At 39.0% G+C, this 72089-nt stretch overlaps 1 long non-coding RNA gene and 2 other non-coding genes across 3 annotated transcripts; 1 reads left to right on the top strand and 2 right to left on the bottom strand.

Moving 5' to 3' along the window:
* Positions 1 to 4100: 4100 nt before the first annotated feature.
* On the bottom strand, positions 4101 to 4206 carry LOC145603287 (small nucleolar RNA R71). Its single transcript, XR_014104804.1, has one exon. It is a non-coding gene; the product is annotated as a small nucleolar RNA R71 (small nucleolar RNA).
* Positions 4207 to 32155: 27949 nt separating this feature from the next.
* LOC145603282 (small nucleolar RNA R71) lies at positions 32156 to 32262 on the bottom strand. Its single transcript, XR_014104798.1, has one exon. It is a non-coding gene; the product is annotated as a small nucleolar RNA R71 (small nucleolar RNA).
* A 4313-nt stretch (positions 32263 to 36575) lies between these two features.
* On the top strand, positions 36576 to 40705 carry LOC145601865 (uncharacterized). Its single transcript, XR_014104457.1, has 3 exons — positions 36576 to 36890; positions 37664 to 37816; positions 40285 to 40705. It is a non-coding gene; the product is annotated as an uncharacterized LOC145601865 (long non-coding RNA).
* Positions 40706 to 72089: the final 31384 nt, after the last annotated feature.

The following is a 72089-nucleotide window of genomic DNA, read 5'->3' on the forward strand; positions in this document are numbered from 1 at the left end:
CCGTTGAGAGGAGAAAGCCGGTCAAGGACAGGCAGCCGATTCCACATCCCAAGGAGAAGGCAGCCGCAAAACTTGACTGGACAAAGATCCTCTTGCCTTAGAAGGGTCCAGTAAGAAACCCCCGGCAGGACCAGCCGGGTGGGAGCAAGAAATCAGCCTCTAACACTCGACACGTTATCGAGCGAAGGAGAAACCAGCCGCTGTCTGAGTCAGCCTCTACCTCGAGCTTCCCAGACAGTGTAGACACCCATTTGTGTCTACCCAAAACCAAACTCAGTGATGAATACCTTTCGTGTTGAACCATAATCGAATGAAGTGAAAGTTTGAAAAGTCTAGTGATGCGGTTAATTTTTATTAAAATCCTTCTTTCTGGTTTCGAAAACCAACTCTATTTTATGAAAATAGCCAATCTAGTTTAGTTTATTCCATGATAAGATTCCATTAATAGTGTAGCTGGGTGGGGCTCGAAAAGAGCTTTCCAACGATATATTATAAGCCCAATTCCGATGAATATTGAGCATTTTATGGCCATAATACTAAATTGGGCTCGGTTTGATCCTTACATGCGGCCCAATGATCTAGAGGAGGTCCTATTATTAATTATCATTCCTAACGCTGTTAGGATTGATTATAGTCTTCTAGAATACTCTAGAAGGTTCTCTCAAATCCTAATGGAATTAGGATTGATAATTATGTTTTAGAGTTTTACTTGGAATAAAACTTTCCTTTTTAAGTCCTAATTCTATTCGAATTAAAAGATGTTCAAAGACAGTCAGATATTATTTTCTTTCCTAATTCTCTTTATCCAAATTTTATATGGTTGGATAAATCTTGAAATTATCTTTCCAATGATATAGCATAATATTAATTCCGAGCTATAACGAAAAAGACATGAAAGAAATACGAAACTCTATCCAAAACTGATACCCTTCAACTATTTCGGCCATATCTTTTTATCTACAAAAGGTTTTTATCTGATTCTAATAGGGTTGGAAAATTTGACTTCAAGAGCTTTCCAACGACATATTATATGCCTTATTTGGACTTTTGGATCAAAAGATATGATAAAAACAAAATCCGCAAAAAACTGTCTTTGTCGCAAAACGACACACCTTGTCGTTTGGCGACAAGGTTGATTTTTGGCGATAGCGTGGAGTTTTATTCCTCTTCAAATTCTGACTGTTTTCAATCGATTTCCAAACTATTTTCCTATAAATAGGGTCCCTAGACCTCCGTTTTTAACAATCTACGACCATCATAATTTTCTCTCTTCTCTCTTGAGCGATATAACTTATTCTTTCTCCCTCTAGCTTTTTTAAACTAGCCTTTTTACAAACTCAATACTGCATTCACAAGATCTAGACACACTTAGCCAAGTTCGAAGTTGCCTTCACCCTAGACGTGAAAGGTTGATAATTTCCGAGGGTTTGGTCCTAAATCCAGTCTAAACCTTTTAATTCTTTCTTTCAATTATTTAATTTAATTCTTTAATTTTAATATTTTATTGATGTTACTAACGCGTGTATTTTGTTATTAGAAAGAGGTATAAGGCATCAAAGTAAGTAATTAGCTTACTCCCTATTTATTTATTATTGCAATGTAGAAAGCATGCTTATATTTGTTTGATTCCTAGTATCATGTTGGGATGTTTTTATTGCTTTCTAGTATCATGTTTAGGGTGCCTTTTATTCTTTCTAATATCATGTTAGGGCTAAAGCTTTGATCTTTATTGTTTAGTGACATGCTAGGATTTGTTATTTATCTTGTTAGTATCATGCCTAGGATTTTGATGAGTGTCATTTATGGCACTGAATTGGCCTCTTTTGGGATGAATTTCATGCTATTTCATAGGTCATTTCCTTAGTTTTCCTTAGTTTTGTTCCTGATTTCTTTAGTTTGTGCCTTCCTTAGTTAGTTTTCTATCTTTATGCTTTTGTTAGTTTATTTGGTCTTTTTCCCTTTTATTTGTTTGTTTTCGTTCATTTTTCAAGTTCAGATTGTGTTCCAGGATTCTCGAGCTTTCCTCTCATATTTCTCATCACGTTGGATGCCTCTTGCTTGCCATTTGGAGCTCAAGTTTGAAGGAACGCAAGGAGCAAGTTCAAGAGTTGGTGCATGCATGCGGTTGGGGCACTATTTTGGTGTTGAACCCACCATGGAAGCCATTTCAAAACTGCATACCTTAGTGTTCATCATCATCACCAAGTGGAGCGCACGAGGATGAGCAACATCGAAGAGAGGAAGGGCTGTCCTGTTCCCGGGTGCGGACGCTCACGACTTTGGCGCGGCCCCGCAGCCTGGTGGCGCGAGTGCGCCTCTCTAGATCTCTGTTTCCGTACCCATTTTCTCGTGGCCGCGCTTCCTTTGTTGCGACCGCGCCTTCCCGGGTTTCTTTTGGACGATATAACTAACTCTGTTTTGTAATTTTCCTATATATAGTTTTTCCTTCTATTTTTAGAGAGAGAATCATTAGAGTAAGATTAGAGATTAATTAGAAGAACAATTAGAGAGGTTTTAGAGAGAGAAAGTCTAGGTTTTAAGTGAGAGAATTTCATGGTGGATTGTTGATGATTGAAGCTAGCTACATTTCCTTTGATTTTGATCAAGTTTGTAAGAATTTTTTTTGCTTTAATTCAATCTTTAATTTGATCTTTATTTTGATTTCAATTTTTTGTTGATTGTTCAAGTTTGATTGAAGTTTGATTGATTTGTGATTGATTCTAGCTTGTTTAATATGATCCTGATGAATTTGTTGTTTAGCTTTGCTTTGATCTTGATTTCCATGGCTAGTGAGTAGTTTACTTGCTATGGTGATGGTGAAGCATATATGAGTAATGGATTGATGCTAATTGGGGATAATTGATGGAGTTGATGATGTGATTAAATTGGTTGATTGATCACGTGCATGTGTGTGATTGATTGAAGAGTAGCTAACTTTGATTGTTGCACTAGATTGCATTGTAAGTTCACATTAATACGAACAATTGATTTGTGGCTTGCATTTGTCGATTGAGGTGTCTTGTGATGTTCCTAGCTAGGGTTTCTCGTAGTTGACGCTAGTTAGACCTGTAGGAAAATAGCTTGATATGCTCTTTTGATTGCATAATTAATTTTCCCTCACATCACTCGACTTAGTCATTTTGACCTCCCGATTAGTTAAATCCATTGCGACTATATGTGGATCCTAGCCCTAGTGCTTTATATACTTGATTACAAACTCGTTTGCTTTAGTTGTCCTAGCATTACACACCTTTACCCTACTATTTCGGAATAGCTTGACTTTGACAATAGAAGATCGCCCCCCAATCCTTAGTGGTTTGACCCTCGACTTACCATTATACTTGTATAAGGGTGTGTTGAGAGATTATAAATTTTGTTTGACCTACGGTAGAGTTAGTTTCAACGACCTAGCTTGACCCCTCGTCAAAATGGCGCCGTTGTCGGGGAATGGTGTTGTGATTGTATATTGTTGTTGAGTCTATTGCGTTTTATTCAAAAACACAAAAAGATTTTTCTTCCTTTTTAGGCTACATTTGTAGCCGTGTCACTGACATTTCCTTTGAGTTTTTGCATGCATAGTATAGCTTGTGGTAGGTCCTTAGTTCCTTTGGATCCGGAAATTTAAAGGACTCTTTTACGAAGAAGGATAGCCAATCGATCTTTGAGCATAAGTTCCTCAAGTGAAGAAGAGTTTGAGGAAAAAGAAGAACAAGGCATGGGAGAAAACCCAAGAGTAGCTTTGAAGGAGTTGGGAATTCCCGGTGCTTATAGGTTTGAGAGCGGCATTGCTCCACCTACAACACCGGAGAATGATTTCGAAATTAGGCCGGCCATGATAACTTTGATCGAAAGGAGGCATTTTAGCGAGGCCAAGAATGAGAGTTCGTTGAACCATCTTAAAGAATTTGAGAAGTATTGCAATACAATCAAAGTGAACGGAATTTCTCAAGAGTTCATCCGGCTCAAGTTGTTTGCCTTTTCTCTTATTGGTCGAGCCTTGGAGTGGTTGGATAAAGAGGTCAAGCCCAATTCCCTAAGGACATGGGATGAAGTCACAAAAGTTTTCTTGTCTCGCTTCCACCCACAAAAGAAGACGGCGGAGGCTAGGGCTTTGATCCAAGGGCTCAAACAAAGGTCTAATGAGAATCTCTATGAAGCATGAGAGAGGTATAAGGAGGACCAAAGAGAATGTCCACATCATGGAATTCCTACCTATCAAGTGATCCAAATTTTCTATGGTGGCTTAAGTCCCTAAGGGAAGTCATGTCTTGATGGGGGGAGCCAAATTAAAGGTCCTATAATGAATCGGACGGAAGAATAAGTGGTAGACATCATTGAGGATGTGGTGAGATACTATAGAGATTGGCAAGAAGGAGAGAGAGAGTCTACAAGCAAGAGTAGCTCGACGGTTTATTCGGTGGATCATCTCAATGCAATTAACAATTTGTCCTCCCAAATTTCAAATCTAGGGAAGGAAATGACATCTATCAAGGCAAAGCTTGAGAGTGTTTCTACGAATTTATGGAGTCTTCCCTCCCAACCTAAAGGGAGAGTTCTAGCACGACCCTATCGCTTATGGCCTAAAAAGTCTCTCTCAGCCCAAGGTACTATCCTCTAGTCCGTCTTGTAGGAAATAGTACACCTTTTAACTCTACTCCTTCTACTTCAAATAATATGCCAAGTGGTTGTCTATTTTGTGATGCTTGTGGGTCTTATGATCATGATTCCTCTACGTGTTCTCAAACTTTTGTTGATGGATGTGATGATGTTGAAAATAATGAATGTGAACATGTGAACTTTGTGTCTAATGGCAATGGTCAAAGATTTGAAGGACTTGGGAATTTTGGGAATAGGAATTCTCACCAACAAGGTAGTTTTGATAGCTACAACAATGGAGGTTATAGGAACCAAGGAAACCAAGGTTTCCGAGGTAACTATAACAACCAAGGTTATAGTAATCAAAACCAAAGCCATGGGTATGAAAATTAAAGTCAATCTCAAGGCTTTGGTGGCCATTACCAAAATAGTGGCAACAATCAAGGCCGAGGCAATTGGAACAATCAAAATCGGGGAAATTTTCAATACAACAATCAAAGGGGTCGGGACCCCCACCCGGATTTACTCCAAAACCTCAAGGCAATGGTGACAAATCTTATGCTCAACCATCATCATCTAGAACTAATTTAGAAGAGATGATTGATAACCAAACCAAGATCATAAACACCTACATGGCGGTGAGTGATAAGAAATTCAATGAAATGATGACACACAACAAAATGCTTTAGACACAAATCACCCAACTAGCCAACACTTTGAAAGATTGCGCTAGCCCTTCTTCATTACCTTCTCAAGGAGTTGAACCTAAGAAACCCGTTTATTCCATTACCACAAGGAATGGGAGAGTTCTTGAAGAAAGAGTTTCTAGGTCAAGTGAGGAGGATGAGAAGAGGAGTGACTCAAGTGAGGAGAATGAGAATAATGTGTCTAAGAGTGTGAGTCAAGAGGAAGTTCAAGAGAAAGAAAAGTGTTGAGAAAGTGAATGAGGAAGTGAGAAAACCCGACCTTACATACCCCCAAAAATTCTTGAGGCATAAAATTGATGAGCAATTTGGGAGGTTCCTTGACATGCTCAAGGAGGTCCATCTTTCAATCTCCTTCACCGATGCCATAACCCAAATGCCTAGATACTCCGAATTCCTTAAGGTGATCTTGAGTGGGAAGAGAGAGTGCAATGAGGTTGATTCGGTTGAAGTTGGGAAGTGTTGTAGTGCTCTTATTCATAATGAGTTGTCCGAGAAGATGAAGGGCTTGGGTAATTTCTCTATTCCATGTAAGATCAAGGGAAAGATGTTTAACAATGCTCTCTTTGTGATCTTGGTGCTAATGTTAGCATCATGCCTTATTCCGTTTTCAAGAAACTTAAGCTAGGTGAGCTCCTCCCATCTAACATGACCCTTCAATTGGCCGATCAGTCTATTAGGTTCCCAAATGGGAGAGTTGAGGATGTTCCTCTGAAGATAGGAGAGTTCAAAATTTCCGTTGATTTCATTGTCCTTGAGATTGCAAAAGATGACCATATCCCTATCATTTTAGGGAGACCTTTCTTAGCCACTTCGGGAGCCTTAATAGATGTGAAAGGAGGCCGTATTACCTTGAGAGTTGGTAAGAATGAGGAAAGTTTTGATCTAAAACCAATGCATGAGTCTTTGTCCCTTGTGCAAGGAATTATGTGTGTTAATTCCCCTCGTCCTATTGATAATGTTTGCATGATTGATTCTTCAACTAACAATGTTCTTGAGAATTGTGATGGTGTTCTTTCTAGCTTTGATTGCAAGAAGGTTAGTGAAGAGAAACGAAGTTTCCCAAGCTCATGGACAAGGAGGAAATTGACATTCCTTATTGGTTTGAACTCCATCCTCAAGATGAATGCGATGATTCTAAGAGTATGGATGGTGCGGAACCATCTACAAAGAAGAACAAGGAAAAAGAAAAAACCTTAAGATTCTAGGAAAAAGAGAAAGAGAATGAAGTTATGGAAAGAGAAGTTATCTTTTGAAGAGTCATTGAATGAAATCTCATCAAGCAACAACGAAAAGTTGCTAGAAATTGAAGAGAAATTTGCTCCTTTCGCCACTTTGAAGAAGGTGGTGTTCTTTGACCCTCCATGATTTGGAGGAAGGGTCGAGCTTAGGATCATAAGCAAGCGCTTCCCGGGAGGCAACCTGGAGATTTCTAATTTTTCCTTTTCCTTTTGATTTTGATTTTTTTTTATTTTTCTTTCTTTTAGTTTTTTTTCTTTAACTTTTCTACTTATTTGAATTTGTAGGTTACATTCTTGGAGTTGGATTACACCAAGTGAGCATGAGTAATGGGGAAGGTGTTTTGTGTTTTATGATGTGATTGTGTTTGATATTATCGAAATTCGAGGTAAAAGGGGTAAGAATTTTAGTGAGGTAAGATAGGGAAATTTATGCTTAAAGTTGAAGAAAGTTTGAACTTGGTGGGTTCATGTGGTGCTACCATTATTTTGGGATGTTGAACCCACTATAATCTTGATTTGAAACTGCCACTTTCGGTGGGTTCAATAGCCCCAAAGTTGATCTTGATTGATAAACCCACGCATGAACGCACCAAGGAAGCAAAATGGGAGGATGCCGAGCCACGCAGCACCTGCGCAGCCGCACCACCATCGAGCGCGGGCGCACCACTCCCCTGCGTGGCCGCACCCCCCTGTTTTGCTGAGCCCTTTTCTTCTTTCTATCCTTCTTCTTTTCTCATTTATCCTTCACCTCTATCTTAGCATCCGACCTATCCTCCATCACCCTCACCAAAACCCGCACCCCTCTTCCTCCATTTCTCATCAAATTCCACCTCAAATAATCAAATAATCAAATTTTCACTCCAAATTCATGAAAACTTCCTAAATTTTCATCATTTTCATTAAATTCATACTACTTTTATCAAATTCAACCTTTAATCTCTCTCCTCCATAGTTGGGTTCCAATTGGGTTTTTTCATTTTGGAGAAAATTGGTGGCCATAAGGTGTTCAATCTTGCTTCATGTATGGTATAATCATCTTCTCTTACTTTTAATTGCTTAATTATATCATATAGTTGCAAGTTTTAGATTGTTCATGATTGTGAATAGTAGTAGTATGATTTTTGGTGATTTTGATGATTGAATTTGATTTTTGGATGATTATTTGAGTTATTTGATTTTATCTCACATTGTGTTGTTTCTTGATTTTGTAGCAATTTTGAGCAAAATTGTTGAGAATTGTGAAATTTGAATTTTGATAGTGTTGGTAGTAAGGTTGTGACTTGATAGTGTTGGTTGTTGTTCTCTTTGTGATTGGTGTTTGTGTGAGAAGAAATTGTTGGATTATTTGGTGTTGATTTGTAGTTTTGGAAAGGAGTTTTGATTGTTGCATATTGAGGTATATTGGTTGGTGATATTACGGTTTTTATGGTATTTCGTGATTGGTTCTTGAGCTCTTACCTTTGAAGAACATTATGTCTAAGAACATCAAAAACATCTTTGAGAAACGCAAAACCACCGTTACCATTGATGAACCCACTCAAAATACATCTACTTCTTAAACTCACCAACCTACTCCACCACCCAAAATTAAAATTCACGACCCAATCCAAAAGACACGAAATGCCAAATTAAAAGTCAACCGCTCCCTTAAGCCTACTCGCCACTACTTCCAACCCGACATGTCCAAGTTGGGTATTGATGAGGATGTTAGGGAGTTATTCACCAACCTTTGAATGGGTTTATTCATCAACCGTAGCTTCCGCACATAAATTCAACCTACACTTGAGTTCTTTGCTACGGTTTAGCTAGTTACCGTTGAAGGTCACTACCAGGTTTGGTTTCAAAATTTCAACAATTTCTTTGATTATTCTTTGGAGCAATTCAATGCGGCTCTAGAATTTGATCCACATGGGGATATTTTGGATCTTGAGTACTTCCTCTTTGATGAGTATGATGAGAGTTCATGGTGGGATGATATCTCCGGGTATGGTGACTTCATCACCAAGAAGGCCAAGATTAGTTTTGTGTTCCAACCTTGTCTTCGAGTTGTTCATAGGCTATTGGGGTACTCGGTATTCCCAAAGCAAGAGTTAGGGAAGATGAGCAAGTTGGAGCTTAAGATTTTATGGTTGGCTACCCGACGAGAGTATCGTGGTTGGTTAAACTTGGGGTACATCTTTGCTACTTATTGTGTGGGCTTGCAAGACCGGTAGACCGGAGAGATTCCATGTTTGAAATGGTTACAAGGCTCTTGACCAACCTTCACCTTGATCATAACTTACCATATTGTACACTTGTGGGGGATGCCAATACCCTCTACCTTGATGTCAAGCAACTTGGGCAAATCCAATTCTTATCAAAGCATAATAAGGAGGGAATATATGATTGGCTAAGGAACAATGAGCATTGGTGCTATCTTTTTAACCCATCTTTGACTTCTCTTCACCGGGTGGGATACTCCCAATGTATGGCATGTCCCTAAGAGTAACCGTCGCCCCTACCTTGACTCCGATGAAGATGAAAAAGAAGAAGAGTCGTTCCAACAACATCAACAACAACAAAATCAACAATAACCGCAACAACAACAACATGAATAAGAGCAACAACATCAATTTGCTAACCCCGACTTCGAAGCCCTTGGTGCTCAAATGAGGGGTATGCAAGTGAGCTTGGAGGGCTTGTATGATCAAGACTTTGAGGCCCTTTACACCCAAATGCGAGGTATTCCGGAGATGCAACAAGGTATGTTTCTCCAACAACTATTTTTGTTTGATGCGGGTGTTGACCGATGTGAGATCACTCCCCTGGTTAACTACCCATATTTTCCACCTTAATTAGGTCACGTACCTTCTTTTGGGGATGATGGGATACCTACGTACCCATATTGGCAAGGACCTTCGGGGTCAATTACCGAGCCTCGCTCATTCCCTGATGAGCATGGTAACTATGATTATCGTGTTCTCGGAAAGAGCGATTATAGGGGTTATCCTAAGTACCCCTATGTACACCTTGACCATCCACTACCGCTCGCTTTGCCCGAGCCATTTATACCTCTTGCCCCTTGGCAACAATATAACTTCTAGGGGCATATGGTTGGCCGGACGGTTTCTCCGGAGGGTGGGAGCCTCATTCTCCCCCATCCTTTGATGACCTCCTTGGCCATAATGGCAATGATGAAGCCGGGTCGAGTGCTGGTGGTGATGGTGCCTAGTTCCCTTACTTTTGTGCTTTTTGCCTCCATCCCTTATCTTATGTATGCTTGCTTTATATTGATGAGATGTTGAGATGTATTCATGTTTAGCTTGGGGGAACTTTCTTTTTCTAGGGGTTTGGCTCGGTAGCCAATTTGTTGTTGAGCTTACTTTGTTTCTCATTTGCCTCTTTGCATGATGGTCTCATTTCTTGATATCTTTTCTTGATGATGTATGTTGCTAGTCTTATGAGCTTTTATTGCCGTTGTTGTTGTGATGTCATTTCTATGATGGTGTTGATTGATTCTTGCTCCCGTTTATCTAATTCCCTTATATCCAAAGCCCTTGAATCCAAATCCCTTTGAATCCAAATCCCTTTGAATCCAAATCCCTTTGAATCCAAATTTTGTAGTCCAGTGTCTTTTAGTTAGCTAGTTGTTTAGTTGGTTACTTAGCTTTTCTTTTCCCTCTTTTAATTCTTTGTTAGTTTAGTTTAGTGTTACTTTGTAGTTTCTCTTTCTTTTGTTTTGAAGTTACTAACCATTTTCTTTGTATATAGTTTCTTTTGCTATTCTTATTCTCACATGGCTTAAAGATGATGCTTATGATTTTGGAGCACTACGAAGGTGGTTCATTTTTATCGCCTTTCTTTATTACCTAGGCATGGATAGCCCGGTGAAAGCTTCCTAATTTTTCTCTTTATTTTTCTTGATTGCATAGATTAGGTTTAGTTTAGGGGAAGTTAAACGGTTCGAAGATGATTGCTTGTTAACACTTAGCGTGTTTGGGATCAATGACGATGTTGTCATTTGATCACTTGTATGACGATTGGGGTTTATGTGTTTAACTTGCAAACTAGTTCCCACTACTACAAAATCGGCCAGAAAGACCCAATATAATAGACCTGTTTACTACATAAGCGGTCTCTTTGTTTCAAGAGACCATTTACCATTAATAACCGGTCTCAAAATAAATTTAAAAGACCATTTTTTAAAGATAACGGGTCTCTTGCAGTTTTTTATAATATTCTTATTTTTTAATTAAAATAACTTGAGACCAATTGTTTTAGAAAACCGGTCTCTTGATGTTTTTTTTTTTTCAAATTAAAAATTGGCAGAGACCATTGAAGAGTAATAACTGGTCTCTGCCTTTCTTAATTCTAAACCGCCAAAATCCCTAAAATTTCACTTTCTAGTTCTTCCAATTTTTTTGCTTTTGCCTTGCTCTACAGTTTACTGTCGATTGAATTACTCGATCATCACTCAGACGGCGCTACTCCTTCTCGACTTGCCGGCGTACCTCCGTTCACATCCACCTAAAGGCTGCCGACGAGACATGCACCGCAATATCTTGCAGTCAAGTTCCATCCTTGACTGCACCATATGAAAAGCAATCGCATTCACTCGACATTTCGTTACACCATCGCATTATCTCACACTCAAATTCCATCGTTCGCACTCCATCTTCCGGCGCACCGTAGCTACCGCAATTCCACCACTCAAGTTTTGATTTTTCATTCAATTGTTGGAGCTTGAGAATTCTGCAATTGTAGGATTAAAACCCTAACTTTGGAGAAGGTATTTTTTTTTCTTTCAATTTTCCCTTTACTAGCAGTTGTAACTATGTATGTGGTACATATAATTCATAAAAATGAATGATTTTTGTTCATATTATACTGTTTTATTGAGGTTGCCTTGTTTGTTTTGCTATATAAGAAGAATACTCTTATAAAAATGCATAATGATTTGATTACAATTTGAAATTTTGTCTAGCTTATTTAATTTCAAATTCTTTTCATTGTTTCTATTGTATGTATTGGCATAAAATTTGTATGTTAATCGTCTTGTTATACTAGTTAGTTGATTCGGCTTAGAGAGCTTTGTTTAAGATACGAGCAGTTTTATATAGGATAGTTCTTAGGAATTTGATTTTCCCGCAAAAGTTGCGTTTGGTACCTTTGTAAAAGGTGTATAAAATAAAGTATATAAGCTAACCCCACATGTAAGGATTCCTAAAATAATTGCATGTCAAAAAATATGTGCTAACAAATGAAAGAACATGAATATGGAAGCTCCTCAAATTTGATGTTCATGCTGCTCACATTCAAAAATAAATAGTAAATGACTAGTGGTCCATGTTTCTATTCTTTACTTTGTATAGTATAATGTTTGTGCTTAAAAAATGAATAGAAAAATGAATCCCAATATTGGTATTGTTTAATGAATATCATATTTGTTTTTTTACACAATATTAATATACTCATGCAATTATTTTTTATATACATATATATATTTTTTATAGATTTTGTAAATCTTGTGGTTATATTCCAAATTTGCAGTATATAAGCTTTACATATATGATATTTTTAAGTTAATTTATCTCAATCTTGTTTTTCGACTTTTATGCAATTTTAATATACTCATGCAATTATTGTTTTATTTATATATATTGGTTTATAGATGTTGTAAATCTTGTGGTTATATTCCAAATTGCCTTTATATGAGCTTCACATATGTGACAGTTTTAAGAATTGAGGTCTTGTTCTTGGTGGTTAGAAATGGATCGAAATTGGATATCAACATCGAAGCCGGGTGACCCTGAATATGAAGCAGGGGTTAAGGAATTTATTAAATTTGCAGTAGAAAACAGTGGAGGCCGCTCCAAGCTACGTTTTCCTTGATTTATGTGCCATAATTTTTTGCATAAGAGACCCGATGAGATTCTCAATCATTTGAATAAATGGGCATTTGATAAAACACATACCCGTTGGATCTGGCATGGAGAGCTTAGGGACATACAAGATAGTGGTAGTGGTGAGAAAAGGGATGATGTGCGCGAAGTTCATAATAATAATGAGGGTGATCGGTTGGAGGACATGTTGCATGCAATTGAGGATCAATTTGATAACAACCCTTCCATGTTGGAGAGCTTGTTAAATGACTCTGAAAAACCATTATATGAAGGTTGCACCAAGTACACAAGGTTATCAGCCATACTCAAATGATACAACCTGAAGGCTGGTCATGGTTGGACAGACACAAGTTTTAATGTGTATTGGAATTGGTGAAAGACATGCTTCCCAAAGACAATGTCCTTCCTATTGGTACATATGAGGCGAAAAAGACACTAAGCTCTATGGGTTTACCTTATGAGAAAATGCATGCTTGCCTTAATGATTGTGTATTGTATCGTAATCAATATGAATCGTTAGAGAGTTGTCCAATTTGTAAAGCCTCACGGTATAAGAAAGGGGATCGGGGAGTACTTGTAAAAACATTATGGTATTTCCCGATAGTACCAAGGTTTAAGAGGTTATTTTCAAAAGCAGAAGATGCAAAGAAGTTAACCTGGCATTTTGATGGTCGAGTAGACGATGGAATGCTTAGACACCCGGCTGACTCTCCGCAGTGGAGGTTTATTGATGCAAAATACCCCGAATTTGCACATGAAAAGCGTAATTTACGCCTTGCATTGTCTACAGATGGTTTCAATCCATTTGGTTCCATGAGTAGTACGTATAGTACTTGAACTGTTATGTTGGTGACCAACAATTTACCCCCATCATTGTGCATGAAGAGAAGGTATATGTTCCTTTCGTTGCTAATTTCAGGGCCAAAACAGCCGGGAAACGACATTGATGTGTACTTGGCACCTCTTATTGACGATTTGATTATGCTTTGGGAAGAAGGCGTGGAAGTGTTTGATGCACATCGCAATGAGAAGTTTAATCTGAAAGCAATGCTATTTTGCACCATTCAAGATTTTCCGGCTTATGGTAATCTTTCGGGGTATACTGTGAAAGGGGAAACAGCTTGTCCTATCAGTATGGAGGATTGCAAGGGACAATGGTTAAATGCATCTGGAAAGCATGTTTATCCGGTTCATCATCAATTTTTGCCTTCTGATCATCCATATCGAAGGAGAAAGAATGCGTTTGATGGGACACAAGAATTTAAAGGGCGACCAAAAGTCATGTTAGGTGAAGAGGTCTTTGAAAAGGTGAAGGACATTGAAATTACTTTTGGAAAGAAACATAGAAAAGCTCTTCCTACCTAAGGTTTCAAAAAGTGTTCATGTTTTTGGCAACTGTCCTATTGGAAATTCCTTTTTGTGAGACTTATGCATATTGAGAAGAATGTGGGTGATAGTTTAATTGGTACATTACTCAATATCTCTGGTAAGACCAAAGATGGTAAAAAAGCTAGAGATGACTTGGAGCATATGGGGATTAGAGATGAATTGCATGCTATTACGAATGACAAAGGTCGAGCATACTTGCCTCCTGCTTCTTACACATTGTCCAGAAAAGAAAAAATCGAGTTTTGTGAAAGCTTGACTGGAGTGAAAGTGCCTGAAGGTTTTTCTTCAAATATTCGTAGCCTTGTAAACATGGAAACTTTGAAACTTGTAGGCCTTAAGTCTCATGATTGCCATGTTTTAATGCAGCACTTGTTACCTGTAGCAATTCGTTCTATTTTGCCTAAAAATGTTTGTTATGCTATTATCAGACTTTGCGGATTCTTTCATGCAATTTATAGTAAAGTCATTGATCCAAGAGAGTTGACTGCATTAGAGGATGAAATTGTTGCAGTTTTGTGTCAATTAGAGATGTTTTTTCCTCCATCATTTTTTGATATCATGATCCATTTACCGGTTCACTTAGTTAGAGAGATAAGATATTGTGGTCCTGTTCACATGAGAAATTAATGGTGTTTTGAAAGGCAAATGAGAACCTATAAGGGATATGTGAAGAACGTGTTTCATCCTGAAGGTTGTATTGCCGAACGACTATTTTACGAAGAAGTTATTGCTTATTCCAATGACTATGTGTTAAATGCAATACGCATAGGGCTTCCTACATCTCGTCATAGTGGAAGAATGGATGGTGAGGGGACCATAGGCCGCAAAGAATGTGACCTATCTTATGTAGTGTGGCATAAGGCTCATTTATACATTCTTCATAACGAGGATGAAGTTATGCCGTATGTTGAGAAACACATGACCTACTTGAGGAAGTGCAATAGGAAAGCAAATGAGAAGTCAATAGCTGCTGAACATAGTAGATCATTTATTAGTTGGCTGAAGGATTATGTAATGAAAGAGCTCATAGGTTCTTTGACTCCATTTTCTGATCGACTAAAGAGTTTGGCATTTGGACCCGATTTTAGTGCAATTTATTATTCAGCTTATGTTATTAACGATTGCACATTTTACACGAGGTTTTAAGATGAACTTAGTACTATGCAGAATAGTGGGGTTACTTTAGAGGCTGAAGCTATGCATTTTGCTAGTGCTAAAGACAAGAATCCTGTGTGTGGTATGATGAATTATTATGGGGTCATCGAAGAGATTTGTGAGCTGCATTACTCTACGTTTTCGATACCTGTATTTAAATGCCAATGGGTCAACAATAACAATGGGGTTGAACATGATAGGTTTGGGCTTACATTGGTTAATTTGAAAAAAGTTGGTCACAAAGAAGATCCTTTCATCCTAGCAAGTCAGGCAAGCCAAGTCTTTTATATGATCGACCCATCGAACAAGAGAATGTCAGCAGTTATAGCACCAAAGCCTCGACATGTTGTTGATGATTTTGGCGAAGATAGTGTGTTGGATGATGGTTATGTTAGGAGAATGGAGCAAGGACACATTGAGGTTGATGTTACAGATGATATTTCAATATATGTTAGAGATGACCACAATGAAGGCGAGTGGGTTGAGAAAGAAAAAAAGGGGAAAAAGCGAAAGCGTGGACATAAATAGTCCTTATGTATTTGAGGTGTGTTTCAATTAATAGTTGGTAACTTTAATTTTTACGAGTCTTACTTTGTTCATGCATCTTGATTTAGATTTGTGTGCTTGTCAAAATCATTTTTCATTACCATCTATATATTCATATGTAATTAAGGTTATTGTTTTTATAGTATTTTATTTAATTTAAGTAACCAATTTGATTTTTTCTTTTTATCTTTGCAACAGGTTGATGGCTCGGAAAACAAAGCGAGTGCGTGAAACCGACAATTCTGACAACACCGAATGTGAGGAAGAAAGAGGTCGCACGGTGCTTAGAATGGTTGGGAAAGCTATCCATGCTGGCTCCAAAATACCTTTACAATGGCATCCAACCAAAAGAATCCCTATTGGAAGTCATAGGGGTCATTTTTCCACCTATATTGGTGTAGTTGTGCGTGAAAGAGTAAGTATCACATACAACAAGTGGTTAGATGTTCCACGAGCAGTCCTAGATCATTTGTATGACAATATCTCGGTAAGTAAACTGAGTTCATATGTTAAGTAAAAAAAAAAAAGTTTAAGGTTACTTTTGGTTATATACATACATATATATTATATATATATATATATACATATATATATATATATATATATATATATATATACATATATATATAACATATGACATTATATGAATGTAGAGGGGGTTTCATGTCCTTGAAGGTCACAAACGATGGATACTCCAACTGAATATGATAGTGTGTTTACCTGAAACAGAAAAATTGCAACTCCAACTGTATTAATCTCTAATCTAGCTCATTTAGACAACCATTGAACCCAGATGAGCAATGTATCTACAAAAACAAAATGACAAAAGACTGGTCAATATGCCAAACTAAATAGTGGCACCACTGTCATTCAGAAATTATACATGCCAGTTTCTGATAATAAAACATCCTGATGCATAAGTTTCTTGCTGATAATAAAACATCCTAATGCACAAGTATGTAACTGTACAACTGCTAGATTTATTTTCACCTAATTAATGTCACTAAATATAGTTCCAGCTTAGTGATAATTGCATGTCTGTGTTAGGTATATACCTTTTTCAAAGTAGTTTATTTTATGATTTTGTATTTTCACAATGTAGGAGAAAGATCTCGAAAAGCAAGGAATACACGTCTCAAACGTGCCTCGACATTTGACTTGGATTAAAGCTCATTCTCATGTCAAGAATGGAGTTCTGACCGTTGACAATCCTGCTGATAAAGAAATCCATGATGCAATAGTAAGTTAGCAAACAATCTGATGCAATTTCTTGGTGTTTTGGTAAACACTTGCATGTAATATAAGTTCCTTTTCGGCTAAAAATAGATACTAACCCTTTATGATCTTGACCTCATTTTACAGATTAGATTGGAGGCCCAAGTACAAAAAGGTGAAATAGTTGCTACAGGTCGAGATGATATTTTAGCAAGAGCTTTAAACAAACCAGAGCATGGAGGTTCTGTTAGGGCTGTTGGTTCAGGCATAACTAACAAGGAATACTTTGGATATAACAAACCAACCGCACCTAGCGAATTACATGCTAGAATGAATGTGATGAACTCAAGGATGGCAACAATGACCAAGCAGCAAAACTTTATAATTTCCTTCATGATGTCATGCTTAACCCAAGAGCAACTAGGAGCATTCATGGCTGGTGGTGCTCAGCAAGGTGTTTTTGGTGGCGATCTTGCAAATTCAGGTGGGCTGTTTGGTGGGGAGGCAGCTGGTTCGGGTGGTTTCCTTGGTGCTTTTGGGAACCATTTTGGTTCTGGTAACATCAGTGGTTCTAGTAGCCAAGGGGCAGCTGGAAATGGGTTGGATGCAGCTCATTTAGACAGCTCATTTGGTAATGTTGTCCCCCTTACACAACTCTTGATGGGAGGTATGGAAAGGCATGACGTTGAAGGGCATCACTTTGGACATGATTCACCTGTGGATTATTCTCACGAACAAGCCTACATTGAGCAAAGAATTGCGACAAACCCAGAACCTCATTACACAAAAAGCCCAATCATGGACCATTCTCAACTTCAGAACCTCGAGACAGCGGCAGAGGCAGAGGCATACCATGTTCCTTGGCCTGAGGTGAACCACATGAATCCAGTTGAGCATACTCCAATCCCCCCACATCAAAGTCAAGTTGTGAATACCAACAGCAACTATACATTTCCCGAGGTATTACCAGCTTGAATGTAAGGCTTTGTTTTCAAGTCTCATATAATGCTAAGGTTATTTAAGCGAGATTTCATGTTTGATATCTGGTTGAGCCTTTTGTTTTCAGGGATGGAGTGATTGCCGCTTGGCAATTGAGGGAAGCGACAAAGAGCTACAAGTTGTTGCTAACAGAAAAGTCTACATAGAAAACAACACAGAAGTTCTTAGTAATCATACCATGTCGTTGCCCCATGGTCATCGTCGAGTAACCATTACTGAAGATTTAATGCCTTCTGCTCCCTTGCCATGTCCCAATGATGAGTTGATCTTTGTTTTTCAAGCTAAGAAGGCTTTCACAGCTTGGCCAAATCATTTGATACTCCCCCCACAGGTAAAGGAGCAAATCTGCATTCTTTTGCTACTATGCTGTTGCTACTGCTTCTGCATTCTGCATTCTACTAATACTTTGCAAAAAAAAAAAAAAAATGGATAGTTTTTAAACTTATATGAATGCCAATACAAGAGTCAATTTGTTGATTTTCACAAATTTGTTGATATTCCCTTTTAGATTCATGTGCAAGTTTTCTTCTTCTAAAGCTTACATGCGTGTTATTTTTGTGTTAAACCATATTATTAAGGCGGATAAGCAAGTAGATAAGGAGTTGAATATGAACACACCATCCCCACGATCAACATCCTCCCGAGCATCAACCACTCGTAGCTATGCTGTTACCGACAAGGATCGTGAGATGGTAACGTCTACTTGGATGCGTGTTATGAGAAAAAAAGCTATGGGAATGCAAAAGACGGGTGATACCATCTCCATAACTATCTAAGAAAGCATGTTTCTTAACGAAAATGGTTTGGATGTTTCACTTGACTTTGAAGACTTGCTTGATTGGTGTTTCCAAAAGGAGGTCGGGGAATCGCAAATGACTGTTTTCATGAAGTAAGTTTCCATAGAGTTTCGTTTTTAATTCTAATGTTGATTTTTTTTGGCCCTTTAAATAATAATATTAATATGACTTCTCATGGGACTAGGCACCTAAAAGAACGATGTGAAAAAGAAGGTATCTCAGGAATGTATGGGTTTTGTGACTGTAATGTGCTTTCACCATTGACACCGACAACAGACGAGCAAGTTCGATCTAACTACTTAGCTCATGTTTTTGGAACCAATGAGGGGAAGAATGTTAATCAGTTATTCTTTGCTCCTTTTATTGATAAGTAAGTGTTCCTTTTTGTTTTAATGTGTTATGTTAAATCCACAAATTTTAATTGATACTATTATTTATTTCACAATGTCTAGTCTGCATTGGACGTTAGCGGTGATTAGTCCATGGAATGGGTTGGTGTATTGGTTAGATCCACTTGGAGCAGAAAACGAAATCAACTCATTTGCACAAAAAATCATCAATGAGTATGTATTACGTACTAAAATATTCATTTAATTAAATTGTGTTTTTCTTATTATCTAATAAAAATGATTTTGTAGGGGAATAATTAAATTCAGTATTAAGCATCGAAAAGATATCAAGAAAATTAAAAAATTCCCAAAATTGGGTGGAAGCAACCACGTGTAAGTTATTATTATTGTTAGCATATTTGATACTTAGTAGTGCAATAATAAAATCCAAAATTGTGTTCATGTTTATTTTTTTGTGACAGTGTCCTGTACAATCTGCATACACAAAGCACTGTGGATACTTTGTATGTCGCTATATGCTGGACATTATACAGAATAGAGTTTTATGGATTTCTGAGCAGGTATATCAAGTACATGTCATTTTACTTGGTATTATTTAAGCCTATATGTAAACCCCTATGTCTGCCCCTTCTTCTTGTGTTTCCTATATGTTGTTTGATTGTTGTTGTTGTTGATAATCAAATACCTTATTGGCCAATGTTTTGAATACACATACGTGCCTAGGAGGAACGTTTTACCTAATAAAAAAAAGAGGGAGTACATTGACAATGCTAGCTGCTGGCACTGATGCACGCAAAGGGCATCCAACAGCTTAGCTTCTGCAATGATTTCTTGTTGCTACTGTGGTTGCTTGTGCTTCAATAGGTGCTTGAAATTCAGCTCACATGAGTTAGTAAAATTGAAGTGTAGTTGGTGGTTAACTTTTTTTTTTAGCAAACATAGTAAAGTTGAAAGATAAATGAAGCGTAATGATTTGCAAACAATGAACATCATAGTGCATACTTTTTCACTTTGAAGAATGTCAGGTGTGTCACTGAGAACAGTTGTATTCTCTTCGACAACAACTATTAGAGGCTGCATGAAAATGTCCCAAAATTATGCATGAAAATGTTCTGTCACAGTACTTATTTTAGAGAATAATGCTCATGATCAGTATATATATAGTCAGTTCACTTGTATATTTTGGTCTTTGGACATATAAACATCAACTGGCCTGGGCAACTGAACTTTGGCAATATACTCATGCAATGATGAGCAGCTAGTCAATATAAACTGAACTTTGGCAATATACTCATGCAATGCTGCTATTGCCCTTTTCTTGATAACTGAGCTTAATAGCTGCTGCAGACAAACTGAACTACCCAGTAGGTTTAAACTTTGCTGCTGCTGCCCTTTTCTTGATTCTATGCTACTGTGCTGCTACTTCTTTTGTGCATACATAACCTAGCTAGCAAATTAGATTAGTGTTAGTCATGATACTATGTTATTAGTTAGCAAGAGTGATATGAATACATAACTCTTATGTAATTTTCTTTCTTTACTCATTTGGAAATCTAATTTGTTGTTATTTCATAATTATTATGCAATTATCTTTCTTTACTCATTTAGCAATGGCATATGTTGTAGATTTTTCCCAAAGACCCTTGCACATATTCTTCGGAAGATATTGACGAGATTAGAGACTTATGGATTCAATATGTTCTTGATCATGATGAGCCAGAAGAACCTTAGTGATCGGTGATTTCGGCATGATGAGTACAAAATTAGGTTAGGGTAGTCATAATACTTGACAAATCTCTACATTTTGTATTTTGATACATTGGCTATTAGATAGTGTACATATATTAGTACTGTGTTGGATATATATAGTTTGATGCATCTATATATATATATATATATATATATATATATATATATATATATATATATATATGTATATATATATATATATATATGTATATATATATATATATATATGTATATATATATATATATATATGTATATATATATATATATATATGTATATATATATATATATATATATATGTATATATATATATATATATATATGTATATATATATATATATATATATATACATATATATATACATATATATATATATATATATATATATATATATATATATATATATATTTGTATACATCTTAGATTTTGGAGTACAAATTTAGTTGTATGCATATATATTTTTTATGAATGCTATTTGTATGTATATATATATTAGCAGGTTCAAGGATTTTTGGTGCAATTTTATAATATGGAATAGGATGTATACAGGTTGTGGAAAAAAAAAAAAAAAGAAAATATACAGCTATTCAGGAAATTTTGGCGCAAATATATTAAATGCAGCAAGGGATTTAAAAATTCGATAAAAAAAAACAGGTATTGAGAGACCGGTTATCATTAAAAGTGGTCTCCACACATGCAATTCAAAAATGAAGCAGAGACCGCTTTTCTTTAAAAGTGGTCTAATTTTTTCAAAAAGAGAGACCACTTATCTTTAAAAGTGGTCTTAATTTTTGAAAAAGAGAGACCGCTTTTCTGACAAAAACGGTCTCTTACGCTTTTACAATATTAAAATATCAGCAGCCTAAAAAGACCGCTTTTCTTTGATAATAGGTCTTTTGTATTGCAATTTAAGACCGCTTATACACAAGCAGTCTCTTAGCCAAAGAGACTGCTTAGCTAGAGAATGCCTCTAAGGCAGTCTCTTTGGCTAATTTGGACAGGTCTCTTTGGCCGATTTTGTAGTAGGATCCTTTCTCCCTTTCCTGTTCTTCCTTTATCTATGGCTTTCCTTTTCTTTTCTTTTCTTTTATTTTTCTTTTCCCGTATTTTCTTTTGTTCTTGTCTTGGTATATGGTATGTTTTGAGGCTTTATTTTCACCCCTTTTTGCTTTTCTTATGAATTGGACTTTATACATCGGACTTTGGCTTTTGAATAAACTTCTTCCTAGGTAGTAAAGGTATGCACGGTTTGAGAGTATGCTCGGTTGACCCTAGGATAGGTGTATGCTAAGGTAGTTGGTTAGAGCTAGGAGGATCATGAAGTCGGATTCTACTTGTTTGTGGCATGCTTGGTAGTTGCTCCCTATAGTCAATTTGACACCACTAGTGAGTTTTTGCTACATCCATGTGAGGTTCTTTATTTTTCAAGCCTTCAACCTATTTTGAATGAGCGGCGTGGATCCTTGACTATCGCAGACCTAATCTAGAAAGATTGATCTATGAATCTTAAACCCGAGACCGAACCATCTAGGGAGGAGAAAGGCATCTTTTCGGGGTGGTAATTTTTACTTTTTAAGATAGTTTGTTTCATCTTTATTTTTGGGTTTACATTTTCCTTCTTGCAACCCATTTGAGCCTTATACCTTCTTTTCAAAGCCACATCTTTAGATCTTGAGCCTTTTGTTTCATTTTCTTTCTTTTCTTGGTTTTTGTGAAGGAATTGTTCATAATTGATGGAGTTTGTGGTGGAGAAATTGGGATATTTGGTTCCTTTGAATGCAAGTTTGTGTTGTGCATAATATGTGAATAATGGCTATTGAGTATGAGTAAAAGCCGTCAAAACTTAAAAAAGGCAAGGACAAATAAGTCCAAAGTTGAAAGAGCCGTCCAAAGTTAAAAGAGGCGAGGACAAAGCACTCTTAATCAAGAAGATACAAAAAATTGAAAAAGAGAAAAATTCAAAAGTATTTTGATGTGAATTAATCTACCTTTATATGCATTGAGGACAATGCTTCATTAAAGTTTGGGGGAGAAGCGTTTACGCTTTTTGTACATATTCTTGTGAGTATAGCTTTGAATAAGCTTGGGGGTGTTGTCGTTTTTGTTTGGTGATTTCTTGCTCATGATGTTGAGGATTGATCACCCTTTTAGTTCACTATTTAGGAAAACCGCCAAATTTTAAATTTTAGCCTACCCTCACCCTTTATGCCCTTACGTTATAACCTTTGGGAAAGCCTTGTTGACCTAGAGGTTGAGTCATCATTCGGGGGAGGGAATCATGGGTCATTGCCTAAGGAGAGGGGATGCATAGTCAAGATGTCGAGTAGCCTAAAATAATTTCTCTTTCGGTTCCTTCGCGGAAATATTGAGATGCTCACTAAGGGGAGATTTGAGACTAGTGGGGAGAACGTGGTATGATTGAATGGGATGAACGTGGATTGTGATGTCTAGTTCCTACGCTTAGCATACTCTATGTTTCAATCATTCTTGGAGATCTTGGAACGTTCATACCTTGATTGCTTGAGAATGATGTTCATTCACTTGTAGTGTAGACTCTTTGTAAGTCCAATTCGCATAGGTTTTGTTTTCCTTTTCCCTTTTCTTTCCTTTTTATGGTTTTGCCTCTCGGATGTTGGGGGAGAGTTATGGGTAAGCTCTTGGGATACCCTTATGAGAGCATCACTCGTCCCCTAGGGCGATCTAGGGGTTTAAATGGCTTGTCTTTAGTTGCTAAAATTGACCGTGATTCCTATGAAAGTGAGTTAGTGTACATTCCCATCTAGTGTCTTTCTTTTTCCTTTTGAATAAGCTTTTCATCCTTTCCTTGCTTGCTTTGTTTTGCTCGAGGATGAGCAAAAAGTTTAGTTTCGGGGAATTTGGTGAGTGTCATTTATGGCACTCAATTGGCTTCTTTTAGGATAAATTTCATGCTATTTCATAACTCTTTTCCTTAGTTTTGTTCCTTATTTCTTTAGTTTGTGCCTTCCTTAGTTAGTTTTCTATCTTTATTCTTTTCTTAGTTTATTTGGTCTTTTTCCCTTTTATTTGTTTGTTTTCGTTCATTTTTCAAGATGAGATCGTGTTCCAAGGATTCCCGAGCTTTCCTCTCATATTTCTCATCATGTTGGATGTCTCTTGCTTTCCATTTGGAGCTCAAGTTTGAAGGAATGCAAGGAGCAAGTTCATGAGTTGGTGCATGCATGCGGTGGGGGCACTATTTTGGTGTTGAACCCACCATGAAAGCCATTTCAAGACTGCCTACCTTAGTGTTCATCATCATCACCAAGTGGAGCGCACGAGGATGAGCAAGATCGAAGAGAGGAAGGGATGTTCTGTTCCTAGGTGCGAGCGCGCGCTTTGGCGCGGTCGTGCAACTTGGTGGCGTGGCCTCGCAGCCTGGTGGCGCGGGCGCGCCTCTCTGGGTCTCTTTATTTCCGTACCCATTTTCTCGCGGCCGCGCTTCCTTTGTTGCGACCGCGCCTTCCCGGGTTTCTTTTGGACGATCTAACTAACTCTCTTTTGTAATTTTGCTATATATAGTTTTTCCTTCTTTTTTTTAGAGAAAGAATCATTAGCGAAAGATTAGAGATTAATTAGAAGAACAATTAGAGAGGTTTTAAAGAGAGAAACTCTAGGTTTTTAGTGAGAGAATTTCATGGTGGATTGTTAATGATTGAAGCTAGCTACATTTCCTTTGATTTTGATCAAGTTTGTAAGAATTTCCTTTGCTTTAATTCAATAATTCAATCTTTAGTTTGATCTTTAGTTTGATTTCAATTGTTTTGTTGATTGTTCAAGTTTGATTGAAGTTTGATTGATTTGTGATTGATTTTAGCTTGTTTAATATGATCATGATGAATTTGTTGTTTAGCTTTGCTTTGATCTTGATTTCCATGGCTAGTGAGTAGTTTACTTGCTAGGGTGGTGGTAAAGCATATATGAGTAATGGATTGATGCTAATTAGGGATAATTGATGGAGTTGATGATGTGATTAAATTGGTTGATTGATCATGTGCATGTGTGTGATTGATTGAAGAGTAGCTAACTTCGATTGTTGCACTAGATTTCATTGTAAGTTAACATTGATACGAACTATTGATTTGTGGCTTGCATTTGTCGATTGAGGTGTCTTGTGACGTTCCTAGCTAGAGTTTCTCGTAGTTTACACTAGTTAGACCTCTAGGAAAATAGCTTGATATGCTCTTTTGATTGCATGATTGGTTTTCACTCACATCACTCGACTTAGTTATTTTAACCTCCCGATTAGTTAAATCCATTGCGACTATATGTGGATCCTAGCCCTTGTGCTTTATATACTTGACTCCAAACTCGTTTGCTCTAGTTGTCCTAACATTACACACCTTTACCATACTATTTTGGAATAGCTTGACTTTGAAAATAGAAGATTGGCCCCATTCCTTAGTGGTTCGACCCTCGACTTACCATTATACTTGTATAAGGGTGTGTTGAGAGACTATAAATTTTTTTGACCTTGGGTAGAGTTAGTTTCAACGACCTAGCTTAACCCTTCGTCAATCTTGCTATCGTTATTATGCTTTATTATTAAGCTTTATGATTATTATTATCGTTATTATCATGTTGCTTGATATATAATATTGTTATTGCTTGGTCACACCTTTTATGCATGTTTAAAGGGAATTTGTACTTGAAATCACGCCTAATAAGATGATTAATAATTCGGTTTAGGCTAATATGATTTTAATTCAAGTGATCGCCAATAATAGTTTTGTTTGTGCATTAATATTCAACCAACATAGATTAAAGGTATATGGTTAACCTAATGATTGCATGTTAGTCAGAAAGCGCACATGAATACAAGTAGAATAAAGTAGAGGCCTACTTTATAGGGCGGGTTCTTTCTCTTTTAGATTGGATTCATACCCTCATCCTCGAACCCTATTTGGTTCTGGACCTTTTAGAGTTAACGATTGATCATACACTTAAGCATGGTGGGGTCCATAGGGAAGGAAGCTAGAGCAAAAGAGTCGCCAACAAGTTTTAGGAACTTGTAAACCATTCCAGGGTGAAGGTTACACCCCTTAACGATCCATGAGATCGTCAACTCCAAAAGGTTTTGAACCAAATAGGGTTCGGGGACGAAGGTACGAATCCAATCTACAAAAGAAAGGACCCGCCCTATAAAATAGGCCTCTACTTTATTCTACCTTATTCATGTGCGCTTTTTGACTAACATGGAATCATTAAATTAACCATAAACCTGTTTATCTATGTTGGTTGATTTTTAATGCACAAATAAAACTATTATTGGCGATCACTTGAATTAAAATTATATTAGCCTAAACCAAATTATTAATTATCTTATTAGGCGTGATTTCAAGTACAAAAATCCCTTTAAACACGCATAAAAGTCGTGACCGAGCAATAACGACAATATATATATTAAGCAACATGATAATTATCAATCATAATAATCATAACCATAATCATAATCATAATAACAATCATAATAATAATCAATATCAACGCTAAAGAATAGTAATAATAGCAAGATCTTAGGCATGATACTAACAAGATTAATAACAAACCCTAGCAAGCAATAAAGATCAAAATTTTATCCCTAACATGATACTAGCATGCTATTAGAAAGAAGGAAAAGGCAACCCTAAACATGATACTAGAAAGCAATAAATAACATCCTAACATGATACTAGGAATTAATCGAACCTAAGCATGATATCTACATTGAAAATAAATAGGGAGTAAGCTAATGACTTACTTTGAAGCCTCGTACCTCTTTCTAACAACAAAATACACGCGTTAGTAAACATTAATAAAATATAAAATCAAAGAATTAAATTAAAGAATTGAAAGAAAGAGTTAAAAAGTTTATGCTGGATTTGGGACCAAACCCTCAGAAGGTATCAACCTTTCACGTCTAGGGCGAAGGCAAATTTGAACTTGGCTAGGTGTTTGAAGTGCTTGTGAATGCAGAATTGTGTTTGTGAGAAGCTAGTTTAGAAAGAGAGAGAGAGTATCAAGTATTCCTTGATGAAAGTTGATGATTGAAAACGGAGGTCCAGAGACCCTATTTATAAGAAAAATAGTCCGAAAATAGGTAGAATTTGATAAGGAATAAAACTCCACAATGTCGCCAGAATTCAACCTTGTCGCCAGGCGACAAGCCTGTCGTTTGGCGACAGCTTGGATTTTCACGCGCTTTCAACACGGAGTCCACTTGTCAACCAAATTTGATCCGTAGAGTCCGTACGAAGGCTAAAATCGAAATTTCACATAAAACAATATTTTATTCCAAGTAAAACTCATAAAAACTCAATTAGCAATCCTAATTCCATTTGGATTTAAGAGAACCTTCTAGAGAATTCTAGAAGACTATAATCAATCCTAATAGCTTTAGGAACGAATACTGACATTAGGCCCTGCTCTAGATCATTGGGCCGCATGTAAGGAACAAACTGGGCCTAGTTGAGTATTTTTGCCATAACTTCCTCAATATTCATCGGAATTGGGCTTATAATATATCGTTGGAAAGCTCTTTTCAAGCCCCATCCAAGTACACTGTTATTGGACCCTTATCATGGTCCAAACTAATCTTGATTGACTATTTTCATAAATTAGAGTTGGTTTTCGAAAACAGAAAGAAAGATTTTTAATAAAAACTAACCGCAACACTTGACTTTTCACACTTTCACTTCATTCGATTATGGTTCGACGTGAAAGGTACTCATCACTAGATTTGGTTTTGGGGAGACACAAATGGGTGTCTACAGAAGCCCCCGCTTTGACTGAGTTTGGAGAAACTTATGTTTCGAAAACAAAATTCAAAGTAGTGATAGGAATGGAGAATGATTTAGAACATTCTGCGATCCCAAATCATTCCTATAATGCCGAAACCTGCAAACTAGCGTTAGTTATACAGATAAAGAGAGTTAAGAAACGCGTATCTTGCACCGTCCAGCACACGTCTATGGAGTAACTGATTTGTTGCATTTTGTGACGACCTCCACAATGCCTCGTGAACGCCATCGTTGAAGGTAACATTACTTCTCTATCCTCAATATTTTTGGTGACAATCCTCCACAGTACCTCGGGAACATCACCGAAGGTGATCGTACCTCGTCATCTTCAAAATTGTGACATTACCTCGCCACGACAGTGCTTCACCGCTACAGACAATCTCCCCCATACCTCGGGACATCGTCGAAGGTGACCATGCCTCGCCATCTTCAGAGTTGTGGCATTACCTCGCCACGGCAGTACCTTGCCCCTGTAGACAATCTCCTCTCTACCTTGGGACATCGTCGAAGACCATTCTGCTTATTAATCCTTAATGCTGCTTGAATGTTGCTGTTGTAGATATTTGCTGAAATTGCTGCTGTGCCAATACGTTGGCGCACTCTGCTGTTTGTGAACCATTACTTTGGTTCCTGTGATGAGCCAATGCTTAGGCGCTTTAAGCTAAGTGAGACGATCATTTCTCAGGTCGATCACTTTCTGCGATTGTAATTGAGCCGATTACTAAATCATGTCAGTTGCTCATAGGGGCTAACTGGCGTACCAAGGAATCCAAACTGCTGCACGAGGTCCACATAATCGTAATATGGGGCCATATGATCTGTCGCCGCACCAGCGCACGCTGGAAGTACTTGTCGTCGCGCTTTCTGCTTGTCGCCAAGCGACAGCCTTGTTGTTTGGCGAGAGGGTCGGGTTTTTTTTAAATACCCCCCTTTCTTCTTCATTTTTTCGCTGCTGCTATTCTGTTTTTCGCTTTTGCTCAAAAACTTCAATCTTCTCGTTCTTGCTCATTTCTCAACCAAATTCGCTCAAACTTGTTGCAAATCAAAGATTACCATATCTAGTTTCCCGATCTATGTAAGTTTTACACAAACTCACCTCGATTTTTGCTGAATGTGCACATCTTTGTTCACAAATTTTTGAGACTTCAAACTTCAATCTTCTCGTTCTTGCTCATGTTCTTGCTTAATTTGCTTTGTTTGTTGAATTTTATGCCATGAATTTTCTTGATTGTATTTGTATATTGCCTTGGGAGAGTTTTGAGACTTGTTTGACTCAATTTGGTGGAGAAACAAGCGATTCACCATTGTTGGACCTCTTGAGGTCGTGAAGAACAATGTGACCCATTGTTTGCGTTTTTGCTAGTTTTCTTATACAATTTGTCACAATATTTGTCATAGTATTGCAAGAAATTGTTTAATTGCTCGAAAATGCATTTTATGCTATTTACGCTTGAATTGAATTTATGCTCTGTTTTAGTACTACGTACTCTATTTTTGCGAACATAGTATCATGCGGCTAGGCGAACCTTAGATACTATAAAGCCTTAATTTTTATTATTTTCATAATATAGCATGGTTAGACAACGCGGCTCTAGTTCTCGGTCGAGGGACACACGTCGGGAGGACGAGCCTATCGGCGAGGGTGAGGACCCTTCTACCAGACTTGGCCCTATCCCAGAGTGGGATGAGCACACTCTTTTCTTTTCTCCCGAGCAGCACCTTTCAGAGCGGGTGCAACGCGGGCTTGCCAGAGGGAGGACCCGCAGTAACGGCTCTGGAAACAACACCATTGGCGCACTGTACGACACGTATTTAAGTAGTGTCGAGACGTTGCCAGTGCAGTCCTATGGGTTGACTCCTCTTCTTCGGGCTACTCGATTCATGTACTCCTTCGAGGGGAGTAACCTTGTCGTTCGAGCTTTGGTGGAGTTCTTTTGGGACACCACCAATACCTTCTATTTTCCTTGGGTGATATGACGGTCACTCCTGCTAACTTTAGTCTTATCACGGGACTAGAGTTCCGTTCTGCTCCTTTGCCATTTGACGGTGATATCTCCGTCTATTCACCGATAGTTCTGGAGCTGTTGGGTCCGATTGTTGTTCGGGCCCATGCTGAAGCTAAACCGGGACAGCTTAGCACACGGTGCATCCGTCGTTCTACTTTGGTCGCAGCTTTTTAGGATGATGCGACCACTCGCGAGCAGCGGGTGCGCATCTTTGTTCTCATTTTGCTGTCAGGAACTTTTTCTCCTGACAAAGGTAGTCGAGTGCTCCTCTACTACCTGTGTGCTGTTCGCGACCTTCACTTGGTCGGGACATATGACTGGGCCAGGTTGGGCTATGCTAACTTTCTTCTCGGCCTGCGACGTTCCTATTGTCACAAGGCATTGGCTGGAGAGATTGTGCTTGCCAGCTTTTGAAGAGTAGTAGAGGTATACTTTTATTCCTTTCGAAGTTAGCCCTAGCCTTGTGCAAGCATTTGCTGACTTTCTTTGGTCTTTGAAGATTTGGCTCTACGAGTATTTTCCCTCACTTGCGCCGGCGAGACCTTGACCTCGCGAGCTCCCTATTAGCGCCGGTTGGGGAGGTCGCATTGGTTAGATCACTATTGCGCGTATTCGAGATCTGATCCTCTCGTACATTCTCGCGAACATTTGTCTATTGCTGCATGTTATAGGTATTTTTCGTTCATGCCTGTTTTGTAGGAGCCGGGTGTGGTATACCGGCCATGGACCGATTTGGCGATTCTCGCGTTGGCTTCGTAGTATACTACCAAGCGTCGTTACTTTCTAGGGACGTACGATGCTACGGTATATCTTTGCGAGAGTGTAGTTATTCAGCACTCCTCGGACATTTTCGTTGTCCCTGCTCACCCACCTTGACATATGTTGCATGAGGCGTTGATGCTAGATTCGGCGAGTAGGTCGTCTCCTGGCATTCCCTAGCGGTCTCACGTCCATCTGGGGCTGAGTTATGAAAAGAATCTGCTGCCCTTGCTAGCGCCGGTCCCTGTTTTGTTTGAGGAGGTAGCGGTATGCTTTTTACTCTTTTGTTTTTATTAGGTAGCCCCCAAGTGGATTTTAATAATTTGGATTTATTTTATCAGGCTGGATGATATGTCTATTTTATATAGTTATTTACCCCGTCCCTTGGTCATAATTAGTAGTGTTTTTGGCTCTTTCAAGCCACTTTTATTACTAATTGGTGTTGTCTAGTGTTTTCGTAATTTTAGTTGAGTTTTGTAGAAAATTGCGCTTTTAGAGCGTTTTCCCAGGCTTTCATGGAGCGACTACAGAAATTAAAGGAGCACGACCATCTTTGAAGCCCAAGACCGGTTAGAGTCATCAAGCTGATGATTAAGGGCTCGATAATTGGGATACCGAGGTATTTGGACCAAGTATGCAAGACCCAAAGAGGAGATCCTGATTGGGCCGAAGAATCGAGTACAATCGAAGTCCAAGCCTCGAGGAGAAGCAAGAGCCCGATCGGGAAAGCTTTGCTCGATCGGGCGTGGTGCGCAAGAATATGTTGGAGCGTGGCCAAAGGCGCGCCCGATCCGGTGAGCTGCTAGCTCGATCGGGCGCAACTGTTGAGAAGAGCAGTGCGAGAAAAAAGGCGCGCCCGATCGGGCAGTCTCTAGCCCGATCGGGCGCGTGTTTTTGGAGAAGACCCTTATTCGAGTAATTAGTTTCTAATTAGGAAGTTGTTTAATAAATTGATTAATAAATTGCGATAGCCTATAATTATGTTATTTTTGCAATGTTAATTATTGATTGTTATGTTTTATCCCAAAATATTAATTATTGGTGAACCTGTGACCCTAGGCCTTCTTATTATTAGTTTTTCTCCCTAAACTTGATCTTCGTAGTTAGTTCCCTTTTTATAACAACAAATTGGTTACTTTAATAATTTAGATTATATTAATTAATTAGGAATAGAAAGACCAGTTTCCTTGTGGATTTGACCCTACTTCCCTGTCTACATTATTTAGAGGACTTAGGTAATTACTTTTAATTAGGGGATACGGCTTTACCCTGTCAAAATTTGGCGGTGTTGCCGGGGAAACGGCATTATTTTTATTTTTGATTGTTTTTGTAGTCTAGATAATTTTTCTTTTGTCTCAAAGAACATTAGTTCTTTGACACAATTCTCATATTTGTCTTTTTAGTTCTTTGTTTATGCCCAGGTGTTCCAGATCAGGTTACATTCCATTCGATCCTGAGATCGAGCGCTCTTTCCATAGACAAACGAACCTTTATAGACAAATCCTGGCAGGTTCAGGGAGTAACGATAATCCTAGTGATTCACCATCTGATTCTAGTGATTCGGAAATTCTTTCAGATTCAGAATCAGAGATGAATGCACCTAAGAAGCTCAACGATTATTCGCAACCGTCCCTGACGGATTTTCCACACCTTTCCCCCAGACCAGATCTCAAGGAAGTCCAGTACGAGATCAAGCCCCAATTCATAACGATGTTAGAAAGAAAGCAATTCAGTGGAGCTAAGGGTGAAGATCCTAATCTTCACATTGTAGATTCTGTCAATACTACAATACTATTCGGCAGAATGGGGTTTCATAGGACCAGATCAGGGAGATTCTTTTTCCCTTTTCATTATGTGGAAAAGCTAAATTGTGGTTTAATGGTTTGAATAGAACTGCACTTGGTATTACTAACTGGGAGACTCTTGCTTTGAATTTTTATAACAAATATTACCCTGTAGAGAAAACAGCTTTATTAAGAAGTGCCATTCAGAATTTTGCCCAGGATCCAGATGAAGCATTATATGAGGCTTGGGAGAGATTCAAGGATCTGTAGAGGGAGTTTCCCCACCATAATTTGGCAAAGTGCCAGCTAATTCAAGCTTTTTACAAAGGATTTGGGAATGCATCTAGAACGATTCTAGACTTAGCAGCTAGTGGTAGATAAATGAATCTTAATGTTGATGATACATGTCAGGTTATTGAAGATATGGCGATACATAATTCCCAATATGGGAATTCTGAAGGCTATGCAAATAAAGGAAAACACCATGTTGATTCAGTATTCTTTTTGCAGGCCCAACTTACTTCTATTTGCCAGAAACTAGATAACCTTAGTACTAATGTCCCTAATTCTGTTGCTAATGTTTCTGCTGTTGCTAATAATTCTAATGAAGCTTTTTGTGAAAATTGTGGAATTGTAGGACATTGGGAGCAAGATTGCAAGAGCTCGAAGGAGCAAGTAAATGCCTTTCAAACCTATAGGCAAAACAACCCATACTCCAACACCTACAATCCTAAGTTCCGGAATCATCCATACCTATCCTATCGGAGCACCAATGTACAAAATCCTCCACCTCCACAACAACCACAACAAGCACCCCCTCCACAGCAGAAATACTACCACCCTCACTCTAACCAAAAAGCCCCTGCACAAACCCCTACTACATCTTCTGACCCTGCTCTGTTAGAAATTAGAGTGATGCTAACTAATATGCAAAAGCATATGGAGAGTAGAGTTCAACAGATTGATTGGATTATAGCACATAATAAAGTCATGGACACCCGAATAGCCCAACTATCTTCTACTCTACAGGCTTGCCAGTAGGGAGCCCTACCATCGCAGGGAATTCAACTTACGGATCATGCCAATGCAATTACCCTAAGGAGTGGTTCACACTACGATGGGCCTCCTATGCCCAAAGAGGATGAATCTGTTTCAATTAAAACTGCTAATCTTGATTCCGTTATACCTATTGTTCCTGCAGGGCTCTAGGGTAAAACTAACATTTCTGATAATGCATTGCAGGGTACAACTTCAGGGAAGGATGCTACTCAGGAGAAGAGTAGGGAACCACAATAACCAGTTATCAAACTACTATTCCTCAATCATCATTTGAAAACTAAATTGGATAAGCAGTTTGGTAAGTTTTTGGAGGTTATGAAAAATTTGCAGGTAACAGTTCCCTTTACAGAGCTGATTACACAGGTTCCTGCATATGCTAAACTTATGAAAGATATTCTGACTAGGAAAAGGGCCTTTAGTGAGGTAGAAACTGTAGCTTTTACATAAGAATGTAGTGCTTTATTGCAGAATAAATCTCCCCCTAAATTAAAGGACCCCGGTAGTTTTTCTATCCCTTGTCATTTTGGAAATGTCTTCATTGATAAAGCTTTGTGTGATTTGGGTGCTTCTGTTAGTGTCATGCCATCATCTGTATGTTCTAAATTAAATATGGGTGATTTAAAAGTTACTAATATAACTTTACAAATGGCAGATCGTTCTATAAAATATCCTTTAGGTATTTTAGAGGATGTCCCTGTTAGAGTTGGTAAATTTTTTATCCCTGTTGATTTTTTTGTTTTAGACATGGCTCAGGATACACAAATCCCCATTATATTAGGTAGGCCTTTTCTCCATACCGCAGGAGCCATTATTGATGTGAAAAATGGTAAACTAACCCTTTCTATTGGCGATGATAATATCACATTTAACATAGGGAAAGTTTTAAAAAGTCCTATGCTTGAAGAAAATTGTTATTTGATTGATGTTCTTGATATAATGGATGATATTTGTGAAGAAATCTTGCCACAGGTTCGTGCAAGGGATCCCTTGGAGGAAATTCTTTGTGGAAATTTATTTGCAGGTGACATGAGCATTTGGAGTAAGGAAGTGGATGACATAGAGAGAGCTCTTTCCAATAAGGAATTTGATAATGAAGAGTGTATGAAGGTAGTAAATTTGGTTTAGGAATCAAAACCTGCAGAGGTGAAGAAACCTAAACTAAAACCTCTCCTTCTCAATTAAAGTATGTTTTTCTTAATGAGCAGGAAATGTACCCTGTGATCATTAATACTGCACTTGATGACCCACAAACTTCCCAACTTCTAGAGGTTCTTATATCCCACAAAAGGGCAATAGGGTACAGTATTGATGATCTCAAGGGTATTAACCCTAATTTTTATATGCACAGGATACACCTAGAGGAAAATTACAAGCCATGTATTCAACCCTAGAGGAGGTTGCATCCTAACATGCATGAAGTAGTTAAGAAAGAGGTTATGAATTACTTGATGTAGGTATAATCTATCCTATTTCGGACTCTAAATGGGTAAGTCCTGTCCAGGTGGTTCCTAAAAAGGGTGGGATGACTATAATTAAAAATAATAAAAATGAATTAATTCTCACTAGAACTGTTACAGGATGGCGTATGTGCATTGACTATCGTAGATTAAATATCACCACTAAAAAGGACCACTTCCCCCTCCCCTTTATTGATCAAATGCTTGAGAGGTTAGCTAATCATAAGTTCTTTTTCTATTTGGATGGGTATTCGGGATTTTTCCAAATCCCTATTCACCCTGAAGATCAGAAAAAAAGACTACATTTACATGCCCTTATGGTACTTTTGCATATCGTAGAATGCCCTTTGGTTTATGTTATGCCCCTGCTACTTTTCAACGTTGCATGATGAGCATATTTTTTGATCTCATAGAGTCTATCATGGAAGTCTTTATGGATGATTTTAGCGTGTATGATTCTTCTTTTGATGCATGTTTAGTTAATCTCGCTAAATTTTGAAAAGATGTGAAGAATGCAATTTGGTCTTAAATTGGGAGAAATGTCACTTTATGGTGACAGAGGGAGTAGTTCTTGGTCATATTGTATCTAATAAGGGAATACAGGTAGATAAGACTAAGATTTCAGTGATTGAGCAATTACCTCCCCAGTTAATGTTAAGGGAGTTAGAAGTTTCTTAGGTCATGCGGGGTTTTATCATCGCTTTATCAAAGACTTTTCTAAAATTGCTAATCCACTAACCCAGCTTTTACTCAAGGATGCCCCCTTTATTTTTATTGACGAGTGTCTTGAGGCTTTCAACAGGATAAAGTAGGCTTTGATATCGGCACCCATCATATGTGCACCCGATTGGAATCTTCCTTTCGAAATCATGTGTGATGCAAGTGACTTTGCTTTAGGAGCCGTGCTTGGACAAAAGAAGAACAAAATTTTGCATGCTATTTATTATGCAAGTAAAACTTTGGATGAGGCTCAAGTCAACTATGCCACTACGGAGAAGGGGTTTCTTGCTGTTATTTATGCGTTAGAAAAATTTAGATCATATCTAGTTGGTTCTAAAGTTATTGTTTTTACTGACCATGCAGCTTTGAAGTACTTAATAGCCAAGGGGAAATCAAAGCCTAGGCTATTCCGTTGGGTTCTTTTGCTCCAGGATTTCAACATTGCAATAAAGGACAAAAAGGGTGCAGAGAACGTAGTGGCAGATCACTTGTCACGAATCAAGTATGATGAGGGTAAGGATTCTCTTCCTATTGATGATTCTTTCCCTGATGACAACCTGTATGCAGTTGTAAAGCAACACCCTTTGTATGCTGATTTTACAAATTATTTAGTGGGTGGTACTCTACCTCCTAACTTGTCCTACCAACAGATAAAGAAATTCCATTCTGATGTAAAGCATTATTTTTGGGATGATCCTTTTTTGTTTCGTGAGTGTGCAGATGGATTATTTCGCAGGTGTGTTCCCGAATGGGAAGTTCATGGCGTTCTTACTAGTTGTCATACTTCAACTTATGGAGGACATCATGGCCCCACCAAAACGGTGGCCAAGATTAATGAGTCGGATTTTTATTGGCCCACTATGTTTAAGGATGCTAACACTTTTGTGCAGGCTTGTGAGTCTTGCCAGAGGACTGGCAATATCTCGTGGAGGCATGAGATGCCCAAATATGGGATTCTTGAAGTAGTATTATTTGATGTTTGGGGTATTGACTATATAGGGTTGTTCCCATCTTCCAATGGGAATTTTTACATACTTGTAGCCGTCCATTATGTGTCTAAGTGGGTCGAGGCCATAGCTTCACCAACAAATGATGCCAAGGTAGTCATCAAGCTCTTCAAGAAGATCATATTTCCAAGGTTAGGTGTTTCACGGGCTATAATTAGTGATGGAGGTACTCACACTAGTAGAAAAAGATAAATGGGCACCGCCAAATGCCCACCGGTTATTGAAAACCGGTGGTAAAAATGTAAGACAAGACCAAAAAAAAACACGTGTAATAGAGAGAAATGACCACCGGTTAACCGGTGGCCTTTTCCTAAATAAAAAAAAATCCCTAAAATTAGAACACTCACGCTCTCTCTCCTCACTCTTTCCTTGTTATTCACGAACTCTCTGGTTCTCTCTCCTCACTCTCCTGTTTCCTCTCTCCTCTCAAAATCTCTGTCTCCTCTCTCTTCTCGCGCCACCGCAACCACCACAAGCGCAACCATCCCCTCTCTCCTCTTTCTCCATCCTAGCTTCCCACCACAGCAACCACCAGCGCGACCCTCCCCTCTCTCTCCATCCTAGCTTTCCACCACCACCACCGCATTCGTCACTAATGAAGATGCATGTCAAAGCAAGCCCTTAAAAAACTTGGAGAACGATCCCTAGATCTGTAATGGTGACGCTGCTCCTCATAAGGTTCATCCCTCTTTTTTTTTGTTAATTTTGTATAATTTGGGTTAGGGTGTCGAATTCGTTGAGTTTTTGGGTTTTGATTTTGGATTTTGTGATTTGGTTATTGTTTTTGAGTTTGAATTTGTATGTGATGGTTGATTTCGAGTTTGATTTTGTCCCTGTACTTTAATGATTATTGTAATTTTCGATCTGATTCCCTTTTTTATTTTTCTTGTAATTTTGATATTCAAGTGTTTTCACTTAGTTTAGATTATGGGTTGGGTTTAATTGGGTTTTAGTAACCTTAGCAGACTTGATAGTAAGTTTCGGAGTTTGAAATCAGATTACACAACTCAGTTTTATTGCGATTGATCTAGGGTTTTGTTAATTTGTTTCAATAGTTTCGATTGATCTATGATTTTGTTAATTTGAGCTTTTGGAACTGTGACATAAGGAATGAATTATGGGTATACGGAGTAATTGAATTGTGAGTATTTTTGAGTATTTGATACTTCAATCTTTAAAATTTTAGTAGTTTGTTTTGTGGATGTAATGTGAATATTATATTGGTTGTCATTTAATTTGATTTTGTGGGTATATTTTGACTAATTTTTTCATTATGGACTTTATGGTATGGGTATATATTTTGATTCCTTTGAACTTACTATCTTAACAAGATTCTGATTTCTTTGTAAGACCATAATGTGTTGAGTCTGAGTGCGAACATTGTCTCTTGGAAGGTTAACATGATACATGATAAATTGTTACTTGACTGACTACTCATGTCAATCACACAGGTGTCAATTGTCAATTTGGATATTTACGAATTTAGCACTACACCTATATTGAGGGGCTGAGATTGGAAATTGAAGGGAAGATAATGAAGAGTCCAAGTATCAATGAGTTCATCTCTACATTACTTCAATGCATTCGGAACAACATCAAACTGTGTATGCTTCTTGTGTCTTATAAGTTTGTGCTCCCTGGCCCCTGCACTTTGCATTTGTTAGTTTCAATTTGTGCTACATATTATAATTATTTTGTGATGGTATAGTAATGTGATGATTTGTTGTGTTGTCTTTCTTATTTAAATTTAAATGCAATGTTTTGACAGGGAATGTTTGTATTTTCCTTCTATCTGGAAAGGGTTGTAGTATTTTTTGTTTGGATCTTGGTTTAGAACACTACTACAAAATGTTGTGTTTTTAGACGCTAATAGCTCGACGCTATCAAAGACCGTCAAATGAATTTAGGAATCCCGTGCATTGTCGACGCTTTTCGGTATATCTCGTCAACAAAAAGCGTCGAAATGTCTTTGACTTAAACACATGCCATTCACGTGTCATTTCTAGGCGGGGTGTTTTTTTTTCATTTTTTGAAGTAAACATAACCCGCTTTCCTGTAACTTCTCAACCCTAGCCGTCTTCTCTCTCATCTATCCCTCCCTCTACTCAGAGATCAGAAAAAATTATCAAAAAAATTCCCATCTCAAATTGCTTCTCGTTGTAAATTCATTCGATTTTGTGCTCAAATGGTAGGTTCTTATGCTTGTCTAACCCCAAAACATTATCGCAGAAGCCAAAAACGTCTTTTTTTTCTGAGTATTTGCTTTACTATTCAACATCGAGCCATATGGCGATTTTAGAGGATCTGAGTGTTTCGGATCTTGGTTTAGAACACTAACACCACATTGAACCATCATTAATAGATGAATATTTTAATTTGAAGGTTTATTGAATTCTTGGTTTTTTGAGCATATATAGTCTGACTTCTATATATGTATTCGCAACTCCTTTGTTTTTAATCCTTTTGTACTCCGTATTATATATATATAAAAAAAAGTTATCTCCTAACTTTAATTTGTCAAACAATTGATAATTTCCTTTACTCCTATGTTGCAAGAATAGTCTACGAGTATACTAAAATCAACATCATTATTTGTTTCCACATTATAAAGTGATTAGCTAATTGTCCTTTTTTAATAGCTACTGGGTATAAGAAGCCTATATATTTTTTGGACTCTGTTTCATTATAAATTAGTTGGGAGTGCACACAGTAGCAAAATTAAATGATGAAACGTCCATTTTATAGTTTTATGAAAATGTTATGATTTGCTTATCTCGTATTCATTTGGGGTCTCTTGTTCGGTTTTTATTTTTTTTTACTTGTTTTCTCTTTGTATTTACCCTCCCCAGCTGATCAGATAAGACTATAACAACCAATGAACAATGTAAGAGCTGGTAAAAAAAAATGAAACAATAAGCGAGTTTTGCATTCATTGGTTTAGAAAAATATGACTCTTATTCTCATATGACCATGACTTCTTATCCTTTAGAATATACCATTTATAAGTAGGTCACAAGCTCACAACCATAGTGAATGATTATTGTTTCAAATGGCAATATCCCAACTCAAGCAACATCACACTAAAACCAAATCAGGAGGAAGGTCAGTACTAGCAGCTCACCAACTTTGTTTCTTTGCTAATTATCAATACAACTCAACTATAAACCTTGAAAAAAACAACTAAGAAAGGGAGGATATAGGATTGAAAGTAAGATTAATTAAAATTCTTATTTCAACTTTCATTTCTACAGCTCATCAATAACAAAACTTTAAAACTGGAATATGGCCTCACATCAATGACGTACAAAAATTCTTGAAGCCATACTTATTTGTGGTTGTGATAACATAGTCAAAATTTAAAAAGAATCATCATTTACAAAATAAAGGATAAGGAGATAAGTCACAACCACAAATAAGTATGGCTTCAAGAATTTTTGTAAATGATGATTCTTTTTAAATTTTGACTATGTTATCACAACCACAAATAAGTATGGCTTCAAGAATTTTTGTACGTCATTGATGTGAGGCCATATTCCAGTTTTAAAGTTTTGTTATTGATGAGCTGTAGAAATGAAAGTTGAAATAAGAATTTTAATTAATCTTACTTTCAATCCTATATCCTCCCTTTCTTAGTTGTTTTTTTCAAGGTTTATAGTTGAGTTGTATTGATAATTAGCAAAGAAACAAAGTTGGTGAGCTGCTAGTACTGACCTTCCTCCTGATTTGGTTTTAGTGTGATGTTGCTTGAGTTGGGATATTGCCATTTGAAACAATAATCATTCACTATGGTTGTGAGCTTGTGACCTACTTATAAATGGTATATTCTAAAGGATAAGAAGTCATGGTCATATGAGAATAAGAGTCATATTTTTCTAAACCAATGAATGCAAAACTCGCTTATTGTTTCATTTTTTTTTACCAGCTCTTACATTGTTCATTGGTTGTTATAGTCTTATCTGATCAGCTGGGGAGGGTATGGTCTGTGTGCTAGGAAAATTAATGCATTCTTTGTGATTATTTTTTATCAATAATGCTGGAGTAGTGAAGCTTTTGGGGTTATTTGGATCTGCAGGGGCATCCAGCTGTCCGGCCGGAACTTGATCTTGTGGACCCAGAAGATCAGCTTATCGAGATGTCACTGGAAGACGAGATAAAGCAGCGGCTGCCTCTGCCTCGCAAGGCGCTGCAGCTGCTGCCTCTGCCTCGCAAGGCTACTGCTGCTGCAGCTGTTGCCTCTACCTCACAAGGCTGCTGTTGTTCTGCTATGCTACTGTTCTGATAGACTATTGGAAGATTTTATGTTGTTCTGATAGACTATTGGAAGATTTTATTTATACGCAAGGTTGCTGCCGCCTCGTAAGGCTGCTACAGCTGCTGCCTCGCCAAGGCTGTTACATTGGTGTGACTTAGCTTGTATTTAACAGTGACTAGTTTTTTTTTATGTTTTTTGGACCAAAATTGTAATGTTACAGCCTTTTTTTAATGAAAATATGTAAGTATATATATATGTTAGTGTTTATATATCAATTTATGTGGAAAAAATGCAAAAAAAATGCAAAAAAAAAATTTATTTTTTTGGGCCATTTTTGCCACCGGTTTTGAACAGTTTCGGTACCAAAAACCCCTTTAAAAAAAGCAGGAATGGTTTTTTGCCACCGGTTAACAGGTGGCCATAATAAATATTACCACCGGTTAACCGGTGGCAATAATCATTTTTGCCACCGGTTTTGAACCGGTGGCCTTTCTTGGGGTTATTGCCACCCCCCAAATGACCACCGGTTCAACGGTTTTGAACCGGTGGCTAAGTGGTTTTTTCGCCTTGTGTCACTTCCATGAAAGACAATTGGATAATCTTCTAAAGAAGTATGGTGTATATCATAGAACGGGCTTAGTTACCACCCTCAAATTAGTGGTCAAGTTGAGGTCTCTAATAGGGAAATCAAGGCGATTCTAGAAAAGGTAGTGGCCAAGTCAAGGAAAGATTGGAGTATGAAGCTTGATGACACACTTTGGGCGTACCGAACCGCATATAAGACACCAATTGGTACTTCGCTTAATAGATTAGTATATGGTAAGGCATGTCATCTTCTCGTGGAGTTGGAGTACAAAAATTTTTGGGCAATCAAGGAGCTAAATATGGATTCTAAGGTCGCGGGTAAGAAAAGACTTCTCCAACTCAATGAGTTGGATGAGTTTAGATTGTCGGCATATGATAGTGCGCGAATCTACAAGGAGAAGACCAAGAAGTGGCATGATAAAAGGATCCTAAAAAAAGAGTTTGCACCGGGCGATAAGGTTCTTCTCTTGAACTCTAGATTAAAGATTTTTCCAGGAAAATTGAAGTCTAGGTGGTCCGGTCCCTTCACTGTCACAAAGATAAACAAGTTTGGTTCGGTAGAGTTGGTCAATGATAAAGGTGAAGAGTTTAAGGTAAATAACCAACGATTGAAGGTGTATCATGAGGGCGCTACTATTAGAGATGTGGAGGAAACCCTACTAACTCCACTTCCATCCTGAGCTACAAGGTGGTAAGAAGGTCGTGCGGGACCTAGATAAACCAGCGCTTTACGGGAGGCAACCCGTATTTCTTGCTTTCTAGACTAGTTTTCCTTTTTACTTTATTTTTATTTTTATTTTGGAGAGGCGAGGAGAGTGTAATTTTACCTTCTATAAGTATTTTTGTACAGGTATAGATTTGACAGGTAAGGAGACATAGAAAAAATTGAAGAAGAAAAGAAATTGAAGAAAAAAAACAAGAGAATCCGATTTGGGCACGCGCCCGATCGGGCGCGCAAGGAAGGAAGATTTCAGCTTTATTTTCGCCCGATCGGGCGAAGCTTGCTTGATCGAGCGTGCAACTGGAGTTGGAATTGGAGCTAATTTCGCCCGATCGGGCGAAGCTTGCCCAATTGAGCGCATTTTTTTGGAAAATCGAGTAAGAGGAAAGAAATATCAGGCGAATCTCGCCCGATCGGGCGAGCAATTTGGCGAATTTTTACTTCGTGTTTGCATCCGATCGGGCGTAGCTTGCCTGATCGGGCGCGCGTCTATCATTCCAGGAGAAAGAATTTACGCCCGATAGGGCGCTAGTTATCACAGCCGTTCTTAGTAAATTGTTTGAGTTGAAATCGGATAGACCCATTGAACCTTCCCAAGACAACATTGCCGTTGTCTATCAATCCCTTAAGGGGGATGCGAACTTAAACCTCCAACATGCCAAGGGCACTTGGATTCAACATCCCGTGCCAAAATTTTGGCAACGGTTTGTTGGCCTCACCATCTTTGGGAGGCATGAACCCACTAACGTTTGGAGGGATGAGTTAGAGTACGTTGTTAGGGTCTTATATGATACTTAGGAGTGACAAGCTTAACATTCCCCATAGGATGGCCCAAAACTTCCAAAGGGTGGCCAATGCGGCCGAGGGTGGTAGGTCTAGGGTCCCTATCTATTTTGGTGGTTTAGTCACTCACATAGCGGTTAAAAATCTAAATTTTGTCCCTAACAACTTTAGGAAGGTAGTTGGCCCAACCTTCATGGACTTACCCTATCTAGGTGGCCTCAATTGGATTAACGTCATAGGGGGTGATACTTGGTGGGTAATACATAGGGAGTAGGGTAGAAAAGATAATGCCTTTACATTGCCTAACCTAGTTTTGACCAAGTTTGAGAGGGGTCAACCTTCTTACACCTTCGATTTAGGCAACCAAGGTGAGGCTCAAGCTTCTTACTAAGCACCACCTTCACCACAACCTCACTTTCACCAACCACCACCCTAACCCTACACTTATGACATTCCCACTTCTTCAACCATCTACAACATTGACCCTTACACCCCTTATGACTTCTTAGCTTTTAGGAGCCAACTAGATATGATTGAGATGGGGCAAGGGAGAGTGGAGAGTATGGTGAGGAACTTGGATACTAGAGTAGGGTCTCTAGATAAGAGAGTGGGGCATGTGGAGAGGAACTTTGAGAGGGGTTTATACCCCATGCATGATGATTATGCACGTCGTGGGCTATTCCCCCCAAATCACTTGTTCCCGACTGGTTCCAATATCCTCAAGGAGGATATACGGACCCGAGTGCCTTTGGTACCTACGTGGACTACTCTTCGGTCCACGGTTATGGGACCGATGCTCCTTTTGGTGGGCTTGGGGGGAATGTGGACCCTAACTATTTTGCAGGTGGTTCGGGTTACGGAGGTGGTGGTTCGAGCCATGGAGGAGCTAGTCCTTGCCATGGAGGAGGCTATTCGGGGATGGACGACGATGAGGAGTAGCTACTCTAGTTACAATCCCAAGTCAATGAGGGCATTGCTTGATTTGGCTTGGGGGCGATCTTATGTTTGGTAATTCTCTTCCTTTTCTTTATTTATTTGCTTTCTAGTGTAGTTTTTATTTGCTTTCTAGTGTAGTTTTTATTTGCTTTCCTATATGAAAAAATAGATAAAAAATTGAAAAATTAAAAAATCCAAAAATACGTTCCAATGAATTGTAAATCATGCTTCCCTGTGCCCCATACTTGAGAATTTTTTTTTGATTCTTGGTTATTGATGATGAGCATTGTGGATTTGTTGGTCATGATTTAAAGTTTAATTGCTTGGATTCCTAAACATGCGTCATTTTTGTCCAACTACTTGTGAATATAGTGCTGGACTAGTTGATTTGGTTAGGAATGTATGTTTAGTTCCTGGTATGTCAATGAATTTGAGTATTGGTTTGCAACTATGAGTAGTGTTTCATGACTCATTATTATGCACATGAGGAGGACAAACGCGTTCATTCTTTTAGGTAGCCTTCAAAGTATTTAGATACATTTGTTCCCTTCTTGCTACCCATGTTGTTGCTTGTGCCCTTTTGTTGTTTATAGCCACTTAACAAGCCATATGTGCCCCATTGCTTACTAGTCCAAAGCTTGGCTTGGGGGAGCTATTAGTGAGTGAGGTGAGGGAGTTTGTAGTGTGCACACTATTTGCACAATTTGGGTGGGTTTTGAGAAGTAATTTGTTCTTGATCATATTTTTGTTTTGATGAGTTCAAAAGTTGAATATCCTTGGAAAAATAAAAGTGTGATGAAAAAAAAGAAAAAAGAGAAGTTCAAGAAAAAAAATGAGAAATATGTTGAAAAAAAAAAGAAAGTGAACTTCTAAAGAAAACAAAAAAGAGCAAAAGAAAAAAAATTGTGATACGTTCAAATGTCCTATATGAAGGTTGCTCAAGAAAAAAAATGAATGATGAAAAAAATTTCAAAGAAAGAAAAAAATATCAAGTTTGAAAAAAGAATGAGTTAAAGGTTGTTTAATCACTCAAGTTCTACATTGTTATATTTTTTATGAGTGAAATTTGTAAGTGTTGGGATTGTTTATTATGTTTGGAGTTATATTTGATGGATTGTTGTTGGAGTTGGTTATGTTGGAGATGTATGATCATCATTTATTTTTGATCATGGGTTTATTAGGATTTGGTTCCCTTAATGCATAGCTTTTCTCTCACATATTCCCCAATTTATCCTTCCATTTACCCTAGCCTTACATTACAAGCTTTAAAGACCTTCTGACCTTGTGCATAGAGTTGTGTAAATGTGAAAGTGTTGCTTATCAATGCAAGTTATGACTTGACATATTTCGAGCGACTATTAGGTTGAGTGTATGACTTTTTAAACACACGAGTGTTGTGAGTTTGGGAGGGCATTATTCACATAAACGGGTTGGTTGGAGAGCGACTCGCCACATAAATGAGAGTTAAGTGTGTGAGCACTAGTCTTGAATTCTATATGACCATGTGGTTGGCTCTATTTAACAATTGTTGGGGATGAAGCGTGATTGGATGAATGAGATTAATTGATGTTGAAGAATGTTCATTAGATTTGCCTTGAATCGTTTGTGCTTGATTTGATTATTGGGGTGAGGCATGTTATATATGTTCATTGATGAGCTCTTTGCTTAGGGACAAGCAAAGGTTTGGCTTAGGGGAGTTTGATATGTCTATTTTATATAGTTATTTACCTCGTCCCTGGTCATAATTAGTAGTGTTTTTCGCTCTTTTGAGCCACTTTTATTATTAATTGGTGTCTTCTAGTGTTTTCGTAGTATTGGTTGAGTTTTGTAGGAAATTGCGCTTTTGGAGCGTTTTCTTGGGCTATCATGGAGCGACTACAGAAATTAGAGGAGCACGACCATCTTTGAAGCCCAAGGCCGGTTAGAGTCATCAAGCCGGTGATTCAGGGCTCGGTAATCGAGATCCCGAGGTATTTGGACCAAGTATGCAAGACCCAAAGAGGAGATCCGGATTGGGCCGAAGAATGGAGCCCAATCGAAGTCCAAGCCTCGAGGAGAAGCAAGGGCCCGATCGGGCAAGCTTTGCTCGATCGGGCGTGGCGCGCGAGAATATTCTGTAATCGGGTGAGCTGCTAGCTCGATCGGGCGCGGCTGTTGAGAAGAGCAGTGCGAGAAAAAAAGGCGTGCCCGATCGGGCGCGTGTTTCTGGAGAAGACCCTTAGTCGAGTAATTAGTTTCTAATTAGGAAGTTGTTTTAGTTTTGTTTAAGTACGTTTTTGGAGGATAATTTTCACGGACCTTCTCTCTTAGACTTTCTCTCTCTACTTCGTATTTTTCTCTCTCTAGATTTTCTCTCAACTCTTTTCCATCTTCTTATCTTCACTTTGTAATTCCGTCGATTCGGTAACGATTTCTTCCTTATTTATTTCAGTAGTTTTATTCTTTTAATCTCTTATGGCTTATTTAATTGTTTTTCTTAGTTTAGGTTTAATTATGTCTGAGTAGTTTAATTATAGGGTTTATGGGGATCCATAATTAATATGAAGGGATAATTTGTTATTATTGATTATTGATATTGCATGATAATTTCTTATTGAATTGTTTGTATTCTTTGCGATAAGATTATGAATCGAGCAGATGTAATTTGGTTGTGAATGTTTAGCAATATTGAATTGATGAATCGAGCAGATGTTAATTTGATATTAAAGGCTATTTTCAATAGGAACTTAGATCTAGTAAATTACAAGAGCCTGTTAGATTTATGTTGATTAATAAATTGCGAGAGCTTGTTAATCATGTTATTTGTGCAATGTTAATTATTGATTGTTATGTTTTATCCCGAAATATTAATTATTGGTGAGCCTGTGACCCTAGGCCTTCTTATTATCAGTTTTTCTCCCTAAACTTGATCTTCGTAGTTAGTTCCCATTTTATAACAACAAATTGGTTACTTTAATAATTTAGATTATGTTAATTAATTAGGAATAGAAAGACCAGTTTCCTTGTGGATTCGACTCTACTTCCCTATCTACTTTAGTTAGAGGACTTAGGTTATTACTTTTAATTAGGGGATACGACTTTACCCTGCCACTGGACCTAGGGAGTTTGTTCCTCCGCAGATGTCTATTCGTTACTAGGGCACGTACTGCCCAATTGAGGTGATGATTCCACTAGCTCCGGATGACCAGCGCTTTGTCGAGCAGTCTATCCCTCGTCACCAGACTTGGGTGAGTTATTCATTTACTGTCCTTCTTGTATTTAACCTGTATTATTATTGACTTTTGCTTTTTGACAGTTCTCTCGCGAGGTGGTGACAATCATGGCAAGGTGCATAGACGCCTTTCGCAGCCAGCTGGTAAGGATACACCTTGTCGCGGGAACGACGTTGCTGAGGAGGTATCTCTTTTGTCTTTCTTTTGAATCACTTATTCTTTCATTATTTTGCTTGGCATCTGATTTGATTTACTTTTGCAGGGACATCCTATTCCTTCACCCCGTACTCGGTCAAGACGCGAGGCTAGTAGAGAGAGCTGACTAGATCAGGCTCAAGGCGTCGCCGCACCTCTTCTGGTAGTCGAGGTGGCCGGTCCGAGGCTGCTCGTACCAAGGACACAGGTTCTTCGTCCGAGGGTGTCCATACTGGACCGATGGGCCAAGGAGGCGTGACATCGGCTCCTTCGATAGATGGTGGGACGTACAAGGTTGGCTCGTCGTCGCAGCTTCCGTTGCAGGCTCAGCCGTTGTCGATTGATTATTAGGATGAGCCTGGGTGGGCTGGCCCTAAGCTGAGATTTTCGCCTCCTAGCGGATCGGGAGACGGTGAGGGGCATACTCCCCGGTCTACAGTGTTCTTCGATGCGATGAACATTCCTCATCATTTGTGTCCTCCGGCACCATAGTTGTACCTGTGCTTATTTGTGTTCTTGAATTTATAGGACTTTGTTTTTTGTATTATATGACTCGCGCTTTTAGACATTTTGTACATACAAACTTTTATATATTATGCCTGTTTTATCTTTGTATTTTTATTTTTCATTTTATGTGCGTGTGAGTGTGTACATAAAATTGTGACTCAATTTTTGCGCAAAAATTTCCGTCATTTTTATTATCAGTGGAGGGTATCCGACTTTCTCCCCCAAAATAAAAAATGAAAAATAAAATAATATCGACTAAAAATAAGCCTAAATTTAATTAAGCTTAATTTAATCAAGGAAAAATGCAAAAAGATATTGGATTTGTGTATAGGGGTATTAAATAAAGGGTGCAAGGTGCAAAATCAAAGTCGAATCCAAGTCAGAAAAACGCGGTTTGCATGACGCGTAATTGTCGCTAGGTAAAACGTGTTGTCGCCGCGCGTAGCACTTTGTCGCCACGTGACAAGCTTGTTGTTTGGCGACAAGCTTATTTTCTCTGAATCCGTTTAAAATTAGAATTGTGCCAAAAAAAATTTTATAAATAGCCCCCAAATCTGACGATTTTTGTATAATTCGAACAGATTAAAAATTAATTAGATTAAAAATTAATCATGGCCTTAGTTACAAAGAATTTTTGTGATTTTACTCGTGAGTGGTGTCGTTCTTTGACTGCTAAGGAGAGAAAAGAACTCGAATTTTTCCATATGGGGGGTATTTATGGCATAAAAGGGGTAGATCTTGATATAGACTTTATTCATACCACCTTAGAATATTGGTATCCTAATACTCATTGCTTTAGATTAGGCTTTGATGAAATTTTCCCTTTACCGGAAGAATTGGGTGCCATCTTAGGCTTTCCTTCATTAGATCTTGCGGTAATGCCTAGGGTGAGTGAGTATTATTACAAAGATTATGAGCGTTTCCTTAACCTTAGAGATAAAGATCTAAAAAATATTGTGCATAAATATAATGTTGATTTAAAAGAATTTGCAAGTTTTTATTTTGATAGACACGCTCTGAATCTTTTCATGTTTACAGGAGAAGAGCTTTTCTCTTTTGCATGCTTGGCCAATATCTTCTTACTAGTGGTAAAAATAATGATGGTCAAGCAATTATAATATCCGTTTTAGAACAAATTGAATTTGGGAGAAATCCAATGCCATTAATTGTTGGAGAGACTATGCTTAGTCTTGATGAATTGAAAAAAAATCCGAACTCTTCGAGGCTCTCCAATTTTATTTCAGGTAGAAAAATAATATTCTTAATTACAGAAATTAAAAACATATTTTTGTATAGCAATACTAATTATGTGCATTGAATTTTGCAGATGTGGCTAATGGAGAGGCTAGAATTTATTAGTCCACCTGACAATATTGAAAAATATACTCCCAATTTCTTTGTGCAGCGAAAGAAGCGCTTTCCTTTGAAGATGGGTCGCCGCGAATAGGGAAAAATATTTGCCAATTGTGAATTCTCCATTAAGTGGGTCGTTCCTTGGTGGAAGCTTGAAAAGATGATTAGTTGCAATAGCCAACCTTTTTGCCGTCTTCCTAGCTTGTCAAGGTTGACTTTTTACTATCCTTCTAGAGTGAAGAGACAATATGGGATCGCCCAATTCATTCCTTTCGGAGATCTTCGTCGTCCTTATGAGTTCCCCGTTTCACAAGAAGTTGATAGATTTGGCAAGTATTTGTGTGCTAGGCCTTTATGGGAAGTGATTACCCAAAAGGTTCCACCTTTATTGTCTAATGATGTGAAGCCATGGTTGATTGGTAGATCTCAAAAGGAAAAGTCCAAAGTTGAGAAGAAGACCAATGTGAAGACTCGCCTCGGTGACAAGAAAATCCCTGCGAAGGAACGCCTGGGTGAAAAGATTGAGTTCAAGACTCTTGTGATGCCTAAGAAGAAAAGTACTAACAAAGACAAAGGAAAAAGAAAGGTGGATTCTACAGAAAAGAAGATTTGGGTAGAAAAGAAACCTAAAGAAAGGTCTCAAGTGGAATGTAGATCCTCAAATGGATGTTTACTAGCCAAAGTGACAGAAGAAGAGGAAGACTCTGACAAGAATTGGAAGAGAGATAGAAAAGAGAAAAAAAGATTAGAGCATTGCTTGTCCTTCAATTTATTAGACAATTTTAAGTTTTTAAGTCAATTTTAATTTTAAGCCTTATTTAAATTCCATTAATAATGTAATTCTTTATTTTATTAATGCAATTTCAGCTTTTTAATTACATTAACTTTACACTTGATTATTTAAAGCAATGAAAACAACGTGAAATAATTTCCCAGAAAGATTCTTTCGAGTACGGAAGTCAAAAATTTTCCAGAATACACCAAAATTTGACAAGATATTCGCAGAAAATTGGCGCGGCGTTTTCGAGTCTGTCGCCAAACTTTACTGCTTGTTGCTTGATAAGTGACTTTTATGTCACTTTTAGGGTGTTTATTGAGTCATTTTCCGGCTTCTTTTCCAATAATTTAACCCTTTTTTTATCCTTTATTTCTACTATTTTGTTATTCTCGTCTTTTATCTTTATTTTGAGTATTTTTGCCCTTTTTATCAGTTTTTAGTTTATTTTTGTAGTTTTAGTTAATAATTTCCCGCTTCTCTCGTTTTATTTTTTCCTTTAGTTTCTAGTTTGTTTTATTTTATTTTATTTCATTTATTTTTTTTTCTTTAGTTTTAGCATTTTATTTTAATTTATTTATCTTATTTTATTTTACTTTATTTTTCTTATTTTATTTTAGTTTTTGTCTCGATTTCCCCTCATGTTTGGTTTTGTTTGTAGGAATGTTCGGGTCGAGACTTGGTTATAATAAAAGTCATGTTCGAAAGTCTAAGGTCAAATGTTCTAACGAGCAAAGTCAAACTCCCTCATTCCCTTGCCAAATTGTAAAGCTGCTCCAAACTGCTCAATTGCCCACCTCTTATCCTTCACCGCACAACCACCTAATCCTACACCACATCACCAACAACAACAAACACAACACCATCAGCCACAATCCCCTGCTCCCCTCAACAACACACAAACTACTCCCCTGCTTCACTTCGCAGCACCACAACCCAACATCACTACCAACACTCCCCTGCTTTCCCTCTCCTTTCATCATCAAACCACCTCCAATCACACCAACCACCCACCACCGCAACAACAACAAAAACAACCAGCTGCCAAGCCGCAACTCACACCCGCATCCTCACACCTCACGCAACCCATTGCGCCAACTCACCTCCAATTCATCTCCATTCACCACCTCCAACCAAACCCACACAAACACCACCCACGATGCTCCCAGCCACCGCAATTACCTCGGCTCCAGTCCCCTGCATACAACAGCAGCCATTAAGTAGAGAAGCCGCTTCAATCAAACCCCCCGAATTCGCCCAAATCAGCATCTGCAGCAACCCAGACCACCGCGGGCGCGGCCCTCTGTTCTCCAGAATAAAATACGAAAAAAAACTAATTCTAATAAAGACTACGAAAAGAACTTAAAACACGACAAAATTACCAAATAAACAAGAAATGTTATTAAAGAGATAACAAGAGAAAGAAAGGGAAAATAAGATAAAATAAACACGAAAATGAGTCTAATACTACTCCTTAAGAGTGACATAAATGTCGCTCATCAGGGTGCTTTCTCCTTATGGATATGAGTTGGGATCTCATCTAGAAAACAGTAATTCAGAAATATTTCGAACCCATGTTGCCATATGCCATTTATAACAAAGGGTTCCGGAAATTCGTAACATGGATAATCTTCTCCCTCTCTTATGAAAAGTCCATTTAAAGTAAGAGGGTATTGATCCATTGGGATTGTTTTCTTTTGTGTTCGAACATTCCTACGTGCCTTCGATCTTTCCTGGGCTTGCTTTAGATCTTTGAGAGTCGGTTCGAAACCAAGTCCGAAAGTATCTAATTTAGGGAGGCCAGGTAGTCTCATCTGTTTTGCTATCTCTTTCTTCTTTCCTACAGTCATTCCAGGGAAGTGTCCTTGTTTTTTGAGGATAGCATTGGTTATATGTTGGAGTTGAAGTCGTAGCAAAGAGGGGTCCTTTCATCTTCCTCGGAGACCTCTTCATTAAAGCCCCACAGATCTTCGTCATTCTCATCATGCTCCACATTGATTATTAGGTTTTCTACTATTTTGATCCTCATAGGTGAAGCATCAATTGTAATTAAAATTCCTCCAACTATGGCTTTCACTTGTTGGTGAAGGGATGAAGGGACGGCTTTAAGGTCATGAAGCCAAGGGCGTCCCAACAATAAGTTGAACGAAGCCTTAATATCTACCACTTGGAATGTAGTGGCATGTTCGATTACACCCGCCGTTACGTTCATATTAATTGTACCTAATGCTTGGCGACGTGAGTTGTCGTAGGCTATTATCCCTTATGTCGATGGAGATAAATCTTCATCTCTTATTCCTAACATCCTCGCAATTCTAAGTGGCAAACAATAATTGCCGATCCATTGTCTACAAGAGTCATTGGAACATTTATTCTCTTGCAGATTACTGTGAGGTTTAGAGCCTTGTTGTGCTTGTCACCTTCCGGTGGTAAATCTTTGTCGGAAAAGGTGATCAAATTGATAGGACTTGGGAGATCACTCGTGAGAAAGTTAGCCAACCTCTTAGGAGTGGATTCTGAATCTATTCCTACTTTATCTAAAGCATCCATGACCTTGGTCTTTTTTAACTATTTGACAACATCGTTGTCTTCTGTTATCGGTATGGGAACTTGTTGAGTAGTGGGAATAGGTTGTGTAGTAATGGGAGGTTGCATTCTCCCGGATCTTGTAAGGATATCTATGGGTGAATCCTCTTTTTCCCAAATGTCACCTACTGGATATATTGCCGAAAGTGGAGTTTCTTCGACATCCTTTAGATAGACATCCTCATCATCACTGTCCCAAACTCCGTTAATGGTAGCATCTTGTTTTTGTGGAATTTAGACTAGCTTATTGTTATCGATCAATCTTTGGACTAACTCTTTAAACTTGAAGCAATTTTCTATGGTATGTCCTCCTGATTGATGATATAGACAGTATTACCTATCTGTCCTTTTTAGTGATTCAAATGGTCTTGGTTCGAGAGGTTGAATTTTACCACTCTCGGAGAGTACTTTGAACACATTTGCATAAGAAGTCCCAATTAGAGTGTACGACCAATAACTCTTCTTAATTATGTCAGTTACTTGGAGGGAAAATGATTTCTCCTCCTTAGGGGGAGGTCTACTTTTAAGTAGTCTAATTTGTGCTTTTGCGACTTCGAGGGCTTCGCGTAACAATTCCCTTGTTTCCAATGCAACTTGTATAAGGATACATACTTCTTCCTTAGTTGCGGGTTGCTGTCCAGTAGTGAGTCCACTCTTGGCATCGAAAAAGATTTCCTCCTCTTCTTCAATGGCATGAATTTCTTTAATTGGTTTGATGAAGCCCGAGGGTTCAACATGATTTTCTACATCGGAAATAACCAAGGAATCCGACAGTGGTGCATTGCTGATGCTTGTCTTCTTGCTTGCAGGGGGCAATGAAAGTTTGTTGTTATCAATCAAATCTTGGATAGCTTCCTTAAGCTTCCAACAGTTTTCCGTGAGATGGCCCCTACTCTGATGATACTTGCAATGTGCATTGGGATTCCAGCTAGCCATTCTTCTTTTGACAGGTGGGTCCCCAAACGGTCCAATGGGAGTTATAAGACCTTTTGCATGTAAGCGGTCGAATGCGGTGCCATAACTCATACCAATAAGTGTAAAGTTCTTCCTAAATGGTTTCTTTTGTCCTTGATTGTTCATAGCGAGGACTTCATTCAAATTAAAGGTACTAACATTATTTGAGTGGGTGGTTATGGAAGAAGAAGGATTGTCATTCTTCTTTCCTTTCCAGCCACTATTGGAATTACTGTTATTAGCAGCTTTTTGCTTAGCAAGGTCGTCTTCAATGTTGATACCGATGTCATAGACAGCCTTAAAAGTGTGCAAGTTGTTTTGCTATTTAAGATGCTTAGAGTATTTGTCTTGGAGGTTCTTAATGAACATCCTTATAGATTCTTTCTCACTAGGCACCTCAACCATCTTTGCGGAAATTTCCCTCCACTTATTAAAGAAATAAGTAAAGCCTTCATTCTCTTTCTATTTAACGATTTCAAGTTCTCTATGATCAGTTTCAACTTGAATATTGGACTTCATACCATTTGACTATTGCCTTTGAATGAATTATTTCCTAAATAATAGAGGTTTGCACATTTTGAGATTATGTTAGGTTGATTTAAGAAATAATTTATGCTAATGTAGTTGGTTAGAACTAAGAGGATCATGAAACCTGATTCTACTTTATTGTGGCATGTTGGTAGTTGCTCCCTATGGTTGATTTGATGCTAATAGTGAGTTTTTGCTACATCCGTGTGAGATTCTTTGTTTTTCAAGGCTTCTACCTATATTTGCATGAGCGGCATGGATCCTTAACTTTCGCAGACCTAATCTTGAAACTTAACTCATTGTTCTTGAATCCGAGACCGAACCATTTAGGGAGGAAAAAGGCATATTTTCGGGGTGGTATTTTTCTATTTCTAGGATAGTTTTCTTTATTTTTTTTCTTTTTGGGTTTACATTAGCCTTCTTGCTGACCATTTGTGCCTTTTCCCTTATTTTCAGGCCACATATTTAGATTCTTGAGCCTTTTGTTTCTTTTTGTTCCGTTTGTGGTTTTTGTGAAGCAATTGGTCATATTTTGGAGTTGTGGTGTACAAGTTTGGTTATTGGTTCAAAATGAAAGGAAGTTCGTGTTTTGTGTATATTTTGTGAATAATGGCAAGTGAATAAAAGAAAAAGCCGTCCAATTTATAAAAAAGGCAAGGACAAAGGAAGTGCAAAGTTCAAAAGCCGTCCAAAGTTATAAGAGGCAAGGACAAGGTAGAAAAAAAAAAGTAAAAAAAGTGAAAAATTAAAATCCAAAAATATTTTGATGTATTCTTTTCTCCCTCTAAGCATTGAGGACAATGCTTCATTTTATCTTGGGGGAGGAGCGTTTACGCTTTTGTGTATATGTTTGTGAATGTAGTTTTGAATAAGCTTGGTGGCATAAGGTGTATGTATTTTTGTTTGGTTTGGTGACTATATGATTGTGATCTTAAGAATTGGCCATTCTTTTGCTTTATTGATTAGGAAAACCACCAATTTCAAATTTTAGCCTACCTACACCCTTTCTCGCCCTTGTATTACAACCTTGGGGAAAGTTCTTTTGACCTAAGTGGTTAAGTTATTCATTGGAGGAGAGGAATGTGAGTTTTAGCCTAAGGAGAGGGGATGCAAAGTCAAGATGTCGAGTAGTCTAAAATTTTCCTTTTTCTGGTTCCTTAGAGGAATCATTGGGACGCTCACTAGAGGTTGATTTGAAGCTAGTAGGGAGAACGCGGTAAGAATGAACAGGATGAAAGTGGAGTGTGATACTTAGTTCTCTATGCTTAGCATGTTTTATTCTTTTATCAACCTTGGGTATCTTGAAATGTGCTCACCTCTATTTATTTGAGAAAGTTTGGCATTCATTTGAATTGTAGTCATGGTGAAAAAGTCCAACTCATAGAATTTTTTATTTTTCTCTTTTCTTTTCTTTTGATTTTGTCTTTGTTTAGCCTCGTGTTTTCTTTATGAGAGTTGTGGGTCAAACTCTTAGGACACCCTTACGAGACCTCACTTGTCCTCATAGGCGACTTTGGGGTTTAATTGGCTCTTTATAGCTAAAACCAACCGTGATTCCTACGACAGTGAGTCTTAGTGTATATTCCCATCTTGAGTCTTTCATTTTCTTTTAGAATAAGTTTTTCATCCTTTTCTTTCTTGCTTTGTTTTGCTCGAGACGAGCATAAGTATAGATTGGGGGAATTTGATGAGTGTCATTTATGGCACTCAATTTGCTTCTTTTAAGATGAAATTCATGCCATTTTATAGCTCATTTTTTTAACTTTTCTTAGTTTTGTTCTTTATTTCTTTAGTTTGTGCTTTCCTTAGGTAGTTTTCTTTTAGTGTGTATTTCTTTGTTTATTTGGTCTTTTTCTCTTTGATTTGTTTGTTTTCGTGTATTTTCAGGATATGATCGTATTTCCAAGGATTCTCGAGCCTTCCTATCATATTCTCATCAATTAGGATGCCCCATGTTCGTCATTTGGAGCTCAAGTTTGAAGGAATGCAAGGGGCAAGTATTTGAGATCGGTGTACGCATGCAGTGGGGGCATCATCTTTGAGATGAACCCACCAAAATAGCCATTTCAAGACTACCTAACTTAGTGTTCATCATCATCATCAAGACGAACGCACGAGGATGAGCTAGGACGAAGAAGAGAGGGGGTGCCCTGCTGCCAGGTGCGGCCGCGCACCTGGTTGGCGCGGGCACGCCTGGTGCGAGTGCGGGCGCACCTCCCAGGGCCCCAGCTCCGTACCCATTTTCCCGCGCCCGCACTCCTCCCTTGTTATGACCGCGCCTTCCGGGGTTTCTTTTGGACGATCTAACTAACTTCTCTCCAGTTAGTTTTACTATATATAGCTTTTCCTTCTATTTTTAGAGAGAAGGTGGGATTTTCTTAGAGAGAGAAACTCTTGTTCATAGGTTTTTAGAGAGAGAAACTTGAGGTTTGATGATTGATGATTGAAGATAGCTACATTTGGTTGATTTTGATCAAGTTTATAAGAATTCCTTTCACTTCAATTCAATATTTTGTTTAATTTCAATTGTTTTGATGATTGTTCAAGTTTGTTGATTGTTTGATTGATTAAGTTTGATTTCAATTGATGAATATGAATTTGTTGGTTAGTTTAGCTTTAATTTTGATGTTCTTGATGGATTGTGAGTAGTTTGATTGCTAGGGTAATGGTGAAGCATGTATGAGTATTGGATTTAGGTTAATTTGGGGAAATTGATTGAGTTGATGATGTGATAAAATTGGTTAATCAATTTTGTGCATGTGTGTGCTTGATTTAGGCTTGATCACCCTAGTTATTCACACTAGATTGCATTATAAGTTCACATTGATACGGACCATTGATTTGTGGCTTGCATTTACACAATTGAGGTGTCTTGGGATGTTTCCTAGCTAGAGTTTATCGTAGTTGACGCTAGTTAGACCTCTAGGAGAATAGCTTGATCTGCTCTTTTGGTTGCATGATTGATCTTGCCTCACATTTCTTGACGTAGTCAATTGACCTCCTAATTAGTTGAATCCGTTATGAGTACATGTGGATCCCGAACCCTAGTGCCATATACATTTAATTTCATCTCGTTTATTAGTCATTTTTTTCCTAGTACTCACACCCTATCACTAGATTTCGGAATAGCTTGACCTTTGACAATAGATAGTCTCCCACCATTCCTTTGGATTCGACCCTCAACTTACCATTATACTTGTGTAGGGGTGTGTTGAGTGTTTACAAATTTAGTTTGACCTTGGGTAGGGGTTAGTTTCAACGACCTAGCTTAAACCCACGTCACCACCCCAACTTGGTCATATACCATCTTATGGGAATGATGGGGAACCTAGGTACCCATATTGGCAAAGACCCTCGGGGTCCAACACCGAGACACGCTTATTCCCTGATGAGCACGGTAACTATGATTACCGTGTTCTCGGTGGAAGCGACTATAGGGATGATCCTAACTACCCCTATGTGCACCCCTAGAACCCACTACCGCTCGCTTTTCCCGAGCAATTCAATTTTGGAATTTTTTGACCTTTTTTCGCCTGAAATAAAAATTGCCGAGATGTTTACCATGGTTCCTAATACCCTCCGGGAGTCCAATTGAGTGGGTGGAACCATCTAATTTGCCTTTAAACAGTCAATTTACCCGTTCCAAACATGCACCGATATAGTGACCTCAAGCCTACGACGGACATTTATGGCAACATATAAGGGTCATACATGGTTCCAAACGTCATTATATGACCCTAAAATGTATCCCCTAGGGTCTGAAGACTTTTCGCCACCGGGCCACGTAACCTCAAAATTCCTCAAAAAGCATGGATTGTAGTTTTCAATTTTGGAATTTTTTGACCATTTTTCGCCCGGAAATAAAAATTGCCGAGATGTTTACCATGGTTACTAATACCCTCCGGGAGTCCAATTGAGTGGGTGGAACCATTCAATATGCCTTTAAACAGTCAATTTACCCGTTCCAAACTTGCACAAATATCGTGACCTCAAGCCTACCACGGACATTTACGGCAACATATAAGGGTCATATATGGTTCCAAAAGTCATTAAATGACCCTAAAATGTATCTCCTAGGGTCTCTAGACTTTTCGCCACCAGGCCCCGTAACCTCAAAATTCCTCAAAAAGCGTGGATTATAGCCTTCAATTTTGGAATTTTTTGAACTTTTTTCGCCCGCAAATAAAAATTGCCGAGGTGTTTACCATGATTCCTAATACCTTCCGGGATTCCAATTGAGTGGGTGGAACTATCCAATATGCCTTTAAACGGTCAATTTACCCGTTCCAAACTTGCACCGATATCGTGACCTCAAGCTTACCACGGAGTTTTATGGAAACGTATAAGGGTCATATATGGTTCGAAACGTCATTATATGACCCTTAGATGTCTCCCCTAGGGTCTCAAGACTTTTCGCCACCGGGCCCCGTAACCTCAAAATTCCTCAAACAGCGTGGATTATAGCCGTCAATTTTGGAATTTTTTGACCTTTTTTTGCCCGGAAATAAAAATTCCCGAGATGTTTACCATGGTTCCTAATACCCTCCGGGAGTCTAATTGAGTGGGTGGAACCATCGAATATGCCTTTAAACAGTCAATTTACCCGTTCCAAACATGCACCGATATCGTGACCTCAAGCCTACCACAGACATTTATGGCGACATATAAGGGTCATATATGGTTCCAAACGTCATTATATGACCCTAAGATGTATCCGTAGGGACTCAAGTCTTGTCGCCACCAGGCCCCGTAACCTCAAAATGAGAAAAGGTGCCCTTTTCCTCCCTCTAGAGTGGCTCGGTCACGATCTTGGGAGCTAGAGGTCAAAACAAGGATTAAGATATGCATAGTCAAGGATCCTAAATTGCCGCTCAACAAGGTGATGAAGGCTAGAACAAATGAAGCTCACAAGGGATTATAACCAAAGAAATACCAACCAAGGGTTTCAAATCCACTATAGAGACCAACTCCATCTTACCACATTCCCGTGAACTAAGGCTTCATGGACCCCTAAAAGTTCTTTACCCGACTACCTTAGCATATAGTATCCTAGAGTCAACCAATGACACTCTCAAACCGTGCATACATTTACCACTTAGGAAGAAAAACATTCAAGAATGCAATTCCAAAACAAAATGTCCAAAATAAGAACAAACAAAACACATTTTGCCAAAATTACCTTGAAAATAAACCAAAATCTTTTTGGACTTTTCAAACTATAAGAAAAGACATGAAAATGCATATACTCAAGTGCATGGCATAAATAAATCAACATCCCACCAAACACGATAGAATACCCTCCCCCCAAGCTTGAATGAGACAATATACTCAAACATACACCAAATAATCCATGGGAGGGGAAAAGAAAGAAATTAACCCAACAAACCAACACATGTCCAACGAGTCACCAACCATTAGAGAAAGAGCTAGGAAAGATATTACCGGATATTGGTGGGTGTAAATACCCGCAAATGAACCAATTTAACCTTTCAAAGCCGATTTCCTTTTGAATTGAACCTCGAATTCCATATGCTAGCAAAAATAGGCATTAAACTTCCTTGTTTCTTGATCCAAACCAATGCATAAGAGTACATCAAGTCATGTACCTAGAAAAAGGCACACAAACATTTCCATGAGAGAAAATCAAATCTAAAAAGAAAGGAAAATGAAAGCAATAAAAACCTCGGGTAACTTCCCGAGAAAGGCTTGTTTAACGTCCAAGCGAGACCGCTCTAGTAAATAATATTGCAACGAACGCAAGAGCTTATCAAATGCACTACTACACATTTCATAAGATAACAAGTAGGCAAATGAAGGGTGGAGGACGTGCAACAAGATTATTGCACGTAAGTGAGGAGGGAGATGCCAAAAGAAAGAAGAAAAATCAAAAGAAAAATCAAGAAAATAAGAAGAAAAAGAAGAAGAAAAATAAGGCAACCTCTCCTCAAAATCTTTTTGGGTGGCATAATCACCCATATCCTTAAAAATGGGAGGATGAGAAGGAAGAGTCTCATCAAAGAAGAGAGGGTCCTCAATAGGCTCTTTGACAAAAGAGGGGAGGAACATAGGATAGTAGGGGATATGGTCAAATTTCCTTGAGAAAGGGACATGAGGAAAGGGAGGAGAAACAATGGTCTCACAAAGCCTCACATCACCAATGAGGGCATGAAAATCATTCATAGAATCCTCAAAAGAACACTCATGACTCACATCTCCCTCAAACAAAAACACTCCAATAGAAATAACCTCATCCTCCTCTCTATCACAACGATGCACAACCACTCCCTCAACAAACTCAAAGCCTAGAGTCTCTAAACCATGCATGAAAGGATATAGGTTTCTCTCAAACTCATCCCTTTCCCATGAAGCATTGCCAATGAACTCTCTCAAAAGGCTATAATGCTTTGTTACTCCTTCAATGAACATACTAGCCATAACTTCAAAAGAGTCCAAAGACTCATGGATAGAAGGGTCACAAACATGCAAGCTAGACTCATCAAGACGGGGAAGGAAGTTGGAATCCTCAACATCGACATTTTCTTCATTCACAACTCTTCCACCATCACTCAAGGGATTGATTGCTCAAACTCATCATCATCATCCTCATGAACTCCCTCATTCAAAATGGGAGATGGCTCACTCACATCCTCACCAAGGGAAGCTCTCAAAGGGGGTGAATAAGGGGAAGGATGGCACTCAAACTCAAAAGGGGAATGAAAAGGATCAAAATCCTCACAAATCCTCTCATCACAAGAAAATCTCCCCTCACCTTCACACCCTTGGACCACATCATCCTCAAAAACACTCTCACACTCCAAATGAGGTGCCTCACATCCATTTGCATCAACCATGGCACTCATCACTTGGGCAAGCCTCACTTCTCTCAATTTTTGTTCTTCTTGAAGCTCTTGGAGTTGTGTGAGATATTGCATTTGAGAATTTGGGGATCGGGTTGAGGTTCATGATCAAAATCAAATTGCACATCATCAAAATTAGCACAAACCTCATCACAATGAGCATAAGAGGGGAAGGGGTCAACATGCATATTTGGATCATCACAAGGCACATTAGAAGTATCAAGAGAATTCATGCAAAAATTAAAAGAATCTTGACATTGAGAATCAAAACAAGAAACATGACTTTCTCTATCATAAGAATCTCTAGCAAGCCATGTGAAGAAATTCCAAGCATCATGCATAGACAAATGACGAAATCTTCCATTGTGCATGTCTTCAACCATACCCCTAGTATACTCATTCATGCCCCAATAAGCTATACCACAAGCATCACTAAGAGAACACCCATGGAAACTAAGGAAACCATCTAATCAATCAAAGTATGCATAAAAGGGTTCATCATCAAATTGAGGAAAAGATAAGCATGCCATTTTTATACAAAGAACAAAGAAAAGAAAACAAAAATCAAATAATATACAAGAACCTAGATAATCTAATCAACACAAACTAATAAACGCCTTAGTCCTCGGCAACGGCGCCAAAATTTGATAGGGCTTTAGATAGTGTCGTTGGTCTACTAACCCTAATCAAATTAGAAATTTATAATCCTAAACTACCCTAATACGAGTATAGGGGTAAGTAAAGGGTCGAACCCAAAAGGACTAAGTGTATCAATTTGTGCTAATTAGACTACTAGGAAAGCTTGTGAGATAGAGAGAGGTTCAACTAAACACTACTAAGAGCATATAACTAAAACTAGGGAAAGTGGAATCCAATTACATCAATGCATTCAACAGCATCAAACAATTAGATGAAAATGACCTCGATTAGGAACAATTAACACATTTAACTCACTCTCGCACAATTAAGCATGTTAATTATCCTACTAAACTAATTCACTCTCGTGCAACTAGCCCAGCAAAGGTATGGAAGAATTTAGGGCTCTCAACCAACTCACTCTCGCGCAATTGATTGATAACACAATTAAGAACATAGAATCAATTAGCTAGAAAGATTCTAATACATAAAAGCATCATCCATACACAATAATCAAGAAACAATTCCATACTAATCACAATCAATCATTCAATTTATTAACATAACCTTCATCCATTTCCCTAGAACAAAACCTAAGCTAACATAAAGAACAAAAACATGGATAAACAAGGTAAAATAATAATAAAAGCAAGAATGAAACAACTAAACTAATTAATATACTCAAATAAACAAATAAATAAGCAAAAACAATAATAAATGAAAGCAATAAAGGTGAGAGAAAGTTAGGAAGACTCATTGAATAAATGAGAAGAAAAATCCACCAAAAATGCTTCTTCAACCTCTCAAAACTCCATGAAAAATCGTAGCTTTCACTCTCTAAACTACTCCTAAACTAGAGAGAGAAACTCCTAATCTAACCCTAAGAGAGAGAAAATAAAGGAACTAAAACTACTCTAATCTAATCTAGGGTAGAATAAAATGTTAAGTGTTGAAAGTTGAAAGTTAAGAGAAAATAACCCCAATGGGGGTATTTATATACAAGCTAGGATAAAATAAAAGAAAAGAGAAAATAAAATAGAATATAAACTAAACTAAAACAATTAAAATAACTAAACTAAAAACCAAAAAAAATAAAACTAAAAATAAAATAAAATAAAAAGAAAATAAAAAGGAAAAATGCAAAACCCAAAATCCCCAAAATTATATCAGACCCGATTTCACCATCAAATTTTGCTGCTCTGTTTCGCTCTGAGATTGGTGGTGGTTGCGGGGTTGCGTGAGGTGGATGAAGGTTGGAGCAGGGGAGGTTGCGAAGGGGGTTGGTGTTGCTTGGTTTGGTTGTTGCGGGGTGGAGGTTGGTGCTGGTGTGTGTGATGTGGGTTAAAATGGTGGCAGAGGTGGTGGTTGCAGGTGGTTTGCGTGGGTGATAAGGGGATTGTGATTGGTGGTATTGATGTGTTGTTGTTGCGGTGGTGGAATTGAAAGGGGGGTTGGTGCTGGTAGGTGGCTGGTGTAGTGGCTGCAGTGGTGTTGTTGTTGCGGTGGTGGAATTGAAAGGGGGGTTGGTGCTGGTAGGTGGCTGGTGTAGTGGCTGCGGTGGTGTTGTTGTTGCGTGAAGTGCAATTGAGGGAACAGCAGGGTGTTGGAGTTGATGGTGAATGCAGGGGAAGCAGGGTGGAGCTGTGTGTGTTGTTGTTGTGTGTGGTTGCTGTTGGTGATGTTGGGGAAGGCAGGGAGCAGGGGAAGTTGGTTTGTGGAGCAGGGGAAGTGAGGTTTGGTGTGTGGGTGTGATTGTGGTGGAAGGTGTGGTGAAGGATAAGGAAATGGGGTGGTGTAGGTTAGGCTGGCAGAAGGTGAGCAATTGAGCAGCTTGAAGCAGCTTTGCAATTTAGCGAGGGAGTTTGACTTTGCTCGTTAGAACATTTGGCTTTGGACTTTCGAACATGACTTTGATTATAACCAAGTCTCGACCCGAACGTTCCTACAAACAAAACCAAACATGAGGGGAAATCGAGACAAAGACTAAAATAAAATAAAATAAAATAAGATAAATAAAGTAAAATAAAATAAGATAAATAAAATAAAATAAAATAAAATGCTAAAACTAAGGAAATAATAAAATAAAATGAAATAAAATAAAATAAAATAAAATAAAACAAACTAGAAGCTAAAATAAAATAAATAAAACGAGAGAAGCGGGAAGTTATTAACTAACACTACAAAAATAAACTAAAAACTGATAAAAAAGAAAAAATACTCAGAATAAAGATAAAAGACGAGAATAATAAAATAATAGGAATAAAGGATAAAAAAGGGTGAAATTATTGGAAAATAAGCCGGAATACGACTCAATAAACACCCTAAAAGTGACATAAAAGTCACTTATCAGCCCCGTAACCTCAAAATTCCTCAAAAAGCGTGGATTATAGCATTCAATTTTGGAATTTTTTGACCTTTTTTCGCCCAGAATAAAAAATTGCCGAGATGCTTACCATGGTTCCTAATACCCTTCGGGAGTCCAATTGAGTGGGTGGAATCATCCAATATGCCTTTAAACAGCAAATTTACCCGTTCCAAACTTGCACCGATATCGTGACCTCAAGCCTACCACGGACATTTATGGCAACATATAAGGGTCATATATGGTTCCAAACGTCATTATATGACCCTAAGATGTATCCCCTAGAGTCTCAAAACTTTTCACCACCGGGCCCCGTAACCTTAAAATTCCTCAAAAAGCGTGGATTATAGCCTTCACTTTTGGAATTTTTTGACCTTTTTTCGCCCGGATATAAAAATTGCCAAGATGTTTACCATGGTTCCTAATACCCTCCGGGAGTCCAATTGAGTGGGCGGAACTATCCAATATGCCTTTAAACGGTCAATTTACCCGTTCCACACTTGAACCAATATCGTGACCTCAATCCTACCACGGACTTTTATGGAAACATATAAGGGTCATATATGGTTCCAAACGTCATTATATGACCCTTAGATGTATCCCCTAGGGTCTCAAGACTTTTCGCCACCGGGCCCCGTAACCTCAAATTCCACAAAAAGCGTGGATTATAGCCATCAAATTTGGAATTTTTTCGCCCGGAAATAAAAATTATCGAGATGTTTACAAAGGTTCCTTATACCCTCCGGGAGTTCAATTGAGTGGGTGGAACCATCCATTATGCCTTTAAACAGTCAATTTACCTGTTCCAAACTTGCACCGATATCGTGACCTCAAGCCTACCACGGACTTTTATGGCAACATATAATTGTCATATATGGTTCCAAACGTCATTATATGACCCTAAGACGTATCCCCTAGGGTCTCAAGAATTTTCGCCACTCGGCCCCGTAACCTCAAAATTCCTCAAAAAGCGTGGATTATAGCCTTCAATTTTGGAATTTTTTGACATTTTTTCGCCCGGAAATAAAAATTGTCGAGATGTTTACCATGGTTCCTAATACTCTCCGAGAGTCCAGTAGAGTGGGTGGAACCATCCAATATGCTTTTAACCAGTCTATTTACCCGTTCCAAACTTGCACCGATATCGTGACCTCAAGCCTATCACGGACATTTACGGCAACATATAAGGGTCATATATTGTACCAAACGTCATTATATGACCCTAAGATGTATCCCCTAGGGTCTTAAGACTTTTCGCCACCGGGCCCCGTAACCTCAAAATTCCTCAAAAAGCGTGGATTATAGCCTTCAATTTTGGAATTTTTTTACCTCTTTTCGCCCGGAAAAAAAAATTGCCGAGATGTTTACCATGGTTCCTAATACCCTCCGAGAGTCCAATTGAGTGGGTGGAACCATCCAATATGCATTTAAACAGTCAATTTACCCGTTCCAAACTTGCACCGATATCATGATCTCAAGCCTACCACGGACATTTATGGCAACATATATGAGTCATATATGGTTCCAAACTTCATTGTATGACCCTAAAATGTATCCCCTAGGGTCTCAAGACTTTTCGCCACCAGACCCCGTAACCTCAAAATTACTCAAAAAGCGTGGATTATAGCCTTCAATTTTGGAATTTTTTCGCCCGGAAATCAAAATTGCCGAGATATTGACAATGGTTCCCAATACTCTCTGGGAGTCCAATTGAGTGGGTGGAACCATCCAATATGCCTTTAAACGATCAATTTACCCGTTCCAAACTTGCACCGATATCGTAACCTAAAGCATACCGCAGACTTTTATGGAAACATATAAGGGTCATATATGGTTCCAAACGTCATTATATGACCCTTAGATGTATCCCCTAGGGTCTCAAGATTTTTCGCCACCGGGCCCCGTAACCTCAAAATTCCTCAAAAAGCGTGGATTATAAACTTCAATTTTGGAATTTTTTTGCCCGGAAATAAAATTGCCGAGATGTTTACCATAGTTCCTAATACCCTCCGGGAGTCCAATTGAGTGGGTGGAACCATCCAATATGCCTTTAAACAGTCAATTTACTCGTTCAAAACTTGCACCGATATCGTGACCTCAAGCCTACCACGGACATTTATGGAAATATATAAGGGTCATATATGGTTCCAAACATTATTATATGACCATAAGATGTATCCCCTTGGCTCTCAAGACTCTTCGCCACCGGTCTCCGTAACCTCAAACTTCCTCAAAAAGCGTGGATTATAGCCTTCAATTTTGGAATTTTTTGACCTTTTTTCGCCGGGAAATAAAATTGTCGAAATGTTTACCATGGTTCCTAATACCCTCCGGGAGTTCAATTGAGTGGGTGGAACCATCCAATATGCCTTTATACAGTCAATTTACCCGTTCAAAACTTGCACCGATATCGTGACCTCAAGCCTACCACGTACATTTATGGCAACATATATGGGTCATATATGGTTCCAAACGTCATTATATAACCCTAAGATGTATCCCCTAAGGTCTCAAGACTTTTCGCCACCGGGCTCCATAACCTCAAAATTCCTCAAAAAGCGAGTATTATAGCCTTCAATTTTGGAATTTTTTAACCTTTTTTCGCCCGGAAATAAAAATTAGCGAGATGTTTATCATGGTTCCTAATACCTTCCGGGAGTCCAATTGAGTGGGTGGAACCATCCAATATGCCTTTAAACGATCAATTTACCCGTTCTAAACTTGCACCGATATCGTGACCACAAACCTACCACGGACATTTGTGGCAACATATAAGGGTCATATATGGTTCAAAACGTCATTATATGACCCTAAGATGAATCCCTTAGGGTATCAAGACTTTTCGCCACAGGGCCCCGTAACCTCAACATTTCTCAAAAAGCGTAGATTATAGCTTTTAATTTTGGAACTTTTTCGCCTGGAAATAAAAATTGCCGAGATGTTTACCATGGTTCCTTATACCCTCTGGGAGTCCAATTGAGTGGGTGGAACCATCTAATATGCCTTTAAATAGTCAATTTCCCCGTTCCAAACTTGCACTGATATCGTGACCTCAAGCCTTCCACGGAGATTTATGGCAACGTATAAGGGTCATATATGGTTCCAAATGTCATTATATGACCTAAGATGTATCCCCTAGGGTCCTAAGACTTTTCGCCACCGGACCCCGTAACCTCAAAATTACTCAAAAAGCGTGGAATATAGTCTTCAATTTTAGAATTTTTTCGCCCTGAAATAAAAATTGCCGAGATGTTTACCATGTTTCCTAATACCCTCCGGGATTCCAATTGAGTGGGTGGAACCATCCAATATGCCTTTAAACAGTCAATTTAACTGTTCCATACTTGCACCAATATCGTGACCTCAAGCCTACCACGGACATTTATGGCAACATATAAGGGTCATATATGGTTCCAAACGTCATTATATGACCCTAAGATGTATCCCCTAGAGTCTCAAGACTTTTCGCCACCAGGCCCCGTAACCTCAAAATTCCTCAAAAAGCGTGGATTATAGACCTTCAATTTTGGAATTTTTTGACTTTTTTCGCCCGAAAATAAAAACTGTCGAGATGTTTACCATGGTTCCGAATACCCTCCGGGAGTCCAATTGAGTTGGTGGAACCATCCAATATGCCTTTAAACAGTCAATTTACCCGTTCCAAACTTGCACCGATATCGTGACTTCAAGCCTACCACGGACATTTATGGAAACATATAAGGGTCATATATGGTTCCAAATGTCATTATATTACCTTAAGATTTTTCCCCTAGGGTTTCAAGACTTTTCGCCACCAGGCCCCGTAACCTCAAAATTCCTCAAAATGCGTGGATTATAGCCTTCAATTTTGGAATTTTTTCGCCCTGAAATAAAAATAGCCGAGATGTTTACCACGGTTCCTAATACCCTCCGGGAGTCACATTGAGTTGGTGGAACCATCTAATATGCCTTTAAACATTCAATTTTCCCGTTCCAAACTTGTACCGATATCGTGACCTCAAGCCTACCACGGACATTTATGGCAATATATAAGGGTCATATATGGTTCTATACATCATTATATGACCCTAAGATGTATCCCCTAGGATCTCAAGACTTTTCTCCACCGGGTCAGTAATCTCAAAATTCCTCAAAAAGCGTGGATTATATCCTTCAATTTTGGAATTTTTTGACCTTTTTTCGCCCGGAAATAAAAATTGCCGAGATGTTTACCATGGTTCCTAATACCCTCCGGGAGTCCAATTGAGTTGGTTGAACCATCCAATATGCCTTTAAACAGTGAATTTACCCGTTCCAAACTTGCACCGATATCGTGACCTCAAGCCTACCACGGACATTTATGGCAACATATAAGGGTCATATATGGTTCCAAACGTCATTATATGACCTTTAGATTTATCCCCTAGGGTCTCAAGACTTTTGGCCACCGGGCCCCGAAACCTCAAAATTACTCAAAAAGCGTGGATTATAGCCGTCAATTTTGGAATTGTTTGACCTTTTTTTGCCCAGAAATAAAAATTCCCGAGATGTTTACCATGGTTCCTAATACCCTCCGGGAGTCCAATTGAGTGGGTGGAACCATCGAATATGCCTTTAAACAGTCAATTACCCGTTCCAAACATGCACCGATATCGTGACCTCAAGCCTACCACGGACATTTATGGCAACATATAAGGGTCATATATGGTTCCAAATGTCATTATATGTCCCTAAGATGTATCCCCTAGGGTCTCAAGACTTTTCGCCACCGGGCCCCGTAACGTCAAAATTCCTCAAAAAGCGTGGATTATAGCCTTCAATTTTGGAATTTTTTGACTTTTTTTCGCCCGGAAATAAAAATTGCCGAGATGTTTACCATGGTTCCTAATACTCTCCGGGAGTCCAATTGAGTGGGTTGAACAATCCAATATGCCTTTAAACAGTCAATTTACGCGCTTCAAACTTGCTCCGATATCGTGACCTCAAGCCTACCACGGACATTTATGGCAACATATAAGGGTCATATATGGTTCCAAACATCATTATATGACCCTAGGATGTATCCCCTAGGGTCTCAAGAGTTTTCGCCACCGGGTTAGTAATCTCAAAATTCCTCAAAAAGCGTGGATCATAGCCTTCAATTTTGGAATTTTTTGACCTTTTTTCGCCCGGAAATAAAAATTTCCGAGATGTTTACCATGGTTCCTAATACCCTCCGGGAGTCCAATTGAGTGGGTTGAACCATCCAATATGCCTTTTAACATTCAACTTACGCGCTTCAAACTTGCTCCGATATCGTGACCTCAAGCCTACCACGGACATTTATGGCAACATATAAGGGTCATATATGGTTCCAAACGTCATTATATGACCCTAAGATGTATCCCTAGGGTCTCAAGACTTTTCGCCACCGGTCCCCGTGATTTCAAAATTCCTCAAAAAGCGTGGACTATAGACTTCAATTTTGGAATTTTTTGACCTTTTTTCGCACGGAAATAAAAATTGCCGAGATGTTTACCATGGTTCCTAATACCCTCCGGGAGTCCAATTTATAGGGTCCTCGGGAATTGTGCCCCTAATTAGGTCACAAAACCCTAATCAGTGGTGGGTTGCGCCGCATTGCGGCTTTCTCAGGATTTAGGCATGAAGGCCGCCATTTCTTAAATATGTGGGATGACACGTGTCAAACAGGGATAGGTCCACTTTGGACCACCCTGGGGCTGACAGGTGTCACCCTATGGTTGGTCCACATGGCTGGGTAAAATTACCCTACACATTTGCACCTCACAGATGTGACGTAGCACGCCACGTGGCATCTGTGACACACGTCACACTCTGGTTGTTGGTAATTTTACCGCCCAAAATTTACTATTCACCATCTAGGTAAATTACAGGATTACCCCTGAATTTACCCTCCTTATATAGCCGTTTACCCTCATTATTTTGTACGTTCACAAAAATTTTCAAGAGAGGACTTTGAGAAAACCTTGAGAGAGAACAAAAGTCACCCGTCTGAGTCAAGCGTAAGTTTAAGAAAACTCATCCTCCTCAACACAGGCGGACCCGTCTACCTTCTGATATCACATCTAAAGGTACCGTCTCTAACTCTCTCGGCTCTTTTTCATTTTACACCGCTTGTACATATTTCTTGCAATAAATGGATTCATCACAAACACACACGGCACAACCTAGGTTAGAGTCCAGCCGGTCACCAGGGACGGCTGAGTCTAGGACTGGTAGTGCCATCTCAGGGTGTTGGGACCACCCTTATGCTTGGATTCCGACCATTTGCGCGTCTGTGCAGGACACAATGGCTCGCATTATGCGGACGACACAAGACCCAAATTATAGGAGCGAAGGCTCAGGCGGCAAACGCCTGAGGGAGAGACGTCCTGCTCAGAATACCAGACGGATCCAGAGAGATCCCCTCCACGTGGCCCCCCAACTCCTCCAGACCCGTTTTTAGACGAGTGCGACCAAGGCGGTGATGAGGCCGCCTCAGCTTCTGCCTCCCAAGATGGGGAGGAGACGGGGAGCGGGTTCACCGTCTTCTCTTCTGAAAGTAGTGACAATCTTCCTCCGCTTGAGGATAGCGAGTAAGAAGAGAGGAAGAAGTGGAAGGAGAAGGATGATCCTTACAAAATCCACGTCTCCAACAATGATAGGGACCTCATGGAGAAGGGCCTTGATAATTTTCATAAGATGCACCAGTTAGGAGACGGGTATAAAATCAGGGTGCCTCCTGCAGACGACACCATTTCTAGGGAAGACGATGAATGAAACCCCAACGACTATTTCGGCTGTTACGAGGAAACGTTCGAAGCTGGACTTCGCTTCCCCCTTCACCTGGCGGTGAAGGCAATTTTGAGAGGCTACAGCCTCGGAGTCTGGCAACTTACCCCCAATTCTTGGGCAAACATTCTGGGGTATGTTGCCGCCTGTGAATTCCAAGGAATTCACCCCGGCTGGGAAGCTTTTGCTAAGATGCATTATGAGCTCCATCCAGGCGGGAGAACTATGAGCTCCGCCAATACAATAAGAAGCCCGATCTACTGGGCCGGAAATGCTGTCTTCCCCAAATCCCGGATGAGGACTTTGATAAAATAATTGAGGTTGACTTCTTCGGCCTCACAGATGCAACACTTTTAACCGGGGAGACAATAAAAGTCCCCAAGAACTGGATCCCTAAAAGTGCCTGGCTTAGGGATGAGTGCTTCCTTGCTGCTTGCGGGCTAGGGCACATGTTCACCAGACGTATGCGCCTGAATCAATATCCGCATGTAGTACTTTTGTATCGGAATCGTTTTTGATGATTTGCTAATCAATTCCTTTTTGTTTTTTGCAGAGGAAGATTTAAACATGTTGCCAGACGAGAAGACCCCAGACAGTCCTCAGCACAAATCCGCCAAGACTTGGCGGAAGCACAGGCGGCCAAACTCAGGGCCAAGGTATAAACGCCTGACTCTTTCTATAACTTGCTTCAAAGTTTGCCTTCTCCAACTGCTAACATTAACTTGTTTATTTTCTCAGGGAGCAGAGGCGGACAAAACTTTTGAGAAGAAGCTCAGACGGGCAAGGGAGGAGACCACCGCGTCCACCCTTAGCAAGACCTCCAAGAAGGCCGCCTCCACCGCAACTCCCAACGCCCCAGTCGGGAAGACACATATGCGGATAGGGGGGAGAAAGGAGAGGGTGAGTGGCGCTCTCGGCCTCGACCTCGCCAACCCCCTATCTGTAACCGGGGGGTTCACCGCGCCTACCAGCGGCTCTCGCCTGGCCGGCTCTGCAGGTAAGAACCCTTTTGAATCCCCGCCTGAGCTTGGGTGGCCGTTGCGAGTGAAATCACACTCCCAGCGGACGTCATCCTCAGACGGTCGGAACCATATTGGTGCTGCCTTAATTTCCCACTCTGACGTTGATTATGGTGCAGATCAATCACCTCGCTGGCCAGACGTCCAGAAGCATGCCAAGGCCATGCTAGAGGCGGTGAGCAAACGGGTTAAGGATGCTATCCTGGGGATTGAGACGTTCAACCTTGAACGGATCTTGTCCCTCCTGGCTGAGGTAAGACAGGCTCAGGCGGACCTGGAGAAACTTGAGGGTATGTCGAAAGAGAACACCGATCTAAAGGCCAAGGTCGCAAGGCTTGAGAAGGAGGCGGCCAAAGCTTAGGAGAACTTCCGAGCGACTTTGCAGGCGGATCGAAACCGCCTGGTTGCTGAGATGGCCGCCGACAGCGAAGCCATGATGACGATCGCCTGGGCTGCCTTGTATCCAAACAAGGATTACGGCGTCTGGGCTCTGGCTCACAAGTATGCCGAGGAGGTGGTGTACTTGAGAGAGAAGGGCGAGCCGGAGCCTGAGTCCTTCGCCGTCTGGGCCAATACTGAGCATCTTGAGCATGAGCTCCCTAAGACTGGTCATGCGCAAGAGGTTCCCTCAGACAATGAGAATGAAGGGGAGAAGCACCAGGAGGGGCCGTCTGCGGGGTCATAATTTCTGCGGCTGTGTGCCAATTCCTTTTTTTTTTAATATATTTTTCTTCTGCGGCAGTATGCCATCAAACTTGCTTTTCCGGCCTGCATGCCGAGTATATCTGTATCTTTACCGGCCGAGGGACCGTGTTATCAAACAATTTCTCTTTCCCGGACGGGGT

Source organism: Chenopodium album, chromosome 21 (genome assembly GCF_948465745.1).
Source record: "Chenopodium album chromosome 21, dcCheAlbu1.1, whole genome shotgun sequence".
NCBI classification, from domain to species: domain Eukaryota; kingdom Viridiplantae; phylum Streptophyta; class Magnoliopsida; order Caryophyllales; family Amaranthaceae; genus Chenopodium; species Chenopodium album.